The sequence below is a fragment of the Papaver somniferum genome, chromosome 6 (genome assembly GCF_003573695.1).
Source record: "Papaver somniferum cultivar HN1 chromosome 6, ASM357369v1, whole genome shotgun sequence".
Taxonomy (NCBI): Eukaryota; Viridiplantae; Streptophyta; class Magnoliopsida; order Ranunculales; family Papaveraceae; genus Papaver; species Papaver somniferum.
In genome coordinates this window covers 178,785,953-178,858,041 of record NC_039363.1, presented here as the reverse complement: position 1 = coordinate 178,858,041, position 72,089 = coordinate 178,785,953, and the positions used below count along the sequence as shown (strand labels likewise).

The window sequence follows — 72,089 nt, the reverse complement described above, 5'->3', positions numbered from 1 at the left end:
AATTATATATTTTATTTTTCTTGACACAAAATTGACAATTATAAAATGGTAACTTTTAAGTCTTTTAAGAGGATATTAAATGATTAATAGCACATAGAAGGTTTTCAGGCCGGGCACCAGGCCGGGTATCAGGCCGGCATCATAATTAATCGCAAAGCCCGAAACCGCCCAATAAATTAATCCAGGCCAGGCCGGGTGGTCCATGACGGGCCATAACAGGCTTTGGGCTATTTCGGATACAGGCGGGCTCGGGCGGATACAGGCCGAGTATTTTCGGGTATTATTTACACCCCTAATATCAGCTGGGACGAAAACCTCCATTAATAGAGTTCTTGGTGGTACTGAGAGCTGATTATGGGTTTTTTCATGAATGAATTAAACGAACAAAATTAAAAACTCGATGCACAAAACATTGGCTGTACAAAATGATCAAACCAGCTGATTCAGTTCTTGTGCTTCCAGAGTTAAGTGCCGCGTATCCGGTCACTGGACTGAGTAGATGAAATATGAAGGAGTAGAACTCAAATATTGATGATTTCAATATGAACAATAAGGATTTTTCATTAATAAAAAAAATAAAGCAAATCAGATACATTTAGATAAAAAATGTTCGTCCATTACAAAGTTTTCCTCTCGATTTTCCGGACGAATGAAAATGTAAACAAAAAGGACAGAAGTCAAAGGCAAAAGCAAATAGAACGACAACAAATGCTGGAGTAAGAAAAGTTGAGGAAGGCAAAATAAAAGATAACATCTTGAGGGGTGAAATCATAGTGCAAATTGCTTTTTCTTGTTGTTGATGATGATGGTATTCCATCCCCACATGTTTCTGCATTGATCTTTAGCCGCCGATGAGATTCACAAATATATAGAAGGAGGGAACCGTGGTTCTTGGGTTTTAGGGTTTCTTTGTTTGCTTCTCTACGCGGAGAGGGAGGCACAGTCTATTATAAGTTTGTGTCTTTGTTAGACTTACTCTAGTGGAAGACTAAGATTCAAGTTTTTGGGTGAACCCACGTCACCGAAATTCAACGCCGGTCCGCAGTGGTGGTCCAACATTCAACCTCCAGGCGCCATTTGTAACGGCATCAGACGCCAACCCTAATGGCGTCTTCTCGGAATTTACAAAGACGTCATTCCTAATGGCATCTTGACTATGTTAACCGGTAAAACGCCAACTATAATGGCGTCCCAGAACTGTTGTTATAGTACGCGAGCAACAAATCCTCTCCATTCTCTTTTCTTCTTTTCTCTTTTATTTTACCAAACCCGAAGAACACACTTTTGCATGGTTAGATTGATGGAGATTTATGGTGCTTTTGTGGTAGATTTCAGAAGGGTTAGTTCTACTTGATGTGGATAATCTTTTGGTGGTATTTTGGGAGATTTTCATCAACAAACCAAGTCTAGGTATGAAAATTAAGTTTTGCTTGATTTTATTGATGTTGTGTTTTTGATTTTAGTTATATTCGATTGATTTGGATTCTATTGAATGTATAAACTCATCCAGTGGGGTCACCTAAGGGTTGAAAGGCTTGTTGCACGTGCTAAATGTAAGCGGGCCATGCAAAAATGACATAGCTTTAGATTGTAGCATGTACCCTTCTTTGTTTTGTTTTTTTTTGTCAATGGATGTGAGAATCCGAGAAAACTTATAATAAATTGGTGGTGTGTCCAACCCAACCCGTTGGTTATTTTGTTAAGTGGTTAATATGTATTGCTTTTTTTCCCCTTTATCGGTGACAGGGACTTGTGATATTTTTTATCCATTTCTTTTCATTTATGTACTTTATAAAGAGTGTACGTTCGTGGATTACCGTAGGTTGAATATTTGTTTTTCTATAGAAAAAAATTGAATATATATGGATGAATTCTTGAAACATTGAACATGCTTATGATATGGTGGGGAATAACATTAGGTGTCCCCTACGTGACCACTTAGACGTCCCCTACGTGATCCCTCTTTTCACCAATGGCCAATTAATGAGAACTCTATAAATAGAGTTTCATTCATCTAAAATAAAACACTCCAACAAACTATTCATTTTACTCCTGCTAAAATATTATCTTTATTTTATCAATTTGTTTAAAGTTAAAAAAGAATGACTAGAGTTGGAATCAATGAGGATGTTGCACTTATTGGTGCATGTTGTTATGTTGCGACATATCCAATAATTGGAAATGACCAAGAAAGTGTTGCCTTTTGGGCCCGGGTTAGAGTCTAATACAAAACCACATAGCAAGGAGAGACGGTTAGGAATAACAATTCCTTGCAGTAGAGGATTAAGATGTTGAATAGAGAAGTGAAAAGATATGTACGTTATGTTAGGCGTTATTTTATGAACTTACCCAATGGATGGGACAATGAACGTGTGGTGAGTATAATTTAAAATTATTAATTATTATTTTTTTTGTTAATGAAAACCTCGTATTAACACCTTTTATTAATTTAATTCCAGTACCACCTAGGTAGAATAGATTATGAAGATGATCGAGAATATGGAAAAAGTTGGAGACATGATCCGGTATTTCAGATATTGAAATTTCACTTTCCAATGTTGTATGATCCATAGATCTTAGAAAAACCAGCTAATATTCATCCTCCGCAATATGGAGACGAGATATAAAAACATCAACGCCTCCATCACATGTTTTGTGGGTACACCTCTTTGTAAACTCTCACGAGACTCAACTCGTCAAGTAGGATCACCTAATGGTTGAAAGGCTTGTTACACGGGCTAAGTGTAATCGCGGGTCAGGCGATAATGACATAGATTTATAATGTTTCTGTTTTTTTATTTTTTTGGTTTTTCTTTTTAATTTATGAATGTGTGGTAATAACCGATGTACTTTTTTGGTTAAATAAATGTTGATGTAAACATTGAAAAAGATATAGTTATGTTATTTTTCCATGCATTATTAATAATGAATGTTTTTGTGTTTTTCTTTTTGGTTTGTCCAAGGATAGTTGAGTATTGTACCCACGTATCTTGTTATGAATCTTCAAACTTGAAAGATTTTATTTTTCTTTATTTGATTTCCCTACCCACGTGATTCTGACACCCACTTCATGGTGTAATGTTTAATTGAAAAATCAATGATAAGTTTTAAATTATCAACTGGGTTGGTTTTTGTTAAAAAGTAAGGTTTGTCTGATAACAATAACCAACTTTTGAAAAAAATTGGTTGATTTTGAGCAGTGATTGTCTTTTGGATAAGTAAGGGTTATTTTGCCATCAATTAGGGAAATAAAGGTTTTACGTAAATAGTAAAGGGTGTTTATCAATAGTTAGGTCATTTACAAAAAATAGGCTTCATTAAAACCATAATAGACCCTCTATAAATAGTGTGGGTATTCAGCCTAACTCAAACACCCTCAAATACTTTTAGTTTGGTTATCTCCTTGTTTATTTTATCATACCCTAATTTATGTTTTTACTTACCACAATATGCCTAGATTTGAAACCGCCGAGGATGCCGCTTTAATTCGTTCTTATTGTTTGGTTGCTAGTGAACCTTTTAAAGGAAGATCTATGTACGGGAGCGTGTTTTGGGCGCGCATTCAAGCGGAATATAGAGCAACAATGGGCTACGACACTGCAAGAAATATAAAGTCAATACAACAAAGAACCTCAACCTTGAAAAAGGATTAAAGAGATACGTAGGTCATGTGAGAGTTTATTTCCGGGGAATGGATGATGGGGTTATAACGTTGCAACTGCTGTGAGTTTATTAAACAATAATTATTTACAATATTTTTTGAGACGTTATCACTACACTAACACACTATATGAATTTCACCCCAGTACCGTGAAGGCCAAATTGCATATGAAGAGGATGGTGATCACGGAAAAAGATGGAATATGAAGCGGTTTTCGAGATTCTAAAGACGCAATTTGGTGGGGATTTTAATCCTGAGATCTTTCATCGTCCAGCAGAAGATCATCCACAAGATGAAGCCGAAGATTAAGACAGCAGCAGCTGATTTACTGGTTTTGTGAGTAAATCTCTTTGTAAACCCTCACGAGACTAAACTCGTCCAGTAGGGTCGCCTAATGGTTGAAAGGCTTGTTGCACGGGCTAAGTGTAATCACTGGTCATGGGACAATAACATTGATTAATAATATTTCTGTATTTTTTTTTCGTCTTTCGGCATGTATTTGTATCAGTGTGCACATGTCTGAGGCTGGTTTAATTTATAGGGAAGGATATAGCTTTAAATCATCCCCGAACACATATGGACACAATATTTATTATTCCCCTCTCTTGAATTTGAATCGACTTGTCACACTGACTCCCTTATAAAATCACTTGGATTAGGAGCAGCGGTAAAGTGTGGTCCACTTATTCAAAATAATAATTTTATTTCATATGAACAAAAGAGTTCCTATTCGGAAAGACAGGTCGATGACACTCATCTAGTGGGAGACATGTTGCACGTTTTAAAACACTAACATCTAATGAGATTGCACACCCGTGATGAGTGACTCGTAGGGACAACACATCTCTTATAGTTTCCTATAAATAGAGTCCATTGTACCAAAATGGAATACATAATCTTGAACATCTTATTTACTTTTTACATCTATTATTTTATACATATTTTTCAAAATGGATGTTGGATTCACCGTTCAGGAATATATTGCAATTGTTGCTGGATGGGTTAGTGTACTGACAGCTCCGGTTGTAGAAGGGGTTGATAGACCTACCCCCACCTCCCCACCCCCCCAAAACATATGGCATCTGGTCCATAAATATTTTGTAGAAAACTTTTCAAATCCTAACCGTAGATCGAATCAAGCCATAAGGATCAGGGTTGGGAGTATAAAAAGAGAGGTGAAATCGTATGTTAGCCTCCAGGCTAGGCTAATTAGAGACGTTCCACCAACACTCATTACAATGGATATGGATATCGTAAGTAATTATAGTTATAAATACTGGTTATTAACAAACATATTTTTGTGCCATACTCATTCATTTGATTATTTGTTCACTTCATGTAGGAAACAATGACGAAAGCATATTTCCTTGAAAAAATGGACGCCATTTCAGGTTTTATGAATGTTACGTCCTTATGAAGGACGCCTTCGACGAGTAAAATATAAGGAGGTTTTATAGGCATGCACCATAATGTAACTGCACCGTTTTTATTGGTTTTGCGGGTGTACCTCTTGTAAACCCTCCCGAGACACCACTCGGCCGCTAGGGTTGTTGGACGTGCTAAGTGCAACCGCGGTGCGACAGTGACTTAGGCTATTATTGCACTTTTATATCGGATCAACAAAATATCTTGTGTAACAATCTGAAATTAATGAAATAAAATAAATCTTATTTGAATTCACTAAGATTACTACTCACCGTTAGAAGTTTTCTCAGGAAATATATATGTTGATAGTGACAATGATTTTTGTGTTCCAAATAAGACAAACATTCGTATCATATCCTATCCTATTCGAAAACCAAACGTGAGGATGACCGATGCTATCCAGTGTTATGAGTTGTCACTTTATTCTAACAGAGGTCACTGGACTCCCAATCTCAAAAAAATAAATAAAATACATATGGATGGTTTTTGAGGACGTAATGAATGGTTTTATTGTTGAGTGCATGTAGGAATCAATGGTGAAATGATAGTTCTTACATGAAGATGATATCAGTTTTGAGTTTTATGAATGTTACCTCCTTTTGAAGGACGTCGTGGATGACTTCAACCTGTTGGCGCTAGCAAGGCGCTTTGGATAATTTCATAGCATCTCCATTATTGGTTTTGTGGGTATACCTTTTGTAAACCCTCCCGAGATACCACTCGACAGCTAGGGACACCTACCGGTTTAAAGGCTTGTTGGACGTGCTAAGTGCAACCGCGGTGACTGCGACAGTCACTTACGCTATTATTGTACTTTTATATCGGATCGTCATACGTGTAGTAATTTCAAATTAATGAAATAATATAAATTATGTTTCAATGCACTAAAATTGTTACTGGACGTTGTCTCCTAAAAAATATCTTTGGGGTTAAAAAACACAATCATTCAAAAAAAAATATCCTTTTACTTATTCCTCATTTACTTCTTCCGACAAGGTAAACTGTGAATGATAAATCAAGGAAGTGATTTAAAGTGTCTAACATGTCGGGTTTTTTTATTGGGTCTTTCAACTAACTTGCAAAACCAAATAAGCCTTACACATCATTGCTACAAGAAAGGATTGTTACACAAAGTCCTTTATAAAATCACTTGTTCGTCAACCAAAATTATAGTGCAAAATATAAGATATTCTGATCCATCCAGTTACATCTTCTCCTGGAATATCGGTTCATCTCATCATTTCTATCCGGCAAGCACAACACACATATAATGGCTCTGTATATCATGGAAGAGGATGTTGCAATCACAAATGCGTGGGAAAGTGTTGTTACCCTCCCCGAGGTTGACCATCATTTGGTTCCGGCTAATATAGTTTGGAACCGCACATTCGAAAATTACACACGACAATTCACAAATATTCATCAAAGAACATCGGCAACTATAAAGGGTAGGCTCGGAGTAATAAAAAAGGGAGTGGGGGTTTACGTACGTTACAAGAAAGAAATTTATATTTCCAAGAACCGATCTCCTCTATGGAAAGTTGAGAGACTTGTAAGTGGTTTATCTTTTTACTCCGACCCGTTGGTCGTATTCTTTACAAAAACACTACCCTACTTGTGACGTTTTTTTGTAAGAGCGATATGCAACCATGAAATACGCTTGGTATACAGGAAAAAAATTCATGTTTTATTAATACTACTTATTCATGAAGGCTAACTACCCGAAACTAAACACGATACAACCACCACCTAATCCTCCTCAAGATGAAGAGGAAGTTTAAAACAACCGTATCAACGACATTACTAAGTTTTGTGGGTATACCTCTATGTACACGAGATAAAACTCGTATGTTATGACCACATAACGGTTTAAAGGCTTGCCACACATGCTATGTGTTTCCGCACTACCGGAGAAATTTACCTATGTTTAGAATTCAATAATCGTTTAGAATTCTGTAATCAATCCATCCATGTAACTCCAATGTCAATGTCACTTATTGAAATTAAAAATACATGCTTGAGTACGTCACTGGAACCTTCGGTGATCTTTATTCCTAATGGTCTACCTTTAACCAATGCTCACGGCACCAAAGTTTACAAGGAGAGAGTGATGTAGAACGTAAGAGTGTAAACCGGGTGTAGTAAAAAAATGTCAAACAAATATAAACCTGGGACGCCATTTGTCTTGGCATCTAGACAAGACGCCATTTATAACACCGTCATACGCCAACCCTAATGGCGTCTGGTAGAATATGTTTGTGAATATTCGCTGGAGATGCCAACCCTAACGGCGTCTAATGATTTTATAGACGCCAACCCTAATGGCGTCCCAGTGTTGCTTCCATCTCACATCCAAGCAAACTGAATACAACTCGTTGAATTCAATGATTTTGGGACGGATAAACGACACTTCTGGGGGAGAAAATTGAATCTTACTCCTCCATTAGATTAAGCCTTATAAGGACCAGAAATTTGCGATTAGGATTTACTTTCTTTTACTTGACCGTTTAATCTAACAGGATGTAAGGTTCTCTGAAGCTGAAAGAGTTTGCTGACCTAGCTGTGTGTGATGTGTACTTCGTACACGTAGAGAAACTTAAAATGCAGGATTTTTTTTTTGTCTATGTCCCCCAAGGTCGATGTTTTTATTTTTATTTTTATAGGAAAACCTTAGATTAATTAAAAATCAAAACAAATTTGGGTTTGATAGTTTTAAGCATAGTTTCTCAATCTATCCTGATCTAGGAGGTGAAAAATACAAGCTGCAGGATAACCCACATAGTTACAAGTAGTTGTTTCATTAGCAGAAACAACAGCTAATGTGATTGCTGCCTGGTTTGCGGACTTACAAACTGAAGAGTAAATGAAATGTCTTGAAAAAGTTGAAATATTCTGAATATTTGGAATTCTATCTTCTCACAGATCTTTAACTTGCCAATCCATACTACTTGGAAGTCCCGAGATGAGTCTGATTAGGTTGGTGTTGTTAGCTTCAATGTTGATGGTGAGAGCTGGAAATTGTAATACCCAATTCCATGCTTCAATAGCCACTAACACCTCTTCAACATCCCTATTCAGCGCCTTGAATCCCAGAATCTTCACTTCCCTGCAATTACCCAAAATATTTCTTAGAATCATTGTTCTTTTCATAAGGTTATTTGAAAGATCCCATTAGGTAGCTATGTTGATTTTCGTTATTCCTAAATCTGGGCATTTCCAATGTTTCACTTGAGTAGAGGCTGTTGACTACAAGTTGTTCCCATTTCTGCGGTTGGCCTGCCAGTTCTCCTTCCAAAACAGTTCAGCTCTAATATAAGTGTGTTTGGGATTTGGGTTGATTCCATGGAACACATTATCACATCTTGCTAGCCATATGTGCCAAAGTACAGCTGCACAAAAGGTACTCCAAGGGCCCAAGTTGTTGTCCAACCAATTGGATTGGTACTCCAACATTAAATCCATTGCTGCAAAGACAAGTTAGGGATGCCATACACAAAAGGGTTTGCATAAGAGGCAAACCAGACACTCCTAGCAAAAGAGCATTCCATAAATAAATGCTTCAAAGTTTCATTTGGTTAATAGCAAAGGGGGCATGTGTTTGGCATGTCAGAATACTTAGAAAGTTTAGCAGCTATATGAATCATATTATGCATGCATTTAAAGACGAGTAAAGTGACTTTTGGGGAAGTTTCCATACTCCAAATTTTATTCCAGGGGGAATTGGTAATAATTTCAAAGTTTTTAATGCTATGACATAGAAAAGCTATAGTGAATTTGCCATTTGGTTTTAGTTTCCACCCGATTGTATCATTTCTATTAAGACGAATGGGTATTTGACAGATAGTATGGACAGTACTTTGTTCAAAGATGGAGTGAAGGACATTAACATCCCAAGATTGGTTTGCTGCATCAATGACGTGGCTGACCAAGAAAATGTTTTCAGGCAGTTGGGTATTCCTAAATTCTAACGTGCCATGGTACCATTGATCCTCTATTATATGAATCGAGTTTACTTTGCCTATTTCCCATATGCAGTGAGGCTTAATTATCTCAAGCCCCTGTTGAATACAAGACCAAATCCACAGTCCCGTGGTGCTAATGTTAGGGTCAAGGGGATGTCTACATTTACTATAGTGGCTGGATTCAGAGCTTGAACCCAGACCGAGTCCGGGTTGTCTAGTAGATTCCAAGCTAGCCTTCCTAGTTGCGCTAGATTGTTAGCTTCTAAGTCTCTAAAACCTAACCCTCCTAATGAAATCGGAATATTGAGATCCATCAGTCTTTTAATAAACAAGCCCCTTTACCATCCTTCTTTCCCCACCAAAAATTTCTTTGTAGGGAAACGAGTTGGTTGGTAATTTTTTTCGGAATCTTATAACAACCCATTTGATATCATGATAAATGGGTAGATTCGAGAATTGACTTAACTATCACAGTTCTAGCAGCTTGGATAAGGTATCTCCCGTGCCAATTCTGTAATCTACTTCTAAATCTAGCTATCATTGAATCGAAAGTCTTTATTTTGGACGCTCTTATGAACAAAGGCGCACCTAAGTAACTATCAGTAACATTGATTTTCTGCACCTTCAGAATTTTTATTATCATTTTCCCAAATCTGTTAAGAAGCTTATTACTAAAGAAGATTCATGACTTTGGAAATTTATCATTTGACTCGTCGCTAGGCTAAAGGTATTGATGATATCAAGAACATTTTTAGCATCAACAAGAGTTGCTTTCGAAAAAACGATGCAGTCGTCAGCGAAAAGTAAATGAGTGATAGGCATGCTTTTTTGAGCTACTTTGATTCCTTGGATTTTTTTCCCTCAGCGTCTCGATGCCTTAACATCCTATTTAGTCCTTCCATACATAGGAGTAAAATATAAGGAGATAACGGGTCTCCTTGTCTAACGCCCCTAGTAGGCTGATTTCCCCCAAGAAGATCCATTACAGAGAACTGCGATGGAGGGGGTACTGATGCATTAATGAATCAGAGAGCACCAAGACTCACTGAATCCAAGACTTTGCATAAGATCCATTAGGTACTCCCAACTAACCCTATTAAAAGCTCTACTCATATCTAGTTTTATTCCCATTAGTCCTCCCTTACCTTTATATTTTTTTTCATTTTATTGACCACCTCCTGAGACATTACTATATTGTCAGTAGTTTTCCTATTCTTCATAAAAGAAGATTGGAAAGGGGAGATAATTCTGGAAAGGATTGATTTGAGTCTATTTGCAAATATTTTGGAGATTATTTTGTAGGTTGTATTACATAGACTGGTAGATCTAAAGTCAGTTGGAGAAGAGGGATTCGCAATTTTAGGGATGAGGGCTAGAAAGGTAGAATTCATCTCCTTGAAGAGATAACCAGTATGAAAGAAGTGTTTCACCATAGCAACAACATCTTCTTGCACAGTGGACCATTGGTGGACAAAAAATGTAACATTGAACCCATCTGGGATCGGGGATTTTTCAGTTGCTAGAGCCTTAACAACTCCACAGATTTCAGAAGGAGATGGGATTATTGTTAAAGTTTGATTTTCTAAAGCCGAGATTTCGGTCTCAAAAAGATCAGTAACTAATGGGAGTTAAGATTTGGACTTTCCGTAGCAATATTTTTGAAGTGCTGGGTAAGAATTGCATACATTTCCTTATGCGTATTGTGGATGGTACCATTCGAGTCAGAGAGAGTTGAGATTCTTCCTATGTATATTGAGAGTATAAGAGTGAAAGAATTTTGTATTCCTATCTCCAAACTTGAGGTTGTTTTCCTTGCATTTTTTCTTTCATAGTTGTTCTTCTTGGTTATATAGGATTTATAGGTCTTTTATTTTCCTTTGTATGAGATCATCCTTAGTTCCATCGAGATTTAGGCTATGAATCAAATTTGTTGTCTCTAGAGAAATTATTATATTCGTCTGAATTTTTCCAAAAATTTCCTTATTCCATTTCGAAAGATCTTTCTTTACTAACTTAAGCTTAGCAGAGATTTTAAAAGGTGGTGATCCAACCATTGGCCGATTCCAACACCTTTGGATAATTTCAAGTGCTTCAAGGATTTTTAACCAAAGGCTGAAGAATTTAAATGGGATAGGATTGGAAGTTGCGATATGTTTGCAGTTAAGAAAGATACAGGAATGGTCCGAGCCTATCGGGGGAAGATGAGTGACAGTAGCATTGTTGTTTTTGGCTAACCAATCAGAGTTAGTCAGCGCTTTATCTAGCCTAGCCTGAATCCTAAATGGAGAATCCTGTTTGTTAGACCATGTGTAAATTGGTCCAATGATATAGTATTTACAGTGATAAGAAAGTGGTTCGTTTAAGACTTGTAGAGATTCAATTGTAGATTCAAACTCGAATAGAAGACTAGAAAACAAATCAAATGTTGTCACAATATCGAGAGATTACTGAGACTCGGGATTCCACCATTAATCACAATCAATTGGTTCAAATAATGATTCATAACAATTTTAGCTCTTTTATAGACTATTTCTTTGCCAAAAAGTAGATTTTATAAAGTATTAGATGTAAACCATAAGCATGGCGTATCAAGAGTTCTTGGACTAAACATACACTATCAGACAAAATTACAAATAATCAATGAAAATCATAAATCAATTAAAACAAGCGCAAAAGTCATAAAGAATCAATTATAATTACCAAAAAATTGTGAGACATGGCTTTTTCCGTCGTCCCAGTGTTGGGTTTAGCTCCTCATGTCGAAAACAAGCGCAAAAGTCATAAAGAATCAATTACAATTACCAAAAGCGGGGGTCTAACAACACCACCCAATATTTCGTTTAGCAATATGTATGGACTAACTCCGAAATACTTTGCTAGAGAATCAACTAGACAGTCGGACTCAATCTAGATTAAAGTATTTCAAGGAGTTAATATCTCTCTCTTGATTTGATTTTTACTCAAGCCAAATACCAATATCCAAGGATCAATCAATATCAATCAACAACCAAAGGTTGGAATTCCAATTGATGATCTTAACGCACAACATGTATTATTTCAATTATATAAAAAATATAATGCGGAAAATAAATAACACAGATACCAGAAGTTTTGTTAACGAGGAAACCGCAAATGCAGAAAAACCCCGAGACTAGTCCAGATTGAATACACATTGTATTAAGCCGCTACAAACACTAACCTACTACAAGCTAACTTTGGACTGGACTATAGTTGAACCCCAATCAGTCTCCCACCGATTCAAGGTACAGTTGTACTCCTACGCCTCTGATCCCAGTAGGATACTACACACTTGATTCCCTTAGTTGATCTCACCCACAACTAAGAGTTGCTGCAACCCAAAATCGCAGACTTGATAATAAAAAAATCTGTATCACACAGAAAAGTCTATCAAAGGATAAATCTATCTCCCACAGAAAAACCCTAGGTTTTTGTTCCGTCTTAAGATATAAAATCAAGGTGAACAGGAACCAATTGATAATCCGGTCTTATATTCCCGAAGAACAGCCTAGATTAATCAATCACCTCTCAACAATCCTTCTTGACTACACAAGCGGTTTGTCGAGGAATCACAAACAGTGAGACGAAGATGTTTGTGACTTCTTTATCTTTCCTATCGTAGAACTCTCACGATCTCAAGCCAATCAATAGATTGTACTCGTACGATAGAAGATGCAAGATAAGATCACACAACTACGATAAAAGTAGTATCTATCTGGCTTCACAATCCCAATGAAGTCTTTAAGTCGTTAACCTGGTTTTAGAGAAGAAAACCAAAGGTTAAAGGAGAATCGACTCTAGCGAGCGCACTAGTATCACACAGACGTGTGGGGATTAGTTTTTCACAATGCTAGATTTATCCTTTATATAACCTTCAAATCAGGGTTTTGCCTTAGTTACAAAGAAATCCATATTCACCGTTATATGAAAACTTGATTTAGATTCAAGCTAATATTTCTCAACCGTTAGATCGAAAAGTTAACTTGTCACACACACTTGGATAGACGTTTAATGGGTTTGTGAAAACCATTCCCAAACGTGTACGTGTATGTTGGTTCAACATAGTAACCCAAAAGGTTAACCATATGAGAAATTCATATTAACCTATTTCTTATTCACCATAACTAGTTCAATTGACCCAAATGAACTAGTTGAGAGTAGTTCAATTGCTATGAGATCTTATGTAACTATACAAGACACAATTGAAACAAAGATGATTCGATTCGATTGAATCGGCTCATGAACTTTATAGCCACGGTTTCCATAAAGCATTCCTTAGTAATTTAAGTTTCATGTTCATAGCACATCTTTAGATCATAACCACTTAACCTCATAAAAAAGTTCGCGGACTTAAGGCAACCGGCATAGTTTTCCAAACTCAGCAGAAAATCTCGGCAAAGAGACTTCCACCAGTTCGCGGACTAGGTTCACGGACTGAGTTCGCGTACTTGAACTTCACGAACGAATTTGGAATCCCAGCAGAAATTCTCGGTACAAGAACTTCCGACAGTTCGCGGACTGAGTTCGCAAACTGGGTTCGCGGACTTGGTAAAGCCAATTCCTCCGGTTTCTCTCAATCAACAAAGTTCGAAAACTTCGGATTAAGGAATACATGGTTATGTAATCTAAACTCTCATTCCAATCATTGAGACATTTTAAGAGGACGTTATATAGACGTTATTCACAGACCGTTTCACGTCAGAGCAATTCTCAAAGTAATTGAAACTTTTCATGACTTTCGTCACTAGGTTAAGATAAACTTGATCAAAGCGAAACGCTTTACCAACACATGATTTCAAGAAAAAGATAAGTAGTGAATACTCAGCTCGATATGTCAAATGTGTATGATCCAGTCTATATAGCGTACGACTTTTTGTCTCATAAGAAGTAGGAGATATAATAGATAGACTTTTGAGTGATAGATAAGTTCAAGTCTCCACATACCTTTTTGTTGATGAAGTTCCACGGTTCCTTGAATAGATCTTTGACATTGTATGATGAATCGCCATGAAGTCCTTGAGCTCAACTACACTTTTTTATCCTAGTCCGAGACTTACCTATAATAGACTAGAAATCAAGACTCATAGTTTTGATCACTAACATTGACAAACATACTTGATATAGCAACGCATGCGAGGTCGACCGAGATATGCTTTAACACATACTGTGAATGTTATTGTGTCCATTAGAATTCCTTTTAATGGAAAGATTTCCTTAGATGGCAACCAAATTCTAATGGTAACTTCTCAGTAAAATTTTCTTATAGAACTATTCTTAACTGTAGATTTCAGGTTGCGGGGTTTAGTAATATTGTTCCTATTCCTTGGTAACACTTCTGGAAATCTAGACTTCCTAATAATATACTCCATTTCCTTTGGAGGTGTTTGCAGGACTGTCTTCCCTAGGGAGATAAAGTGTACATATATTGTAGTAACATTGATCCCAAATGTCCCTTTTTCAATCATCATACTGAAAGCATGCAATATTTATTTATTGATTGTGTTTTCTCTAGAACTGTTTGTCATTCTATTGATCTTGCTCTTATGCATGCTATCAATAATGTTGCCTTTTATGACTGGCTTTGCTCACTTTTTCAGATAAGTCCTCAACCTGCTAAATGTTATTGTTCTTAAATGATTTTCTTTTATTATGTGGCATATCTGGAAATGTAGGTGAAAGAAAGTTTTTGAAGGTCATCCAAAGAATCTTAATTAAGTAGTCTACTTGATTAATAAATATGCTGATTGGAATAAATTATCTAGTGCTTATAGCATAATTTTTTCTCCAATATTATGCAAACGAGCAGAGGATGGGAGAAGCATGAAAATCCATATATAAAGATAAACTGTGATGTTGTATTTGATGATGTTACTAAGTCAGTGGGTATTGGACTAATCAGCATGACTTTTTAAGGTAATACAGATGGAGCTAGATGTTGCAGGACTAAAGCACTAGATCCAGAACATGCTGAAACAACAACGTTGTTGGAAGCTACATTATGGGCAAGGAAAAAAGGATATCGGAATGTACATCTGGAAGGCCATTGCTTAAATATCATTAATGCCTTATATGTTAGCTTAAATGCAATAAAGTGGACCACAAGAAACTTGATCACTGATCGTGGAAGTCTTTTAATTTCTTTTTGATAGTTGGAAATGCGCACATGTGCTTAGGGATGTTAACCATGTTGCACATAAGCTTACAATACATGGAAGAGATATAAACCCTGAGGAAGAATGGTCATCTTCTCTCCCTACTTGGATACCTCAATATATCCAAAGGGATGAATCTGTATAACTCTCATCTCAATGAAATATCTATTTCTATTAAGAAAAGAAAAGAATGAATAAAAGAAAAACTTATGGGATTCATCGAAGTTTAGATAGTTGAACGGACTTTAGAGTTTTACAGTATGGTAATTAGGGTGTGACTCTCAAATGCGTTCACTTGTATAAGTGCCTCTAAGGTACAAAAGTTAAGAACTTAGAGGACCGTAAAAACGAGGTATATCGTGCTGAATTTTCGACATATAGAGTATCCCGATATCAATTGATTTTGCCAATGAGTTTATCAAAGAACAAGATAAGTGTACCAACATGGGAAACTGGTGCCGAATGACTTCAACGATGCCTAATAGGAAACCCCACACTGCTGAATGATTGTAGTAGTTAAGTGGAGAATATCGGTGGAGGTCAATTATTATACAAAGAGAATACAAGCGGTAGATAACCCTCACATGTACTTCAATTGTTTCTTGTTAACTTTTTGTCCTCGATACAAACAATAAACCCACTATCATATAGTCTTGCATGAAGTGAATTAGTAAATTTCAGTTGTACTTTCATCAAAGCTAAGATCCTAATCAAGCTGACCATTTTTCAATAATTTATATGTTTAGAAAAATTGAATAATATAGAGGAGATAAAAAATGGTACTCAAAAATCAAATTAAGTTGTTTACAGGAGGATTTTAAAATTAACTTAGTAATAAAAAACATTAAGTTTGACTTCATCTGCATAATAAATATATATTTCCTTTACCAAGTTGTTTTCTTATTTTGATGGTTTGGAACAGTGATGTTGAACTACAATCTTAACTCCTTTAAGAAGTTATTTTACCAATTATGGGGTTCGAACCCCTACCTCCGCAATGGGAGGGAGCATGACAACTATCAGACCATTAGATAGTTGGCATTTACCAAAACTATCGATCTGCTAAAAAAATCTAAAGTCCAAACAAATAGTAATTTTATGTTGATCGTGGAATATTATGTGATTTTTTTTTAAGGTTTGAAGTGGAAAGCTAAGGATCATAATTCTATGATTTCATCAAAGATTTAAACACTTTGGGAAAAATAAATCATAGGATTCCTCTTACAGCAAAAGTTATGGGATAATGTGTTTTTTCTATCGGTAAAGAATTTGATACTGGCGTGTTTCGAACTCAGGTTACTGGTCACACAGTTTTTTTACCACTGTACTACAATTATGCGATAATGTGTTATAAAATGGATTAGGGAGAAAGTGAAATGTTTTTAATGTTTACCTTAAAAATACCCTCTTCGTCCCACTAATGGATGACCTATTCATTTTTTAATTTTGTCCCGCTAATAAGTCACATATATCATCAAACAAAGAGATATTTCTAAAGCTACCCTTTTCATCGACTATTGTTAGTATAACAAATATGTATAATTTGATAGTCGTGTTTATATTCGTTATGTAGGTGACCAGTACATAGTGGAAGAGTTAACTTATCCCAATGAGCTAAAGCATGAGCTACAGAGTTACACAACCGAGGTTGAAAAGTAAAAATACAAGCAGTTAACTGAGAACAAAAAAAAGAGATGTCTTTGAAAACAGAATCAATTCTTTGATCACCATCAAACAAGCCAATATAAAATTGGTTGATCAAGTCTTTAGCATCACTCTCAATGATGATGTGAGTAAATTTTTGTTTCACATCTTTCTTTAGGACTGCGCAGATATCTCTAGCTTCAGCTTCAGCTTCAGCCGCAGAGTACACATCAAACACCAATGCGTCACAAAATGAGGCTTTATTCGCAGAGTCTCTCATCACATACCCTGCATTATTGTCCATGGATATATCATCAAAGGCCCGATAAGTGTTACATTAAATCCTACTGAAAGGGGGAGGCATCCATTTATCACAAACAATTATATTGATACTAGAAGGTATCTGAAGCTTAGTTTCCTAGTTAATAAAATAGCTCTGTCTCTATTGATAACAACAACATATTTTTATATCTTATCATTGAACACTAAGATATTCATGCTACTCCAAACAGACCATAGGACGAGACCAAAAAAACATTTTCATTCATCAGGAAGTCTAGTATTGGGATCCACTAACTAGAGAACTTAGAAGCCAATCAATAAAAGACTGATCCTGGAAAGCGGAAGAACTCACACACAGAGAACTCACAAACCAAACATGGATAGCAAAGGGACGAAACACAATGGCATGCATAATACATTCATGAGGGTTAAAACAAGAAGGAGATTTCGTAGTGACCTTAGGCATTCTAACATTAAGGACAGTTCTAGCTGGAAGGGCATTCCTGACAGCTTTCCATAAAAACATTTGTATACGGTGTGGTACTTTAAGTTTCCAAATGCACTTCCAAAGATTGATACAAGGGGAAGGTCTAAACCCTCTTAGTCCCAAGTAAGCAGGTTTTGAGAAAAATATTTCACTCTTTGAAAGCTCTCATGCCCTCCTATCAGGAGTGCACGTACAACTGGCTTAAGGGAATGATGATAATCTTTTTAACAGAAGCATTATCAAAATGGGTATTAAGTCTACTGATATTTCAAGTTCTATTATCACCATTGATAAAATAGGAAAATTTAACAATAGGATCTGGTGGGACAAGAGGGTCAGGAGTAGCAGACCCCAAAGTCGGTATCCAATAAGTCTCTGGTGGCACAATGTTTGTTTTTGTGATCTTTTTCTCCATGGAGGCCGCATTGTAGCTTCTTGAATTTGGATTTAAGTTTCAATTTTTTGCACAATGCTGCTATCTTTTCTTCATTTTCTTTAGCCTTCATGGCATCATCTATCATATGTGGTACTTCAAGACCCTTGAGCTTTTCCAATTATGATTTAATGACCATTCTGATGCCTGAACAACCTACTTGTGGACACTTAAAATGCATCCAAGGGAATCACATCAGGCTGTGTTTATGCATAAAACATAATAGACAAACCTATTTTGCTTCAATGCATAATGTTTATTTTCCTTTGTTTTCAGAATACATGGTTTTTTGTTGAGAATACTTTTTGTAGGTGGTGTTTAAAGTTCACTTGTGTGTTTTTTATTAAAAAAAATATAACAGTTATTACATAGTCGCTTGATAATTTTAAAAATGTAGTCGTTATAAATATTGTCTCCATATAACCGTTAATTTTCAAAATCTCGTCGTTATCCAACGACTCTCTTTGGTTTCTCTATAAATTCCTTATTTCATTGCTTTAATCCCAAGTAGTTTGATGTTATTTTGCCACTATTAAACCAAATTAGTTAAATGTGAATATAAATGTAATAAGTACCGACTAATAACAAATGGAAGTCTAATTTTTAAGTTCTAAATATTTTTGATTTAATTAGTATCACTGCCATATCGAATATTTCTGTGAGTTGAGTCTTTGAAGGGGTGTGTGTGTTTTTGTAGTATTAGAAAACTAGCCGCTTGAAATTCAACAGTTGTCGAAGAAGATTCGTCTCAACTTGAGACGAGTCTTCGCCCACCTTAAGACGAGTCTCTACTCAAATTGAGACGATCGCCTCAATCTCCTAGGATAAGAGTATCCCCGCCATAAATCGATATTATTGTTGTATGATTAAAGATATATCCGATTCAGTAATTTGAATTTGGATAAAACTATCTATTTTTAGATACTTTTATCGAACCCATGTCATCAATCATTTTTCATTTTAAATTTTTTTTAACTTTTTGTTTAAATCTTTTAAATTATAGTTTTTACGACTCGATGATACCTTAACTAAAACAAAACTAGATACAACTACTATTGGAAATGCTTATCAAAAACAAATATTTGTTTATATTTCAGATCTGTAGATGTAAAAAACCAGACAACTACATCCAACAATCCACATGAATTCATAGCTAACATAAGTAAGTAAGAGACTCATAAGAACACAAGATATACGTGGTTCTGCATGATTACCTATGTCCACGGGGGTGAAAGGATGATCTTATTACTTCACACAAGGATACAAGGTAGAATTCTCTCAACAATACTCTCTCTCTTTCCTCTCACTCACTTACAGATTTCCTTCCCTTTCTCTCTTGACAGGGGTCACTATTTATAGGCTAACATGCTCATACAATGAAGTTACAATGTGAGTCACAGTCTATCCTATTCCATGCTCCCGTCGGGTGATGGATGGTGTCTTCTCTGATATCTGTTTCCCTATCTCATGTTATCCCGGCGAGCATACCTTCCGATGAGCCTCTTCTCGATATTGATGGTTTTGGTAATCCTCCACCCGACATCGCCTCTTCTTCCGATCCGAGTTGGTTGCTTTTGGTTCCTGGCCCCCAACTTTGACTAGATTTATATGTACCATCCATCTACCCTATCAATGTATTTAATACCTCGATTCCCGATTGGAATCTCTCCATCATATCCGAGTTTTTACTTTACACGTATTCGCCTCACATGTGCTTGGTAGATATCTCTTTCCTTGTGCCAATGTTATATGAGGTGATTCAATGCTTTGCTTCATGTCTTCTTCGACGGATCGCGGCTTAGGATTGCTCCACCTGTGTTCATCAGTTATTTGCTACTACAAGATGAATAAAATACTTTTATTTTGAGTCCCCATGATATCCCTGCATTATAAAAGTTGTTTTTACGGTTATATTCATCTAGATTTAGTTATCTTCAACAACTGTCATCTTCAACCTATTTTCATCCAAACTTTAAGGGGTTTCCCACTTACCTAAATTAGTTTTCTTCCCGGATCTGGGCAGAGTAGTGAAGGATTTGTATATGTATATCATTAGTACAAAACAAGGTTTGGACAAGTTTGCCTTTGTTAGTGGTGGTCAGGATTTGTCCTGGCAAGGATAAATCAAGGGCTGCGGTGCTCGGTGCCACACCCTAGCACTCACACGTGTGGCATTAATTCCAATGTTATGAATGAAAAACGAATACTCAAGTCAAGATATGGATTTTCAAAAATTATAATGGGGAGGTTTGAACTCATGACCCATTGTATCATAAGAGTGACCTCTAACCAGTGTTCCACCTTGGTTGGAATTAATAGAAAAGATATATCAACGGTGGTGGTTTGTTCAACTTAAATATCATAATTGTTTTATTAATTAGTGTTTCACTAATTGCACATAATAAATAATGTATTCATAAAGTGTTTTATTAATCAGTGTTTCACTAATTGCTCATAATAAATGACTAATCATTTTTTAATTATAAATGTTTTCTTAAATTAATTATAATATTTATTTCTATTAATATGTAATTTTGATATATAATATCATTAGACATTTTTGGCGACAATGAGTAGTAGAAGAGGTGGAGGCTGAAAGATTAGTGGTGGTTAAGGGAGGATCCAAGCACAATTATATTTATTTTTGTTCTTTTATAAAGTCCATTTTTCACATATATCCAACTTGCCAAGAATTTTTTTCTCCCTCTTTCCTCAAAATCCTGGCTCCGCCCTTGGTTTGTGGTGGAAGAAGTAATGACGGCGAGTGCTGGTGAGTAGTGATGGACAATATTAATTTTATGTTGTCGTTACAACATCGATAACATCGTAGTGTGGAAGATGTGGTTGGTTATTTTTAACACTTTTGATAAATGAAGGTACCATATATTTCAGGGATGATATCATACAAGACAATATTTTCATGATCGCAGTTGGATCACCCAAATGGTACTCTTGTTATCTTTGGTACTATATCGTATAAATCATGATTTTTTAATGTTAAAATAAAATTGATTGCAATACAAAAAATAATATATACACGGAAAAAAATAATGAAACTAATCAGTTGACGACATTTTGTTCAATCTAAACCTCATACATGGCATTTGTGATTGAAAACTAGAATTTTGTCCAACAACCTACATGGGGTGGGCGGCAGTGATGGTGGCAGTGATGGAGTCAAAAATTGACATTGAGGAAGCCTACTTTTTTTTAAGAAGAGACATGTAAACTTTCGTGGACTAAACCATAAATGTATATGGACAAGTACTATTTATAAAATAAACTAAAAAATTTATGTAGTTATTAAAAATTTAAGGGGTTAGAGCCAGGTTAGTCAACCCTTGGCTCTGCCACTAGGTGGTGGTGGATAAAAAAATGGATTCATATGGTTTTATGGTGGTGGCGGGTATTGGTGAACAAGAACATATTATGCTAATTTCGTAACGCCACAAAACATGTAACGTTATATTATAAAATATAAAACGTGGATGATCATTCTAATATTAAAATAAACTCGATAAAATACATTTCCATTTTAAAAAAATTGGTGCAATCAATTGCCATGTTATGTAATAACTAACCAAACGACACGAATCAAGATCAGAACATATGAAATTATTTATTATCGATTTGTCTATGTAAGGAGTAGTCAGGATTTGTCCTTGGCAAAGATAAATTTACCGCTGGGGTTTGTTCAAGTTAACCATTTTTAAATATTTTATTAATTAGTGTCTCATTGATTGTTCGTAATGATTAACTAAATTTATATTATAAATGTCCTTTTAATAATCTAACATAAATATATAATTTTATTAATAAATAATTTTACTAAAAACTATATTAATTTTAATGGTGGTAGTGGAAGTAGGGTTAGTATAAATTGTGGCGGGTGTTTGTGAATGGTGGAGGCGGTAACATTACTATTGGTGGAAGAAATGGTGGCGGTGGATGGTTTTTATGGTGGTGGGTGTTGATAATAGTAGTGAATAATAATAGTTTTTGCTTTTTAATGAGTTTTGTTGACCGAGTAAAAAACAAATCTTCACAAAACATGCAACATTGTATTGTGAAAGATGTAATTGGTTTTTTTAGCACGATTGATAAGGACAAAAACCAAATATTTCGAGGATGATACCGTAACGTATAAGACAATATGATCATGACTGTTGGGTCATCGAAACGGTATCCGTATTATATAAAGGCAATTGGTGTACCCGCGTAAGAGAACATTATCGCACTCTCAAATACTATTACATTCTTTTTCCTGAAAGACCATCAATGTTGAGTTGTTTCGCGACAACTACCTACAAAGACAACAAACTTTCACTCAATTCCCGATATAAAACCTTATTGACCGGGAAAATGTATTTTCATTCTAAAATATTTGTTTGAAGATTATGTTTGTTCATCAAAATCATCATAAAAAACTCTAAATCGTAATTTCTAAATTTCGCCTCCGATGTTTATAATATATTTTTTATATATTACATTCTCAAATCATGCGACCTCTTGAATACAAATCAACAATATCAAATTACGGATCAATATGTATACGTTTCATTCACTGGGTTATAAGGTATAGTAGATACAGATGGGTAAATCACGCAAAGCAGAACATGACTGTGAATACTTCAATAATTTGGTCAATAAATAAGGTCAAAAATTTAAGATTAACTTTTTATAGGACTAATTAGATCGGCTTCGATAGGAGCCGACTAAAATATGGATTAATAATAATTTCCACGTAAGACAATTGCAAAACATAGTTGGCTAACTCTGCCTATGTAAAGAGTGGTCAAGATTTGTCCTTCCTAAATTGCTATATTATATGAGAAGAAGGTGATATCTAAGATTGAGGTACAATTCAAATCTATTAGATTCATACCATTTACAACTGGACGCCTTGAAAAAAATTGACGTGTTGTTATTATTATTACAGGTAAGGGATATATTGACTACATTTGCGCAAATAACTCACTTCGCAAATGATTGGTGTTGCATGTACTGTCTAGAATGCAACGAGGAATTTGAGAAAACAAAGCACCAAAAGGTGTCAGGAGTATTTTGGATATAGTAACTTAGACCTGATGTAATACTTACGTTCTTTTGAAAAGACGAGGGTACCCAAATATACCTCAATCTAAAACTTTTCCACCTATAAGTCCCTTCTTTCGAAAGTGATTGTCTATGGACTGAGTCGAGACAATACAACAAATCGGTATCACACTTCGAGTGATCGTCTACGGATACGATATCGAGACAATACAATCAGCGAAGTGTGTTTACTTGATAATAGGTTCGGACTTAACCAAACTCTATAGGATTATCTATCAAGTAAATGGGATGTAACATTTGTGTATTTTACTTCTAATTATAATAACAATTATAATTGCGAAATATAAAAGTAAAATCACACATCAATATTTTGTTAACGAGGAAACGTCTGTATTAGTGGTGGTCCAGATTTGTCTTCAAAAAGATAAATCTATGACTGTGGTTCTCTTGATCACACCTTCATCTCGCACGTGTAAGTGGTGGCCAAGATTTCATCTCCCAATTGTTAAATGTATGGTTGTAATTTCTCCCATAAAACTAACATTTAATGACCCATTAATGAAAATCTAATATAATAAATATATTAAATGATTAATATAATAGATACCTAACTAATTAGTGTTCCACTTCCACACTAATCGATGATATTAAATGATTTATTAATTTCTCATAATAATGTTTGTTCACTAATTGCTCATAATAAATAATCTCTTAATTTATTTAATTCTAAAATTTCTCTTATTTCTATTAATAAATAATTTTGATACAAACAGAAACAATATCAATAAATATTAGTTGCGATAGTAGGTTTTGGAAGCGGTGGCGGAGGTCGAACGAATCACTAATCTAATAATATCGTAGATATTAGTTACGGCGCTGGTTAAGCCCTATAAACGCATAAATAACCACTAATATAAGGAACAAGTACATTAGATCTGGATCTTCCGAAAACTCATATAATGGACATTTTATGTTTTGTTTATGCAATCCCATTAAATGAGGTCAATATTAATATTTTGTTACTTCACTTTCTTATTATTATCATCAAGAATATAGAGAATAGTTTGGATAACTTTGCCTATGTAAGTGGCGGTTCATATTTGTCCTCACAATAGATAAATCTAGGGATATAGTCGTTTGTCATAAGTGATGGTTGTGGTTGAGATTAGAAATGCATCTAACGGACAAAAGTTATCACGTCATTAAGATTCCATAATTTTTCATAATAAATAGTCTATTAATTAGCCATGACAATATTTTGTTAAATGTCAAATTAAAAATGATAATATATAAATTATTCTACTAATTATGATGATAAATAAATTTTTATTAGCTAATACAAATGAAAAAAGCAGACATATTTTTGAAATTATCAACTAAACCATGTCTGCTTTTTAAGTAAATACGCATATTTAATTATAGGAATGCGCATATCCCCACCTCTACACGCGCCTAAAAGCAGATAAATCAATAGCTGTTGAAAATTACTTATTTTCAAGTACGCATAGTTAATTACCCTTGATTTAGTTTCTCAATTATTTGATAATAAAATAATTGTTAAAACATGGACAACAATAGTTAGTTTATACAAGGGTTAAAATTGACATAATATTTTAACTTATTATGAAGGCCGTGCCGCTACAGCGCGACTGAATAACTAAAGAAATTAATAAAACAAAGAAAGGTCGAACAATTAGGTAAGATAAAAGACACTATGGATTCATTCTTGGGAAAGCTAAATCTACGGTTATAAAATGATTAATTAACTTTCAATAATAAACGTTTTATTGGTATTTCATAATAAATGTTTCTTGAATTAATCAAATAAATATATTTTCATCGATACAATACATAATAAATTTATTTTACATTAAGTCAGTAAGCATTAGTGGTGGTTATGATAGTCGGCGGGGGTGGTGGATCGGTGTTGTGGTAATGGTGGTGGGAGTTGGTGAAAATGGTGGAATGATGACGCTAATGGTGGTGGTGGTGGTGGAAGAAGTAGTAGTAGTAGGATGTGAAAGGTGTCCTAAGATAGATAAACTATTTAGTTACTCTTGGTTAATTTTTTTTTTTTTGATATTAGTTTTAAAATTTGTTTTCCTTTTCTCTTTTTATTTTTTAAATTAAAATAAATATTAAAGGTGAGATTTTACAAGGAGAATATATATCAATAGCTGTAGTTTTAAGATTTGTCGGTTCGGGCAGGAAAGAAGATGAATCTTATATAAAATTTTTTGACCATATACAAGGCTACATGCGAACCAATTGTAAATTGATTTAGTTTCTTATATCTCTCTTTATTCCCTTTTTTTTGCCATGATTTTTGTTTCTGCCATTTATCCTCGACTTCATGTGATTATGCATCATTGAGAAATAATACATGATAACAAGTAAAGAGAGAAGATAATAAAACAAATGGATCAAAAATTACAAATTATTAAACTTTGGGAAAATGAATAAACATAAATCTATGTAAATTTGGAATAATTTATATCACCAAAGAGAGAAAAGTAATTCCTGAAGCTAACCGATTTTGTAAGATTAATCTGATTGATTTTGAAGTAATTTTGTGTTTTCAGTTTTATTACAAATTTGGTGAACGACCTTTGATGATTTATTTCTTTTCGAAGTAGGACACTACTTTGTTTTGAAGAAGTGAATGAAGTGGTGTTCTACTACGCATAGGTCCATAGGATTTTGAGGAATTGGTTAAAGACTAACCATTTTTGTCCTAAAGGATCGTATGAATTACAAAACATAAATTTGTAAAGATTAACTATATTTGTACTACTTAATCTAAGAGAACATTTATCATTACTGAGGTAATATTTGTTTTTTTTTATCTAATTAAACTGGAAATTTTGAAGATATACGGGATTAAACAACTAAATCCTCTCAATAAGGCATATTTGTACTACTTAATCATGACAATTTCAAGTTCTATGTGGAATGTGAATATGAGAAATGTTTATGTGGAATATGAATATGAGCAATGTTTGAAAATGTGATTGATTTGGGGTTCCATCCTTTTACCAACCGTTTTACACTGTTGTACCTATGTTGAAGCCCAATTCAAAAAATAAATAAACAAGTTGATGCAATCGGGAGGTGTTAATGAGTTTTGGTGGCATAATTTTTACGATGAACAAAATAGACAATGATCAAGTCCCGTGTCGTTACGTCACATGTAAAGGCCTAGTATCTTAATAAATAAAAGTGGATGGCATACTATTGCAATCCAGATTTCCAATACACCGTTCTGGTGATTTATCATAGCCTTAAAGCCGCATTTTCGTGGTGCTGCGTTATCATCGATCACTTTATCAATGACGATCTTTTTTAACAACTTATTGATCAGTTCTTCTGGAGACAAGATCAACAAACATCGAAAACGATCGGAATAATTTGAGCATATCACTTTCTCTTTATGGAAGAATCTAAGTTCTACGGTGAACATCTTACAATGGTTTCGAACCATTGATGATCAAACAAAATGGGTAAATCCCATTAAAATGACACTTAATTCCTTGTCGGATTATGTATATTTAGTCAATTTTTCATCATTCGTATCTTTAAGTTTGGAATTATGTAAACGTTGTACTCTTCTTGTTAATCCGTTCATTGACGTAATCAGTGTTATTGTTAGCAATTTCATATTAATGAAAATTTGAGATATTATCCTCTTCCATCAAAAAAAAAAGTTACTTTTACATTAATTAACAATATATCGATTTTAATTTAAATTTTTATTCCATGTCAATAAGATATGTACAGTTATTTTTGATTACAAATGAACAAAGAGTTTACAAGAAGTTAACCGAAAGTCTAGCCATTAGCTGGGCACCGACCCCTTTTTGAATGACTAATCTTATTTTATGGAAAATGACATTTCCAATTTTGATGTTGGTATCGTGGCTAGCAATATAGTACTTCATTCTCTTCAAAAAGTCTATAATATCGTCCCCGAGTTTACCCAATGTTGAAAAAGCCAAGGCTCGGAAACCATATCTACAAGACCTACATGTATTAACAGTATCGACTAAAGGTCGTTTACAAAATGAAGAATTATTACTCAGTTGGATAAAAAGTATTCGACTAGGGCGCGAGTAAAAAAAATTCCATCCAAAAGACTCGTATGAAATGCGGCTTACCCGGAGCGCATTCTCTATCCCATTAGACTTCTGAGAATCAACCGGTCAACCCAGTTAATTATTCATTAACCGGTCAACCGAGTTCCCTTAACTTTGACCACAAGCAGGAGAAAACAAAGAGACAGCTTTTCCAATTAAAAAATCCAGACTCATTTTCTGATTCGTTCGTTGTACCTCTTTATCACCCCCTTCGTCTCTAGTTTGTTTCTTCTTTACTGCACTTCTTCAAGCAGTAATCTTGTTGCTACAGTGAAACATACTTCCATTGGTCTCCTCCTCTTACTTCAATTCCACTCAGAGCTTGGTTTCAAGTAAGTCATTTCATATATTTTTGATGGTTTTCTCATGGAGTAGTAGTAAAATAAGTATATCAAGAAAGAAATGTTAACTTCTGCTTTGCCTTATATAGGGTATAATTTGCTAATTTCAATTTAGGGTTATGAGTTCATCAGAAATTAATAATTGGGTTGGGTTTTAATTTTCTTACATTTTCTCTCACAATACCCTCATGAATCTTGTCTACATGCACTGCACTACCTTTTACTGGGTAAATCACAGTTTCAATAGTTAGACTCGTGAACTTCTATGGACTGTATAATGTCATTGATGACAATGCCTTGATGATTTATACCAAACAAATTGACATGCATGTTCATTTTGATTCCCATTTCATGATATGATATCTGGGTTGAGGTCTTGCACTTATTAATTCTGATTATGAATGAATTTAGTGGTAATAAACCTCATATATTAATGCAGGACTGGGAAAGTAAATTTGGCAGGGCATTCCAATTTAGGCGAATGGCTCCGCGCGCAGTGGTTACAGACGTACACTATACTGTTGTTGATATAAAAAGACAGCGAGTTAGGTGCAATTACTGTGGGAAGGAGATAGCTGGTCGTCCTCGTCTTAAGGAACACTTGGGAGGAATAGGTATAGATGTATTACATTGTCTCAAAGTTCCAGAGGATGTGAAGGTACAAATGAAAAAGGACGTAATGGAAAGAAGGAACACCAAATTTCTTAAATCTCTCGAATCGCGTGGTCTACCGAAGACGAAGTACGGGTCCAACGACGACTCCCATAAGCAAAAAGGCAACCATGTTTCCAGTCAACCCAGTTTGTCAAGGAAGAGAAACCAGTGCACTATAATTGAGTCTGGATTAAAAAAGAAAGATGAGATGGCACGGAGTTTGATTAACCCCGAACAATCAAATGCACTCAGCACAAGGAAGATTGAAAAAGAAGCTGAAGATAACTCATCCAAGCAAATCCAAAGGTGTATTGGCAGATTCTTTTTCGAAAAGGGTATAGACTTTAGTGCTGCAAACTCCCCTACATTCCAGAAAATGATACGTGCTTTTGTTGGACGTGGATCCGCGGTGTATAAGGTGCCTAACTGTAATGACCTCAAGGGGTGGATTCTGCAAGAAGAACTGAGAGCAGTGCAAGAGTATGTGCGAGAAGTTGTGCATTCATGGGGAAGCACTGGATGTAGTATATTGCTGGATGGGTGGATGGATGGGAAAGGGAGAAATTTCATTCATTTTGTGGTTGATAGCCCACGGGGTCCCATATTTATGAAGTCTGCTGACGTGTCAGATATTATAGGAGATGTGGTAGCCATGATCACATTGTTAAGTGGAGTTATTGAGGAGGTCGGGGTACAGAATGTTGTTCAAATAATCTCATATACTACTCTTGGTTCACTGAACGCAGTGGGCAAAAGGTTGACGGAAAAATACAGGACTATATCTTGGACTGTTTGTGCCGCTCAATGCATAGGCCTCATCTTGGAGAATATAGGAATGCTGGATCCTTGGAGAGGTGTACTTGATATGGCAAAGGATATTACAAAGTTCATTTACACTCATGAGACAGTTTTGAAGCTTATGAAGAAACATACTTCTGGGGTGGAGCTAGTCAGTTGTAGGAGGATTAGGTCACTGACGCCGTTTCTAATACTGGAGAGGATTGAGTCTCAAAAGAATAATTTGAAGATCATGTTTAGTTCGTTAGAATGGAAGAGCTCAGCCCTAGCTTCAACAGCTGATGGAACGCATGTGACTGATTTAGTCACTGGAGTGTCGTCTTTCTGGACTGAAGCCCAGATGCTTTTGAAGGGAAGTCTTCCACTCATACGTGCTCTGCATCTAATTAGTGGAGGAGATAGTAAACCCCAGTTGGGATACATATATGCAAGAATGGACCAAGTAAAGGAGGCCATAAAAGAGAATTATAAAGACCAGAAAATCAAATATCAGCCTTTCTGGACAGTATTTGATGGGATCTGGAATAACCAACTCCGTAGCCCTATCCATTCTGCTGCCTTCTTTTTAAATCCGAGTCTCTTTTACTCTAAAGATTTCAATGAAGATGATGAGATGAAGGACGGGCTTACAGACTGCATCGAGCGAATGGTAGAGGATAAACGTGCTCGATATTTAATATTATTACAGTTGGATGAGTATATAGTGTCTCGTGGTTCTTTTGGCAGCGGAGATGCTATTGATCAAAGAACGATGCTTTCTCCAGGTTTGAAAATTCTCAACTCTTGTTTCCTTATTGTGGGTTCAGTTTTATTTTTCTTTTTGTTAATCTTAGGATAATAAGACATCTTCTAACCGACAGTTCACTGGTCACTACTTGCCAATCTTTATATATTTAATTGGATCAGATATTTAAAATGTGATTGCTTCTCTGCATGTAGAGAAGTGGTGGTACTTGTATGGAGGTGAATGCCCTGAACTGCAAAATTTTGCTATAAGAATTTTAAGTCAGACGTGTACTGGTGCCTTAAGATATGGTCTGAGAAGGAGTCTATCTGAGCAACTACATATGAATGGAAGGAACTGTACAGAGCAAAAACAGTTGACAGACCTCACATTTGTACATCATAATCTTCGGTTGCAAAATCCTGTATCTATTTCAAGCACAGATTACAGAGGTATATTTCTTGAAGAGATGGATCCAATGGATGAACGGGTTGGAGGAGACGAGAAAGAGTCAACAGGTGCACATGATGGTGCTTAGATTAAGGTATTCCGTATCTAAATCTTTAGTAGACAAAATCTTGTGGTAATATATGTACATAATTAGTCTGAATATTTAACAGGAATGGAATTTCAAAAAATGTATCTAAGGAGTCACTTCAGGGGATGCCACTCCTTGGCCTACCTTGTTCTATTTTCAGCTTGTGCTTCAATGGGCATCAAGATGTTTCGTGGTATTCGAAAGGTTTTGCAGGAGTTGATGCTATCTGCCTTGCTTTGGACATCGTGGAAGGAGAGAGAAATGATCTAATTTACTTGAGGAAGTCTGCTACATCGGAAGTGTTATCTCGAAGGGTTAAGTCGTTAGCGCTCCAGTGGCTTAAGGTTTATCATCCTGAGGTAATTGTGTGATTTTCTGTACAGTTGGAATTCCCTTTACGGACTGGGATCCTCGTTAAATGCTTGTTTACTTTTCGATGTCCGGCTTCCTAACTACCTGCGCCTAGCTACTATGTACAGTGTATCCATTAGTACTTCATATGACAAACAAGACTACGAGTCTAAAAGGGAAAAACATGGGGCTCCGGCTCACTCTCTCTTGCCATCCGAGTACTTCTGATTTCATCCGTTCCCTCGTCGTATTTGCGGATGACTCCGCTGCATTAGGGAATTTCCTTGCATTAGGTATTACCCGGCATAACCCATTATAGAATGCATTTGCAAGGGCTGGTGATATTTCACACTGAATTTTTTTTTGTGAATAAACTGATGTTGGATTTATTTTTTAATTTATTTTTTGAAAAACATTATGGAAATGAAACTCAAAGAACAGAAAGAAAGCAAAAAATGTCTAGAATGTTACACAGAAAAATACTATAAAAATCTTGTTTGTTTTTTTTCTTTCTGAGAATTATTAGACGTATAAACTATTCTGAAAAGGAGATTTCTAACTGAATTTTGGCTAACTTTTGCAATTGAAGGGGGTATAATTAACATTTTAGTGTACATATGTAAAGAGCCATAAAAAGATTTTGAGGATTATATAACCAATCAATTGTTTATTTTCCCGTGATTACGTCAAGACAATGACATTGAGGTTTCCACTGACTAACAATTAACAGTTTTTGATTTCTCAAACTCATTTCTAGGTTCAATTTCAGATACATTTTTCAAAACTTAGCCTCTTCAACTTATACCTTATCGAACAGTGAGTAGTCATTGTCACCAGAAACCAGTGAAAATCGTAATATAATGCCATAGGTTCAAACTCGTTTTTTAAACATTGATCACAGCTCACCCAACTGCAGTGGTATGGTATTTGTTGCTTATAAGAAAACCTGGTTTGATTGGGGTATACCCAATTTTAAGTGGACTTTTTTTTAAAGATTTTAGGGGGAGTCCTAATAGGTAAGTTACAAAAATACCCTTACCCTTTATAATCCTATTACCCTAAATCAGTTTTATTATTTTCATTTCATCTTCTTCTCCTCCTCCACAACCATACCAGCTCTCTTCTTCTTCTCCATCAAAACTCGAAACTCGTCGATTAATTCATCGAAATCGTCGATTCGAAAACTCTGATTAATCTTCCACAATGGATCCGCCAAGACGTAAAGCTACTCGTATGAAAGACGCTAATCGAAAACCCAATGAGTATAACCCTGGAATTGCAAGTTTGGTTCAAAAGAAAGTGAAGAAAAAAACGGTTCAAAGAAGAAGAATTTGTAGCCGCTGAAACACGAGAAATGGCGCGATTAAGAAAGTAAGGGCATACTTAAACTCACTCTAGTAGTTCAATATCATGTTTGCATGTCAAATTAAGTCAGAAAAATCGAAATTGTGAATTGGCAGTTGCGATGTCGGCAAGATATTATGTTATCGACCTTGCCGACTGTTCATATTTAGGGTTTGGCCAGCAGGCTCTTATGTTGAAGATCTTGCCGGCTGTTGAATACCTGTAACTGGTACTTGCAGGGTCGGCAAGTTATTCAACCTAGGAGCGTGCCGGCGTCAGTTTTTTTTCGTCGGTGTGTTATAGTTTTTTACCCTGCCGGCTGTTTTGAAAATAGTTTGCGTCTCCTGATGCCTTGAATTTTAAAGTCGGAATGGTATTTGGATAAAACCAAGCCGGCTGTTTATTGGTCGTCAGTGTGTTAGTAATGGACCTTGCCGACTGGTTTTGCTATACGTCAGCTTATTTGCTATACGTCCTGGGCAAATGTATCTTCCCCGACAGTTCCGGATGCTTGATCGACGCCAGTTATATGCAACTATTGAATCCTTTAGATAAGATGCATGAGTATTCTTGGGTTACTGCGGTGGTCTCCTTCTTGAACAATGAGTTGATAAAGGGTTCTAGGGCACTCACTGCGCAAGTTAACGGAAACATATGTCTCTTCCAGGTAATTTTATTGTTTAAATCATTATACTTGCAAAATTCTCGTAAGATAAGATTCTTACTAAACTTTTTTTTTGCATAGGTTTGGATATATGAGCACTTCTCTTCTTTGGTGAAAGCAAACTCCTACATCAAAGTGGATGCGAATGTTGCGGTTGATAAGCCAATAACGCAAAGGTACAATTTTAAGGGTACTCAGGATAAGGAAATGCCGCAAAATCTTATCAAACTCCGAATCGCCATCGACAAATTTACTGCGGAGGAGGTGATATTTGATCCGTATCGAGATGCTAGAAATCAGGGTTTAATCCAAAGGAGAGATGAAGTTGCATTATACTATGGACCCTTATTGTTGACCACCACTGGATATTCAATGTACGATCCACATCGGGTAATGCGACTATTTGGTTACATCCAAGAAGAACCTCATATCGATGAAGATAAGTCGTTCTTTACTGTGTCAAGGGATGACTGCACCACGTCCCAAAAAATTATTAACGTCTCTTACGCTCTATCGCCAGCTCAAGAACATCGGGACGGTAGACGTGGCCGTAACATCGATGTGACTCTTTTGGACGAGGTGACCACCGGTCATGAAGCTAGTGAGAAATACATGACATGGTACTTGGGTTGGGCTCGTCCTACTGTGATTAGGTAAATGACTGATGAAGATTTGGCTCGTATGAGGAAGTTGGCATCGAAAGACCCAGCAACAAGTCTTAAGTTCTTTGTAAGTATTTTAGAGTTGCTCTTACTGTTTTAAGTTTACATTATCAAATCATTCTATTAATTGTTTGTTGTTTATTTGAAAATAGAAGGAGCATTTGAAGAGCCTTATGAGGGTGATGTGTTGCGCGAGAGAAAGATGAGAGCCTTTGTCGATTGAGGAGAAAAACAAGCACATTGACTTTGCTAGCAATGTTGACAATGGGGATGCTACTGAAATTTTCAAGCAAGCTGATGCTGAAGTAAAGAGGGAAGAAAAAGCCCGGAGGGAAGCACAAGCCAAGATGAATGCTGACAAAAAGAGGACCCGTAGTGGTCATGGTGGTGAAGGTAGTAGTAGCGGTGGTGTTCCTAAACGGGGTCGGGGTCGGGGTTGTGGTCGTGGTGGTGAATGAATGCAGTCTCTATTTTATTTTTTTATGTTGTGTTGGACAAATGTTAAGGTTAACGGGTGGACAAATGTTTTTTTAAAGGTTTATGGGACATGTTTTAGTATTTTGGACAACAAGTGCTGGATTTCTAGTTGTTGAATGAATGGTTTGTTTAGCTATGTAAAATTTCAATACTTATGCCGGCATGCTTTTTTTAAGTTACATTGCCGACCACACCAGGGCCGGCAAGGTTTTGAACTGTCAGACTGCCGGCCCTGACACCATAAATTATTTGCACACCAGGGCCGGCAAGGTTAAAAAATATGTTCCTTGCCGACCACATCAAAGCCGGAACGCTAGGGACCAAATACCGTTCTGAGGGTTAAACAGAAAATTGCATGTTCTCCTGATGCCTAAAAGTCATAAGGTCGGCATGGTAAGAAAATTTCTACCCTGCGGGCCGTAGCCGGCATACAAATATCAAAATATATTGCCGGCGGATACACAGAAAATTACATGTTCTACTGATGCCTAAAAGTCATAAGGTCGACATGATAATAAAATTTCTACCTTTCCGTCCTTATCATAGTCGGCATGAAAATGTCAAAATACATTGTCGGTGGATACACAGAAAAAAATGTTCTCCTGATGCCTAAAAGTCATAAGGTCGGCATGGTAGCAAAATTTCCACCCTGCCGGCCAGACCTAGTCGGCATACCGGGGAAAACAAACCTCGCCGGTGAATTCAAAATTCAAATTTTTTGCAAGTACAATTTCATTGATTGACTTGTACTTAGGCACTATAACGGCCAAATTTAACCATCATCCTATAAATACACTACTTATCTCTACAAAACAACACACAACTATTTGCATATACTCTCCAAAGCTCATATCATCATACATTCCACCTAACTCACCCAATAACTCTCTACATACAACAATTGCTTCATTTGATACAAACGAAGATTTTGCAATCACCAAAGCGTGGTACGCGAAAACTCGAGTTAGACATGAGTCCTCCGTAAGGGTGGATGACGTAACCTTTTGGGCTAGGGTGCACAACAAATTTAGGCAAGAGTTTGGGAATCCGAATGGAAGAATTCTGCAACAAGTGCATGATAGGCACTTAGTCATTGAAAATGCTATACTCGCTTTTTTAGCTCTCCAACCCCGGATTTTCAACGCTACCAACTTCAACTTGTCCATTGAACAATTTGTAAGTGTTTTTGTGGTTTATTTTACGTGATCCATGTTGTTTGATCTTCCTACTAAACACCGCTAACAAATTAAGTTTGTGTTTTGTTTTTGTAGCATGAAGCCGTGAAAGCGTGCTACTTGGAGGAAAAGGGGGAAGCATTCACATTCGATGCAAGCTATGAATTCATGGTCTCCAAAATCCCGGAGTATGCCCCGGACTTCATGCAGCCCGGATATGAATGAGATTCCTCCAACAAATATTGATGGTTTTAGTGTAGGTTTTGTGGGTAGATCTCTATGTAAACCCTCACGAGATTATAACTCGTCCACTAGGGTCGCCTAGAAGTTCAAAGGCTTGATGCACATGCTAAGTGCATTCGTTTTTCCGTCGACAAGGAGTTGTATTTTATGTTTTTAATCAATGTAGTAACCAAAATTTCATGAATAAAGTGTATTACATCTTCTCGTATTCTGTTTTCTGTTTGGTATAAGTACGCAGCAAAGTTATAAATCCTTAGCATGCCGACTACAGGTTAGCCTCCAGTGTTATAAATTATGTGCATGCCGTCTATATGATGGCCGGCATTGTAGGAAATATTTACATGCCGACCGTAAGATTGATGGCCCAAGATAGTTGGCGTAATCTTCATTCAAAGACCATTCCGGCCAAAAAATGGTCGGCGTGTTATTCATCCCCGGACCATGCCGGCTAGATCTTAGTCGACATTTTATTCAAACGTCGACCAAGCCGGCGGATATTCGTCGACACCTTATTCAAACCTAGACCTTGCCGACCTTGCATATTTTCAAAACTAAATTTTTTGATCGAAATCGAACTCATAAGACAGATAAAAGTTTTAATCTACTGAATTTTCATTTTCAAAATTTTAATCTAAACTCAATTAATTAACCTAATCAGAATTTTTAGTGTTAATTAAACAAGGGCATATTAACCATTTAGAAAATACAAGATTAAGGGGTGGCTTCTTTTACTTCAAAATGTCTTGGGTTTTGTCTCATTAGGTATACCCCAATTAATTTGGGTATATCCCAATTAAGCCAGGTAAGAAAAGGTGAACAAGATGATACTTTCTTTAAATTTGGGCTAACATCAGACCAGTCCTATATTTATGTATGAAAATTCTAAACATACCGTCCTTTTGGACGATCTAAAAACCGTGCAGACACAGAAATAGAGACCACAAAACCTACACCCCCTATAATTCCTTGGAGGGAGGGTCCACTCACACCCATTTCTGTGTGTATGCGGTTTTTAGATCGTCCTTTTGGCCGATCTTTTTAGAAGCATTCATTTATTTATTTATTCTTACACTACTCCTCTCTTATGAGGTAGATATCGGAATGCTAAAGGAACCGAGATTTCATCCCGAGACAAATCCCGCCGCACACAAATGCACTGGCCCCACTTTACCCCATTCTCCCTCTCCACAGATTTTGCAGGAGAAACCGTCAGTAGGTGAGGTATTGAAAGCGTGAAGCGGAGCGTGAAGCGTTTTTCATTTTTAGGAAGCGATGCGTATGTCGAAGCGTGAAGCGTCGCTTCATGGTTGATGTTTGAAGCAGATGTTTTCTTATAAATAAAGTAGTCGTAACTAGTAATTATAAATTTATTAGGAAGATGATATCCATATAAATTTTATATAAGTCTAATTATTATCAATAACAAAGCGTGTGCACACCAGTTCAACCTTCTTCAGGCGAATGGGAGGTGGGGTTTTTGATTTCCCATTAAAACATTCATATTTATCTTTTAAAAGCTTTAAAAAATAGGCGGGAAAGGAGTTTATGACTAAGTCAAAAAACGCACTTCACCTGACCGCTTCGAAGCGAAATGCTGAAATCTAAAGCGAAGCGTACGCTTCATGAAAGATGCGCTTCACATGACCGCTTCAGAGAGAAATACTGAAATTTGAAGCGAAGCGTACGCTCCGAAACGTGAAGCGTACGCTTTTGAAAACCATGGGTGTAGCATCTTCCGGTAGATATAGAGTTAGATCATGATGAGACAGTGTCATCTTACCAAGATGAATGATTTCACATCTACTGTGAGACAACCACCAGGTCCACAACCCCATGGGAGGCATCCTCTATTCCCAATCCCAAAATTAGTAAGGGGTGCAGTTTTTGAGTATGTGGGTGCCATCAGTCGAGTGAGACAAGGGTTCTTTGTTTGTCAACGGAAACGACAAGTCAACCGTCCTTGTTGTTCTTTGTATGTCAAAATGTACTACTTTTGCATCCTTAATAATGTGATGAAATAAATTTTTTTTTTCCGGAGGAAAATGTTATATTAAAGAGAAAAAAAAAACTTTACAAAAAGTAAAGTGAGTTACACATACATAAGAGTCTCCCAATTATTCTAAATGAAATTAGGAGAGACAAACTTAAAAGTATCAGAATCACAAGACCATACAACTACGAGTTGTTTAACAAGATCAATGATCTCAGTCGCCTCCTTCTTTCTATCTCCAAAAACTCTCTCATTCATTCCAACAAATAGCATAGTGGATAATCCTCCATACTGATTCACCTCTACCTCTCAAAACATTAGTAGTCCAAACTTCAAACAAATCAAATAATGATTTTGGCATTGGCCACAAAATCCGAAAAGCTTTAATGAAGTAGTTTCATACCTCAAAAGAATAAGGACAATGCAAGAACATATGATCTGTCGTTTTATCTATCAGCATTACAGAGAACACACAAATCACTTTCTATCTCCATTCCTTTATGCCTTAAAAGTATCCTTTGTCCATGTTCGTGACTCTTCCACCATGCCACCACTTCATCCCATAAATAAAAAAAAACTTATTTACCGTAGTTATAGCTAGCTAGAAATTCTAGCCTAGAATCTAAAGAGTAAAGACTAACATCGGCTCAAATTATATCTACGTCATTCATTTTTTTTGCTCCATTTACTTCATTCATTTACCATAGCATAAACCTAAAATACTTTAACGTCATTCATCTCACCAGCCACGTTCAAAGCCAAACACAGAGAAATGCTAATTTCAAAGTTTGCTGCATGGTCGAGGATAAGCAGGCTCCAATTTCAACTCATACTTATCCACCACCACGTACTGCACCTAAAGTTTGTCGCATCAATTATGTTAGTACTGTAGGGGAGAAATATCGCTCAGGACAAATTTACAACTTCGCTTTAACCAAAACAACCTTAAGCACAAAAAACACCAATTATCAGGAAATAAGGCGAAGAGCAGCTGCATATAAAGATAACGCGATGATCATCTCTACAAAAGAAGTGCGAAGGATTAAGTAGCAGCGCGATAAATAGAGACACCTCTCAAAGGCTGGTGAATAAGACAAACAAAAACAGAATCAGTCAACTGAGATCTTGCATGTGAACCATAGTTGTCTTCTACTGTTATGTTCGCCTATATAAAGGCTCAAAAATGATAGAGAGAGAGAGATCAGTTGAGATAATTCAGCTAAGAAAATTATCAGGAGAGAAAAGAAGCAAGCCATTAGAACTTAGCTTTTATCTTGTATTTCTCTAGTGTTGTACACAAACTCATCTTGAATTCACTGTAAGAGCACTATACATCTAATACAAATTGTTTGAGAAGATCATATTAGCGTCAAAGTGGTGAATAATATCATTAATATTTGATTTGATTCACATGACTTAAACTTTGTGTTATTATAATTACAAAGGGTGTAGTTGTGGGATTTTCCGCAACTATATTTTGGCTCTAGAGACAGGGAGGATTCATCCTCACCTGCTAGCTAGTAGCTAGAAATCATAATTTTCCAAAGTTTACTTGTTGTTCTCATTTCTTTCGTTTTTCGGTCCACCATGAAATTTCGATAAACATACCACTAAGTCTCTATCAAAGAACCCTTTACCTTTCAAAGTTTCGAAGAACACTCTGTCAAGATTCTTTCTTAAGGTGCCTCCTCAGTAACTGAGTACCAACCAAATCCCGTTCACGAACACCCCTCACTAGCAGAATGGTGCGAGTTGCCTCAAGGGCAGGGCATGTTATCGCTACGCGAAAGAGCAACAAAGTTGCAAGAAGAAAAGGAGTAAGAGATAAAACCGAGATTTCAACTGCATAAAAAGACGGGGTTTAGAACGACAGAATCGCAACCACACCCTACTCTTCATCATAGAAACAGGACAGCAGAACAACGATGTTGTCGCCCAAGACCCAACTCAGTAGAATAACAACGAGGAGAGCATCATCTACGAAGAAGGTGTTGTACACACAACTGATACTGAAACAATGGAGGATGAGAATCAGGGGATGCAAGGTGGAGACGAAAATCCAGGCAATGAGGACAATTTGACCATTCAGCAGTTAAGAGAACGTCTCACACAAGACAGGCGAATTGAAAGAGATCTGAGGCAAGGACTCGAACGAAGTAGAGCAAGAGATGTAGAATTAGCGGAAGAAAGAGCAAACTTGGCACGGCAGAACGCCTTGTTAACGGAGGAAAATAACCGGATGAATGGTGGTATACAGGCGCGAATTCATACTGGGGAAACAGAAACTCAGACAAGTAGGAGCTCATCGAGTCGAAGAAGAGAACATCATACAAGAAATAGAGAGGTGCAAAAAAATCGCTGAGAATATGAACGAGAAGTGCGCGAAAGAGAACAAGAAAGGGAAGATGCACGCGACAGAGAAAGAAGGATGCAAGAACGAAGATAAAGGAGTGTTATAGCATAGCTCGGTTGAACCCACCAAGCGTTGGTATGTCAAGTTTGGTTGTCATATTTTGGTGAATCAAAACTCATTTAAGAGTCGCTTGATTATGTACTAGAGACAACTTCGTATAGGTTAGACTAGAAAGTATAGGATTATGAGACATTCAAGTATTACTCGAAGACCTGAAGAATGTGAAGAAGTAACGAGCTACAACGACGAAATCATCCTTCCTCTTGAGGTTAGTAATATTGACTTGAACTATTTAAAGGAAGTACATTCATGAACTTGTTTTATGAATTGAAAGGGAAATCGCTAGGCTTATTGGTATTGTTATTCATTGCATATCTTTGGATTACCAATATGTGTGAGTTAGTAGAACCGATCATAACTTGTTATGTATCTTGGTATAACTAATCACAGTGTCTGACTTATGATTTAGTATGACTGGTTTTTATTAATTAGTGTAGTCGATCCTAAGTAATCACCTGAGATGGTATAATCGATATTTGTAATTGGTGTGACCGATCCTAGTAATTGGTGTGACCGATGACAAAAGAATTGTGTAATCGATCATTGTAATTGGTGTAACCGGTCCTAGTAATTGGTATAACCGATCCTAGTGACTTATGTAACCGATCACAAGCAATACTATGAGTACATGGTAATCGGTCCTAGTAATTGACGTAACCGATCTTGGTAACTGATGTAACCGGTCTTGGTGACTTGTGTGCCCGATCACAAGTATTCCATATTAAGGTATAAAAGATCCTAGAGATTGGTAGAACCGACTGAATCCATGATTGTGATTTGATATTTGATCAATCACATAGTTGTCTTGGAATACAGGTGAACTAATTCTAAACTTGTATGGAAGTGTGGTATAATCGATTCCAAGATTGTAAATATGAAAGATGATTTAAAAAGAAAAGATGTCAACATACTTTGAACACGAACAGTAACTCTTATCTTTTATTGTTCAAAGTTATTCCTTAATTACTCAAGGAGATCCCGGTCTGAAATATATTAAGAATCTTTTAATTAAGGTTGTTAGTTTTATATGCTTTAATTACCAGCAATTAAATGCATATCTCTAGAGAATAAAAATTAGTAATGTGCATTTACTAATTGGATATTTTCTATTGAGAGATTTCGGAAAATATTAGACAAAGTATTTCCAGGAATTATAAAATCTGATTGGGCATGTATTGGATATCTTGAGAATACTTTCGGTTTTGGAAATGCCTTGGTGTCCAATCATACTTGGTCTATAAATACCTAAGTTTCAATTTCTAGCAAACTATCCTAAGATCCAGGCAAACTTCATCTTTTTGTTATTTCTGGTGGAGCCGTCTATCCGGAGAGGAAAGTACCCTAATTAGGCGAAATCTCTTACAACCGCTCGTTTAAAGACTTTTGTGGGATCAAGAATCTCTACGAGTACCGTTGGTGGGAAACTAGAAAATTGCAGTTTATTAGTTTTCGATTGATTTGATTGACTAACAGTTGTTGAACTTTGATTGCACCTAGTTTGTTTATTCTTGAGAATCTTCTCTTTTGATATAAGATTTACTCAAACTAGATCGAAGTGTCGAAGGGATCTTTAGAACTATTTGTAGATCTAAAGACATCTTGTGATAATCCATTATTAACATACTCCGTTCTGTGCGTGATTGATCACAAGATATTCAAGTGGTGTTGTGCAGGTTTAATTGAAGATTAAAGAAGATTTAAAGACGAAGAAGATTTCTTAGTGGTTTCTCATATCTTTATGTAGCGCAAACCTTGATCGGCTGGGATCCAACTAGAATTTGATTTATTCGATTGATTAGTTGTGTGAAATTGGTAACACCTAATAGTTCTCTTGAGTTCTATTTTGATTGTTACAAATCCGAATCTTATTACTTAGATAATAGAGATTGGATTGATCTAACCAGGAAAAGGAGATTATTAGTTTAAACTGAAGAGCCTTTGCATATGACTTGAGATATCTTTATCTGGAAAGAATCAATAGAGTTGTTACCAAACAAATTTATTGTTCCTTTACTGTTTGGAATACGATCCAAAGGAATTGTTCCAGTGTGTGCACTTATTGAATGTCGGAAGCGCAGGGATACTGAAGAAACTAAGTGAACTAGGTTTAGTTGCTTGGTCTCAACTATAAGAAGTTTTTGCATTTGTTTTTTATTTTTGTATTTTACTAATTAAAAATAATATAATAATTAGATCGACGTAACAGGCAAACACGCAACAAGCTGCGCCGCAAGCCCTTTTTGAATTAGAAATCATATCCTTTTAAAAACAAACTCTCTCGAACCGGGAGTCATGACATTATTGTGCATAACTTATGAAGTTTGGTTTAGATTTTGTACAATGGCTTAATTATGAGAGTATTCAATTATGGACTTGGTCCCGGGTTTTTCTGCATTTGCGGGTCGTTAACAAAATATTGCTGTGTCTTTTACTTTTTTATTTCCGCAGTTATAATCGTTTATTATAATTAGAAGTAAAATACACAAACGTTAACTCCGCTTTACTTGATAGTGATCCTATAGAGATTGGTTAAGTCTGAACCTATTATCAAGTAATCACACTTTGATTGTTGTATTGTCTCGATCTCGTATCCATAGACGATCACACAAAGTGTGAATACCGATTTGTCGTATTGTCTCGACTTTTTTCATCAATATTTTCATAAGATAGAAGTGGATCAGGGAAAAACCAATACTGCGGAATATTCAAAGATTCATTCTATTTTTCATTAATATTTTCATAAAGACATATAATAGACTTAATCTTGCAATCAAAAGTTCATCCTATCTTCATCAATATTTGCATAATGACATAATAGGCTTAACTTTTGACATATATGGGACAATCATAGTTCATGGATGCAAACATACATATCCCATAAACATTTTTGCAATATATGAAACCATAAAGATTAATACTGCAACATCATCTTCCAAATAAACTTTAGAATTTAAACAAATAAATCTAAAAACATTGCAAGATGAAAATCGTTGACAATAGCTATGTATAATCACAATAATTGCTATTCTAAACCTTAGTTATCCTTCTTAAAAGACAAGAATAAATTCTCATAAGAAGTTTCCTAGACATTAAGGCCTCTAAAAAAATTCTTTATCGCCCCCGAACTCCTTGTCGTCAACAGCCATAGGAACATAAGGTTCATGAAGAAAGGAGTCAATTCCAACAAACCTTCTAGACTGATGCCGAACCAGCGCTTTCTGAATTTTGAGAGTCCTCAAGACAATAGCCTTTATTTTCTGAATCTCCTTTCTTGTTTCCTTCAACTCTTCAAGAACCCTGAAAAATTTATGTAGATTAGAAGGAACAACTCTTGGTTTCCTCACATTCTTATTTTTTTTTTCAAAGTTGAAGGTACATGAGCTTTATCTTTTTCCTTCATGATTGATGGATTAACAATCATATTAACATCTTTTCCATCAGAAGACATAATGCTTGAATTCTCCATATCAGAATGAGATTATGAGAGGAATTCACAAATCAGACTCAACAAGCAATCTTGTGATAAAAAGAGTTTTCAGAGAAAGAAAAACGAATATATGGTTACGGAACCTTTATACACTAAAAGGATTCACGTACGCACAACTCACAACCCTAAAGAAGGCATAGTTGTCAATTTTAACCCTCTTTTATTGATCAAACAGAGAAAAGCCCTTTCAATATCAATCAGATATGAAAAGATGGAAGAATTCCAAATTGGTGAAAACAAAACCAAAAACAAAACTGTACCACCCAGTGTTTTTAGCATGGCGCATGCTAAAAGATACACCATGGCCTGAGATGAAGCTTCATCCAAAGCTTCCTTTGCATAGTGAGATGCATTTGGCCCGGGGCCATATTTGGTGCCAAGGAAGGAACATCGCGTAGGCATATTGGAAAAAGTCCGATATTGCATCATCTTGATGCATTAGGCCAGTTGGGTAGGTGGCCTTGAGCTTGCAGCGTAATCATTATGCATTATGAAGGCTATTGTCTTAAAGCCAATACTGCACAATCATTGTGCATCAGGCCAGAGAGGGATGGTCCAGAGAATATTGCATAATCATTGTGCAATACGGCAGAACGAGTGGTGCGTACTCATTGTGCATCAGGACAGAGAGGGTTGTCCTAACGAATGTTGCGCAATCATTATGCGCAATCATTGCGATGAACAGTGAAGCAGGCATGTCATTTTGGTCCCCTTTCCATACTTGTATAAATTCCATTAAGACATATATAGGGAGGGGTACTTGGTTGAAGATGCATATGAGGACTATGTACCAAATAAGCTTCATAGCTTAGCCAAAGGAGTATAAATGATGCATAAATCTCATTTATAGTTGTGTAGCCTTGCGAATAGGGAATTTGATGCTTAGGCATCACTATGCCATGCCGCGGAACCGATAATGCATAATCATTGTGCATCTTGACGGAACGGCCTATACGGACCAGGCCATTACCACTATTGCTTAACCACGGCTTTGCAAACGAGTTGGAATAAGTTGCTTGTCCCTTCGTGGATGAACTGCGGTCTTTGCTTGATCCCTTTAGAGTAGGGAAGGGTACGTAGGCATCCACAATGAGTTGCAGCATTGCCGGTCCAGCACATTGGCCCCTCATATCATCTAAGCTCGGTAGCTCGATGCAAGAGATGATTGCGGCCAAACTTGATGAGGCTTAGTTGCATGCCAGTAGTGGATGCTCATACTTCCTATCAATTTCAAAAGAGTTGGTACGCGAGGTAAGGTAGGGAATGGTAAGGGCTTGGTCCGGCCTATGCCAAAGTCCAAGGCTTATGCCCGGACAAGACTCGATGGTATGACAGTTGGTCAGCTAGATAGGAAATTCAGTGATGAATTCCGTGCGTTGAGGCAAAGCCAGAGATGCATGCAATGTGCATTGGCATTGGCCCTATGGCCTTACATCCTTTTGCGGACAAGGGTAAGTTTGGAACGATGTGAAAGCTAATTTAGATGCATCATGCCCCATGAGCACGCTTGCAAGGGAAAATGGACGTGCATTTGCCTAGCTTTGAGGCCCGGATCGTAGCATCATTATGGCACATCGGGGAAGTTACGGCCTGCGGGGTGACGCGCCAAAGGCGTAATTTTCCGGTCTGTCACAGTTGGTATCAGAGCAAGTTCCGATAAAACTCTAGGGACTTGTGCAGAGTGGACTCGTCAAACGAGCACTGTTTCATTCTAAAGGAAATAAAGTTGGAGAGTAGGCCAACTTTTGCGCGGAAAGTTTTCGAATCGAGTTGAGCTTGTTTGAGTGTTGTGAGTTTTCCTGGCCTAAGTGGCACCCCACTTACGAGTGGATATCCGGAAGACCATCTGGGACGGTGGGTAAACAATGAGACTGATCATCCCCACACATTGTCAGGCCCGGCTAGCATCCCACTTATGGGTGGCAACCTGGATGACCGTCAGGGACGGTGGGCAACTGGAAACTGTTCCACACAGTACTGCGCTAAAATCTTGTCATTTCGATGACATCTTCAACCTTGTGATCTTTAGGGATTCTTGGGTGGTGGTATGGGACGCCATCTAGGATACCTGGTGTTGATGGTGTATTTTAGTTCAGGGCTAAAATTATAAAACCAGTATTTAATGCGCTGACATCCTGCAAAGAGTAAAGCCGTTTAACAAGTGAGGAGTACCTCTTCACTTTATTTATTCGAAGCAATTCAATAAATACACAAAATTCACCCAAGATGGTGCATGTAGCAACAATCCCAAATATTCTGTGAATTTTAAGCATTATTAATAAATGCATGATTTGCCTAGTATTTCCTGTGTCATTCCTAGCAGAACTCGCATCATTGGCATGGCATGACGACTGAGTGTTTACTCTCAGCAGAGTAACTTGAATCTCTAAATGTCAGTTTTGAGATGTGCAAGAAATACCCGTACAGGCTGCATCACTCTCTGACAAAGAGAATTTCGAATCGACGCGAAACAACTCGATCGAATGACTTTATTTCCTTAAGGAAAATCTGGACTGTCCATATCAGTCTCAGAAACGAACGCAGCCACGCAAGTTGGCCGCATGATTTAACCAGCCCAGACGAACCCTAGCAGGAGCAGGCGATCACCGTGATGACCACCAGTGGGCCCGCTTATGCCCTAGCCGGTCGAACACACGCTGTACTCCCAAACACCCGCCGAACACCAACCATAAAATAGGGTGGCCGTGTTGTTTTCGGAAAGGCTCGAATGAGCGAATACTGATCAGGTCATTCTTAAAATCATCACGACCGTCCAACTTCGCCAGCCTAGTTGGACGGCTTGGATCGTCCCGTGATTGATCAGTGAAGTGCTAATGCACACATTGGCGGATTCACTCCTCACTTACCCGATCGGCTTGCTCACGGCAATGCCATGGAGAAATGAACGTTTGCTCGAAACATGGATGGCGTGATGCTTTAAAAGATCGCGGAAATTCCACTAGTGTCTTAAAACGATCACAACCATCCGACTTAGCCAACATATTTAGATGGCATATATCGCGCCTAGGACCATCAGGAAGGTGCACATATGTTCACTGTCATCCCAACTTGGCCCCACACGGTCGATCCTCCCAAAGGGGGAGCGTGGTTTTCCAAACTGTTTGGCCAAAGTCACACGTGCATGACTGTTTAATAACCCTAATTAGGGTTTGCGGCGATGCATATCTGTCGTAGTTCGATCGCGTCCATCCATCTTCGCCATCCTAAACGGAGGGTGTAAATATAGACTCAAGAGGTCCCAAGGATGTCGACGTGATCACCGTGGGCCCACCTGTGCGTATGACCGGCCGGCCTAGGCGAACCATGGCCGAGCGCCTCGAAACGCACGCCCGAAGGTGTCATGTCACGCAGATTCCAAATCCTTTGCGGCAATGGATTTATGTGGCAAATTTATCACGACCACTCATCTTTGTCGGTCAATTTGAGTGGCCTAGATCAAGCCTTCATGAGACTGAGAGGTTCTTTATGGGTGAAAACTATTTCTGCTGGTTTTGGTAATTTGGGGTGTGTGGATGAGAAATGAATCTAAACCCTAAACAAATGCACTGCACGGGAGTGCTTTTGATTCGAGAGATCAATCTGTGCAATTCTGGCCTAAACCAAGAAATGGCAGTTCCAGACTTGCTTCCGTCACAAAGTGAAGGAGATGGGGTTGATCTTAGGGAGGGAAGCGAAGAAAATGTTGAGATTGTAGAGGTGTTGGTTGTTTAAGACTTGTATCAAAAAGAGGAACTGGCTTGCAATGATGTAAGCAATCAGTTCTGGTGTTTTCTGGATACGAATGACAACACTTGGTTTTCTGTGCTTGTCTGTATGTGTTTTTTGGAAATAGGTGATGAACCTATTTATACAAGTCATAAAGCACAAACCTCGTCTCTCGTAGGAAGTGGAGTGATGAAGTAGTGGGGTCGTGTGCGAGTGATTGCACGATCACGTCTTGGCCCACTTCTCCCATCATCGCTAACCGTCCATGTCTTCCTGATACGTTCTTGTAAGGGCGCGTTGCACGCTGCACGCTGTAAACCTCCAAACCAATACCCCAGTAAGTATCCCCCAGTTTGTGACATGCTTGATGTCTCGAATGAGTGGATCGTAGGACCCACACGGAGTATCATACCATGCTAGGTTAAATAACTGAGTTATTTAGGAAATCGATATTCATGAAATATCGTGTATACTCTATGCATGTAATACATAGAATATAAATAATGTGTATGAAGCATCATTGTTTTAAGGCTTAACGGAGTAAGTCGCGGATTAAGCGTCTTAAAACAGATGCATGCTTAGCTATCTTCGAATGATAGTTTGGAAGCTGCACATGCAATCCCTCCCTTGGACGATCACATGATGTGATAGAGTGACGGATGATAATCACCACGACACCTTATTGGCCATTTAACTCCTAACTTGGGATGCCTAACCAAGCTGGTAGAGTTGGACGGACGAGATGATATATGACACTCATCTGTGACCGTTGATGAAGTTTTAGGGTTTTGAAGAGGTGTGCAAGAATCAAATTTCAAGAGTAATCCTATGCCGCAAAGGATTCTTAAAGAGGCGTGACATGCCACCTTCAAGGCACACGAATCGAGGCATCCGACCATGGCTTGTCTTGGTCGGTCAGACATAGAGAAAGACAGGCCCACAGTGATCACGTTGATACTCTCTGGACTTCCTTAGTCTATTCCTGCACCCTTCATCCAAGCTGGCGAAGATGGACGTTCATGATTGATTAACGACACATGTAACATGCCGCAAACCCTAATTAGGGTTTTAAAACAGTCACACATGCATGGTTTTGGCTAATCGATTTTGCAGGTTAGGCTTCTCCTTCGGAGAGGTCGATCATGTGGGGCCTACATTGGGCCGACAGTGAACGTGTGTGCGCTTCTCCAATGGTCTTAGGCGCAATCTAAGCCATCCAAACATGCTGGCGAAGTTGGATGGTTGTGATTGTTTTAATACACTAGTAGAACTTCCGCGACCTTTTAAAAGAATCAAGCCATCCATGTTTGGAGCAAACGTTCGTTGCTCCATGGCTTTGTCGTGAGAAAATCGATCGAGCTGGGATATAGTGGGCCCGCTAATGTGCGTGTTAGCGCCTCCTCCATCTTTCATGGTGCGATCTAAGCCATCCAATCAGGCTAGTGAAGTTGGACGATCATGATCACTTTAAGACTGCCTAAAGCAGTCTTGCTCATTCGAGCTTATTCCAAAGCAGCGTGGACACCCTATTTTGGGTTGGCGTTTCGGCACGCTGATAAGAGGAGTGTGATGTTCGACCAGCTAGGGCGAAAACAAGCCCGCTGGTGGTCATCACGGTGATAGCCTTATCCTACTAGTGTTTGTATATGCTTGTTAAATCATGCGGTCAACCTGCGTGGACGTGATTATTTCTGAGACTGATACGATCAGTCCATATTTCCCCTAGGAAATTAAATATGCTCAATCGGGCTAATATAACACACCGAGAGATATAGCCTATACGGGTATTTAGTGCATGCCTCATCATCGACACTTGGAGATTCATGTTACTCTGCTGAGAGCAACACTCAGTCATCATGCCGCACCAACAATGAGAGTTCTGCGGGAACAACACATGAAATACTAGGAAAATCATGCATTTTAAATACTGCTAAAAATTCACAGGGTATTTGGTATTGTTGCCACATGCTCCAACATGGATGAATTTTGTATATTTAATTCACATAAATATTTTGGATTGTTGCCACATGCTCCATTCTAGGTGAATTAATAAAGCGAAGAGGTACTCATCACTTATCAAACAACTTTATCCTCTTTAGGATGTCATCGCATAAATTTGTCTTTACAATTTTAGCCTTTGAACTAAAATCCACCATCAACATTAAGTTCCCTGCCTAGCACATAATGGTTGCATTATTGTGGGGTAGGCATTATATGGTGACAAATAAAGATAAAACTTATGAGACAAAGTTAGATGTTACCAGGAGAGATGGGCAGTCCTGTCTTTGGAGCATGTCACGTTCAAGAGGCATCCAAGTGAACGTTGAAGAAGCTTCTGAAGCGAACGTGGAGGCGTCTCTTGGAGAGAGCGTTGAAGCAGCTTCTGAAGCGAACTGGAGGCGGCTCCTGGAGAGAAGTAGGATTCTTAAGCGAACATGGAGGTGGCTCCTGGAGAGAGTGTTGAAGCAGCTTCTGAAGCGAACGTGGGTCCCGGAGAGAGCATTGAAGCAGGCTTCTGAAGCGAACGTGGAGGAGGCTCCTGGAGAGAGAGTTGAAGCAGCTTCTGAAGCGAACGTGGGTCCCGGAGAGAGCATTGAAGCAGGCTTATGAAGCGAACGTGGAGGCGGCTCCTGGAGAGAGCGTTGAAGCGGATTCTGAAGCAAACGTAGGTCCCGGAGAGAGCATTGAAGCAGGCTTCTGAAGCGAACATGGAGGCGGCTCCTGGAGAGAGAGTAGAAGCAGCTTCTGAAGCGAACGTGGGTCCCGGAGAGAGCATTGAAGCAGGATTCTGAAGCGAACGTGGAGGCGTATCCTAGAGAGAGCGTTGAAGCGGCTTCTGAAGCGAACTTGGGTCTTGGAGAGAGCATTGAAGCAGGATTCTGATGCGAACGCGGGGGCGGCTCCTGGAGAGAGCGTTGAAGTGGCTCCTTCTTCAGTTTGGTTTTCCCTTTACATGCTTCTACATTGACCATCTCTTGTGTTGAAGAAGTTCTTGACTGATGGCGAAGGAATCTCGTGCTGAGCCTCAGTCCCCAATCATGACTTATATGGTTCTATCTTGCATGGTCGGTGATTTTACCATATTAAAGATATCGTTGTCTCGCCTCCGTGACTCTATTAATTCTCCATGGGAAAATAAAATATGCAGAAGTTCGGATTACCTCTGTCGGTAGTGGTTGTTTCTATAGTGAAGTTCAGGCACTGGTATCAACAGACGAACAACAGTTCTTAGCAGCAGCTTTGGTCAGAAGAGACTGGCAGGGAGAGGCGTGATAGCTACGGGCACGAACTTCGCAGTCTTCATATAGTGGTAGATCTTGTCTCGTTATTAGAGGGAGAAGCTAATGATGGAACCGATAGCTTCCTTGATGTTGCCTCATAGAATGAAAAAGAGGGAGACGGTCCCTTTCCCATGAGTATCACTGATCCTTCGACTTGATAGATGTTGTCACGCTGAATTCATGAGGCCGTCTTTACGTCTGCGTTATCACTGTCCTTTGACAATACGTCTTCTATCTTGAGTACATCCTCGTCTTTGGACATCTTGGAATGATAGCGTGCTTGCATCTCTCTAAATTCACCATCTTTGAGATGGGAAATGCTAAGCAGTCCCCAATCATACTCCTTTGCCATTATCATCTTCGGATCGTGTATTTGAGGAGTAATGAAGTTCCTTTACGCGAACGACTTAACTAATGATGAAGCTCTTGACATGGAGAATCTGTATGTACGTATTAAGACCCAGGTGCAATCTCCTTTGGTAACGTAACTACTTCAGGAGACGAAATTATGAAAGTGTCTCTTATTGATGTTGTTGCCGTCAAGCCAGATATGGAATATCTTGGACGTTGTTTCATTATTGTGGCAGTCGTACATGTGGTACTAGAGTTGGATTTGGCGATTTTGGACGCGTAGGATGTTGCATCTCGGTGTTTTTCCTCTTGCTGCTTCAGCGAAACTGCTTACAGAAGGCCGAAGGTTGTCTTGCCTGTTGGTGAGATGCATGCTTCCACGAACATCATAAGGCTCTTCATTACTGACATGCTTGTTCTTTCTAGCAATGCAGGTCGCAACTGAGTGTTTAGCAGCTTCACGGATGACTGAAAGCGCAAGTTCTTCTACAAAGCACGATTGACATGTACTGTCCTATTGATGCACAATTACACCACTTGTTGTTAAGTCACATTCGGATCGTGACCCTCCAGTGCCTGAATCCGGAACCTCTTGACATAATCATTTGGATGTTCGTTGTTTCACTGAAGCATTCCTCTTAAGTCTGATAGAGTGATTCGCCCAAGCTGCGGATTCTTACTCGACATGATGATGCGTACATCGTTATCTTATTGAGGCTTCTCCCTTGAGGTGTCGTCTCCAGTAGATCTGAAGATGTCCCAGGCTCGCTCTTGTCCGGGCGGACATAATAGGCGAACCCTTTGTGATGATTCGGAGAATACAATATTTGTTGAATCTTTCGAAACGCTTGTAGTGCGGTCCAGACGAAACTTGATCCTTTATTCAGCAAGGGGGTGAATGAAGCAACGAGTTGGGCTACCAGGTATAAGAGATCACCTTGCCAATGAAGTTTTGGAGCTCCTTCACGGTTCGCGGCAGCGGCATTGTGAGGATAGTTTGAGTCTTAGATTTGACTGCTATATCATCCACGTAGTCTTCAACTTGCTTATGCATCATGTCATGGAAAATTTCCGTCATAGCGCGTTGATACGTTGCACCGGCATTCTTCAAACCAAATGGCATTACAGTATAATAAAAATTTCCAAAAAGAGATCGAAAAGCTGTCTTACTTGCGTCATGCTCATACATCCTTATCTGATTGTATCCACTATATTCATCCATAAAGAAGAACATGCTATGTCCGCTGGTAGCATCTACTAACATGTCGATGTTAGGTAGAGGAAAATCGTCTTTGGGGCAGCATCTGTTCAAGTCTCTGAAATTCACACAACACCTGTCGATTTTTCTTTTTCACCAGAACCACATTATCCAACCAGTTCGGATGATGAATGGGTTTAATGAAGCCAGCAGCTAGAAACTTCTGAATCTCCGTCTTGATTGACTCTTCTACCTCGTTCCCGAATTGCCTCAAAGATTGCTTGATCGGATTGGATCCAGGCATGACATGCAGATGATGGGTGACCAAGTTTTCGTCTAAACCGGGCATTTCTTCATACATCCAAGCGAATATGTCTTGGTATTCTTTGAGCAGTTCCACGAGCTTCGTGTACACAACGTTGAGCTGATGGAGATAGGACTAGGAGATTCTTCATTCCCGCTGTTAACGATTTCGAAATCATCAATCGTAGGGTTGGTGACGTCCTGCAGCTGTCGTGGAGCATCCAACACCTCTTCCTGTGGTTCGTCGTTGTTGTAGAATTCCATTGGGCGGAGAGACTGCTAACACTCTCCCCTGCTAATTGCTAACAGCGGCGTCGGTACACAATTTTCCCTTTATAATCACGGCTAAACACAAAGTTCGCTCCCTCTTAGTGTGAACGTGAGTCGCGGATTCACCGGATGAAGAAGAACGTCTTGTCAGCAAAGACGCATTGTGGGGCTTAGCCCTCAATGATGCAAGTCGGTCCTCCTCCTGGATTGACTCCCACGTGGGGAGTGGGATGCAATGAACTTTGTCTGATTCTTCCCGAGGAGCTGCCCTTAGTTCAAATAATTCCACTCCACATATCGGTGCGTAAGGAGACAACGATGCAGGAATACGAACGACTTCTTTATTCAGCATAGTCTTTAGGCACTGGTGATACGTCGAAGGGATAATCCTATTGTCATGGAGCCACAATATCCCTAGTATCATATGGTAGTCCGGGTCCTTCTCTATGAATTCAAATTTCACCTTTGACTGAACGGGTCCTACAGATAAATTCAGATTGACATACCCATATGTGTTGGTTTGGTTTCCTTCAAAGTACGTCATATTGGTAGGCCGTCGTACGATCTTGCTTTGGGGAACCTTAGTCGTCCTGAGCGTCTTGAGATTAATCACATTCGAAGATGCTCATATGTCGATGAGGGCCCGTTTGAACTCTGAATCCTTGATGCGCGCAGTAACATGTAGGGCCCGGTTGTGACCCTCTTCCGCCATCATGTCTTCCTCTGTGAATGTAACATTGTTCACAGACATCTCTGATGTTTTCGAGGCTTCTGGACGCAAAGGAGTTAGATGCACGTTTAGGGCTATCTGGTTGATTACAGCAACGTGTTCGCCCTCTGATTCTTCGAGAGATGTAAAAGTTCGCATAAACTTTCTACTAGAGAAGCTGCTTCCTGATCCACCGGCCTCTGGTTCATAGTGAAACTATTGACTTGAGGAGGATCGTTGCGAGGATCAGTCCCCAGTGTAAAAATCTCCGTGACAGGATAACCGCTCGTATCTGATGTCATCTTGACGAGAATATCGAGTATGCCGTTTATTGTTGCTTTGATCAGGTCCATGTTCTTCGTGTGCATCTCCTGCACGTCTTGAGGGTACGGAGGTTGATGCTGGTGTATATCCATCAGATTTCCTTTGCCACGGCTTCATAGAAGTCGCTCCAGGTCTTCATGTGTGATGAAGTTGGATGGCTGATCCCTTTCTCTTGGACGTTCCTAGCCCCTTTCTCTCGGACGCTCAGGAGAAACACGAGCTTCTTCGTTCATGTAGGCCCGCTCCGCTGAAGTACCTGCTCCGGGTGCGTTGAATGCGTTCCTTGTTGGCTCCAGGGACTGTCGTGGCTCTCTTGGAAATCGATCAATTAATGTCTTAAGAAAAGTGAGTACCTCTTTCTGAGTTGTAGCCATGTCCGTTTGTAACCTAGCGAGAACTTCTTGTCTCTCCATAAAATCCACCAGGGTAATAGGGGGTTGCCCTCCTCTAGCTCCTCCACCCCTCGTCATGATGGAGGAGTGGCAGCTTCTCTGGTGACGGCTGGAGGCGTTAGACTCGAAGAGATGCCGGGGTTCACAGCTGTTTTGGCTCTGGTTATAGGAGGTGTCACGCCCAAAGGAATATCTCCTCCTGCTCCGCTGGTGCTGGTGGTAGAGGATGTAACTCCACGAGATACATTGATCGTATCGACAGGATGCACGGTAACACCACTAATCGGGATATCAACGCCGAGAGTGTTGTCGGTACTGGTTCCGTCGGGATTGGTTGCTGATCCAGACCTAAGATCCACCGTTTCTGAAATTGATAAAATCGAATTGGATTTTGAAGAAATTGACTTCACAACCGAGAGATTAATCTCCCACTGTGGTTGCCAATTGTTTATGGGTGAAAACTATTTCTGCTGGTTTCGGTAATTTGGGGTGTGTGGATGAGAAATGAATCCAAACCCTAAAAAAATGCACTACACGGGAGTGCTTTTGATTCGAGAGATCAATCTGTGCAATTCTGTCCTAAACCAAGAAATGGCCATTCCAGACTTGCTTCGGTCACAAAGTGAAGGAGATGGGGTTGATATTAGGGAGGGAAGCGAAGAAGGTGTTGAGATTGTAGAGGTGTTGGTTGTTTATGACTTGTATCAGAAAGAGGAACTAGCTTGCAATGATGTAAGCTATCAGTTCTGGTGTTTTCTGGATACGAATGACAACACTTAGTTTTTTGTGCTTGTCTGTTGTGTTGTTTGGAAATAGGTGATGGACCTATTTATACAAGTCATAAAGCACAAACCTCGTATCTCGTAGGAAGTGGAGGAAGTGGAGTGATGAAGTAGTGGGGTCGTGTGTGACTGATTGCACGATCACGTCTTGGCCCACTTCTCCCATCATCGCTAACCGTCCATGTCTTCCTGACACGTTCTTGTAAGGGAACGCTGCACGCTGTAAACCGCCAGACCAATACCCCCGTAAGTATTCCCGAGTTTGTGACATGCTTGATGTCTCGAATGAGTGGATCGTGGGACCCACATGGAGTAGCATACGATGCTAGGTTAAATAACTGAAATATTGTGTATACTCTATGCATGTAATACATAGAATATAATCAATGTGTATGAAGCATCATTGTTTTAAGGCTTAACGGAGTAAGTCGCGGATTAAGCGTCTTAAAACAGATGCATGCTTAGCTATCTTTGAATGATAGTTTGGAAGATGCACAGGCAAGCCCTCCCTTGGCCGATACATGATGTAGAAGAGTGACAGATGGTAATCACCACGACACCTTATTGGCCATTTAACTCCTAACCTGGGCTGCCTACCCAAGATGGTAGAGTTCGACGAACGAGATGATATATGACACTCATCTGCGACCGTTCCTGAAGTTTTAGGGTTTTGAAGAGGTGCGCAAGCATCACTCTTCAGCTTGGTCGAAACCAAGCATGGGAGGCGTTTTTGGCAGGACCAACCGGGCATGCGTGTAGACGGCTTGCCGGTGTACATTTCCGTACCTCACTGTCTCATGAAGGTGCGATCTAGGCCACTAAATTTGACCGGTAAAGAGGAGTGGCCGAGATCAAATTTCGACAGGAATCCTATGCCGCATAGGATTCTTAAAGGGGCGCGGCATTCCACTTCTAAGGCACACGAATCGAGGCATCCGGGAATGTCTTGTCTTGGTCGATCGGACATAGAGATAGATGGGCCCAAAATGATCACGTTGATACTCTCTGGACTTCCTTAGTCTATTCCTGCACCCTTCATCCAAGTTGGCGAAGATGGTTGCTCGTGATTGATTAACGACACATGTAACATGCCGCAAACCCTAATTAGGGTTTTAAAACAGTCACGCACGCATGGTTTTGTCTAATTGGTTTTGCAGGTTAGGCTTCTCCTTCGGAGAGGTCGATAATGTGGGGCCTACATTGGGCCGATAGTGAACGTGTGTGCTCTTATCCAATGGTCTTAGGCGCAATCTAAGCCATCCAAACATGCTGGCGAATTTGGATGGTTGTGATTGTTTTAAGACACTAGTGGAACTTCCGCGACCTTTTAAAAGCATCACGTCAGTCATGTTTGGAGCAAACGTTCATTGCTCCATGGCTTTGTCGTGAGAAAACCGATCGAGCAGGGATAGAGTGGGCCCGCTAATATGCGTGCTAGCACCTCCTCCATCTTTCATGGTGCGATCTAAGCCGTCCAATCAGGCTAGTAAAGTTGGACGATCATGATCACTTTGAGACTTCCTTAAGCAGTCTTGCTCATTCGAGCTTCTTCCAAAGCAGCGTGGCCACCCTATTTTGGGTTGGCGTTTTGGCACGCTAAGAAGAGGAGTGTGATGTTCGACCGGCTAGGGCGCAAACAAGCCCGCTGGTGGTCATCACGGTGATAGCCTGCTCCTGCTAGGTTTTGTCTAGGATAGTTAAATCATGCGGTCAACCTGCATGGCCGTAATTATTTCTGAGACTGATACGGTCAGTCCATATTTCCCTTAGGAAATTAAATATGCTCAATCGGGATAATATAACACACCGATAGATATAGCCTATACAGGTATTTCGTGCATGCCTCATCATCGACACTTGGATATTCGTGTTACTCTGCTGAGAGCAACACTCAGTCATCATGCCGCACCAACAATGATAGTTCTGCGAGAACATCGCAGGAAATACTAGGAAAATCATGCATTATAAAAAATGCTAAAAATTCACAGGGTATTTGGGATTGTTGCCACATGCTCCAACCTGGATGAATTTTGTATATTTAATTCACAGAAATATTTGGGATTGTTGCCACATGCTCCATTCTAGGTGAATTAATAAAGCGATGAGGTACTCATCACTTATCAAACAGCTTTATCCTCTTCAGGATGTCTGCGCATAAATTTGGCTTTACAATTTTAGCCTTTGAACCAAAATCCACCATCAACAGAGGTATAGACGTGCACAACAATGGACCGCCTCGATGCGTGACCGATCAGTCCCACCAAAATTAACGCCCATGCTTGAATTCGATCAAGCCAAAAAGGGATGTTTGCGCACCTCTTAAAAACCCTAAAATTCCATCAACGGTCGTATATATATGTCGTAAACCATCTCGTCCGTCCAACTTTGCCAGCTTGGTCGGACAGCCTAGGTTAAAATCTAGACGATCAATGAAGCACCTCGGTGATCACCGTCCACCACTCTTTTACAGGGAGTGATAAACCAGGGGATGGCTCGCCCATGCGGCCTCCAAACTATCACTCGAAGATGGTTGGACGTGATGCTATTTTAAGACGTTGAATCCGCGACTTATTCGGTTAAGCTTTAAAACAGCGATGCTTCATACGTATTGATTGTTTTCGATGCATTACATTCATCGAGTATTTCATAAATATCAACTCCTTAAATAACTTAGTTATTTTACCTAATAGCACCACATGTTATTTCCTGCGGTGGGTCCCACGAATCGACCCACTCATTCGAGACATCGAACATGTCACAAACTGGGGGATACTTACTGGGGTATTGGTCTGGCGGTTTACAACGTGCAGCGTGCCATTACAAGAACGTGTCAGGAAAAGGTGGACGGTTAATAGTGATGAGGGAAGTGCGCAAAGGTGTGATCGTGTGACAATCACCACTCCTAGACGACCCCGCTACTCCATCACTTCACCTCCTCCACTTCCTACGAGATGAGGTTTGCGCTCAATGACTTGTATAAATAGGTCTTTCACCTATTTTTAAACAACACAGACGGAGAGAAACCAAGTATTGTCATAGTATTCAGAAAACACCCAGAACTGATAGCTTTCATTGTGCAAGCCAGTTCATCATTCTGATACAAGTCATAAACAGCCAACACCTTCACAATCTCAACACCTTCTTTGCTTCCCTCCCTAAGATCAACCCCATCTCCTTCACTTTGTGACCGAAGCAAGTCTGGAACGGCCATTTCTTGGTTTAGGCCAGAATTTTATAGATTGATTTCTCGAATCAAAAGCACTCCCGTGCAATGTATTTTTTTAGGGTTTAGATTCGTTTCTCATCCACATACTCAAATTTACCAAAACCAGTAGAAATAGTTTTCACCCATAAACAATTGGCGACCACAGTGAGAGATTAATCTCTCGGTTGTGAAGTTAATTTCTCCAGTACCCAATCCCATTTGGATGATTTCAAAATGGTTGGTCTTAGGACTTCCCCAATAATTTCAGATCTCGGTCGAAGTTCCTCCAATGAAGATACCACTTTTCCCAACGGTATATCTGGTGGTGTAACCAGAAGAATCCCAACATTGATCGAGGTAGCACGTGTGCAGGAGATTCACACGAAGAACTTGGACCTGATCAAAGAAACAATAAACAACATACTCGATCTCCTCATCAAGATGACATCAGATATGAGCGGTTCTCCTGTCACAAAGATTTCTACACTGGGGACTGATCCTCGCAACGATCCTCCTCAAGTCAATAGTTTCACTATGAACTAGAGGCCGGTGGACCAGGAAACAGCTTCTTTAGTGGAAAGTTTATGCGAACTTTTACACCTCTCAAAGAATCAGCGGGCGGAGACGTTTGCTGCGATCAACCAGATAGCCCTAGACGTGCATTTAACTCTTTTGCGTCCCGAAGCCTCGAAAACACCATAGATGTCTGTGAATAATGTCACATTTACAGAAGAAGACATGATAGCGGAAGAAGGTCACAACCGGGCCCTACACGTTATTGCACGCATCAAGGATTCAGATTTCAAAATGGATCTCATCGACACGGGAGCATCTTCGAACATGATTACTCTCAAGACACTCAGGACGGCCAAGGTTCTCCCAAGCAAGATCGTGCGACAGCCTACCACGATGACAGACTTTGAAGGAAATCAAACCAACACGTGTGGGTATGTCAATCTGAATTTATTTGTAGGGCCCGTCCAATCAAAGGTGAAATTCAAAGTCATAGAAAAGGAGCCGGACTACCATATGATACTGGGGAGACCATGTCTTCATGACAATAGGATCGTTCCCTCGACGTATCACCAATGTCTGAAGACTATGCTGAATAAAGAAGTCGTTCGTATTCCTGCATCATTGTCTCCTTACGCACCAATATGTGGAGCGAAATTGTTTGAACCAAGAGAAGTTATGCCGGAAGAATTAGACAAAGTTCATTGCACCCCACTCCCCACGTGGACGTCAATCCAGGAAGATGACCAACTTGCATCATTGAAGGCTAAGTCCCATGATGCATCTTTGCTGACAAGACGTACCAATTCATCTTCATCATGTGAATCCACGACCCATGCTCACACTATGAGGGAGCGAACTTTTGTGGCGAGCCGTGATCATAAAGGGAACACCGTGTACCGACGCCGATGTTAGCAATTAGCAGGGGAGACTGTTACCCAGTCTCTCCGCCCAATGAAATGCTACAACAACGACGAGCCACAAGAACAAATGCTAGATGCTCCATGACAGCTGCAGGATGACACCAACTCCACAACTGATGAGCTCGAAATCGTTAACATCGGGAATGAGGAATCTCCTATGCCTATCTCCATCAGCTCAACCTTGTGTACGGATGAACACACGAAGCTCGCGGAACTTCTCAAAGAGTACCAGGATATATTCGCTTGGACGTGTGAAGAAATGCCCGGTTTAGATGAAAAATTGGTCACCCATCATCTACATGTCATGCCTGGAACCAAGCCGGTTAAACAGTCTCCGAGGCGGTTCAAACACGAGATCAGGTGTTGCGTGGATTTCAGAGACTTGAACAGATGCTGCCCCAAAGATGATTTTCCTATACCTAACATCGACATGTTAGTGGATGCCACCAGCGGACACGGCGTGTTCTCCTTCATGGATGGATATAGCGGCTACAATCAGATAAGGATGTATGAGCATGACGCAAGTAAGACAGCTTTTCGAACTCCTCTCGAAAATTTTTATTATACTGTAATGTCATTTGGTTAATGCCGGTGCAACGTATCAACGCGTTATGACGGAAATCTTCCACGACATGATGCATAAGCAAGTTGAAGACTACGTGGATGATATAATAGTCAAATCAAAAGATCGGACAGCCCACACAGGAGTCTTACGACAAGTGTTCGAAAGGTGACTGCTGAGGGAATCAAAGTGGACCCATCCAAGACCCAAGATATCCTCACGATGCTGCCTCCGCGAACTGTGAAGGAATTCCAAAGCTTCATGGGAAAGTTAAACTACAGTTTTATACCTATTTTAGCCCAGCTTGTTGCTTCATTCACCCCCTTGCTGAAGAAATGAGCAAGTTTCGTCTGGACCACACTACAACAGGAAGCGTTTCGGAAGATTCAACGAGTATTGTCGTCTCCAAATAATCATAAAGGGTTCGCCTATTATGTCAACCCGGACGAGAGAGAGCCCGGGACGTCTTCAGATCTACTGGAGCCGACACCTCAAGGGAGCAGCCTCAAGAAGACAACGATGTCCGCATCATCATGTCCAGAAAGAATTCGCACCTTGGGCGAATCACTTTGTCAGACTTAAGAGGAATGCTTCAGCGAAACAACGAACATCCAAATGATTATGTCAAGAGGTCCTGAATGGAGGCACTGGAGGGTCACGATCCAAATGTAACTGAACAACAAGTGGTGTAATTTTGCATCAATAGGGTGGTACCTGTCTATCGTACTTTGTCGAAGAACCTGCGCTTTCAGACATCCTATGAACTCCATGAAGCTGCTAAACGCTCAGTTGCGACAGCACCTTCCCTGCTAGAAAGAACAAGCCTGCCAGTAATGAAGAGCCTCACGATGTTCGTGGAAGCGTACATCTCACCAGCAGGCAATATAACCTTCATCCTTCTGTAAACAGTTTCGTTGAAGCAGCAAGAGGAAAACCACCGAGAGACAACATCCTGCGCATCCAAAATCGACAACTCCAACTTCAGTATCACATGCACGACTGCCACAATGATGAAACAAACCTCCAAGATATTCCATATCTGTATCGACGGCAGAAACATCAATGAGAGACGCTTTCAAAGGCACGATCCAAAGATGATAATGTCAAAGGAGTGTGACTGGGGACTGCTTAGCACTTCCCATCTCAAAGATGGTCAATTAAGAGAGATGCAAGAACGCTATCATTATGATTCCAAGATGTCCAAAGACGAGGATATACTCAAGAGAGAAGACGTATTGTCAAAGACCAGTGATGTTCCTGGACGTCTATGAAACAAAGTGTAGACGTAAAGACGGCCTCATGAACCCAGTGTGACAACGTCTATCAAGTCGAAGGCTCAGTAGATACTCGTGGGAAGGGGACTGTCTCCCAGTTTTTTCATTCATTAGGCAACATCAAGCAAGCTATCGGTTCCATCATTAGATTTTCCCTCTAATAACGAGACAAACTCTACCACTATATGAAGACTTCCAATCCCGAGCTTCACCATCGCAATAACCACTACTGACAGAGGTAATCTGAACTTCTGCATATTTTATTTTCTCATGGAGAAGTAATAGAGTCACGGAGGAGAGATGGCGATATCTTTATTATGGTAAACCCACTGACCATACAAGATAGAACCATATAAATCACGCTTGGGGACTGAGGCTCAGTATGAAATTCTTGCGCCATCAGTCAACACAAGAGAGATGGTCAATCAAGAAGCATGTAATTCGCAAGGGGAAGTCAAACTGAAGAAGAAACCTCTTCAACACTCTCTCCAGAAGAAGGCGCTTAAACTCTCTCCAGAAGAAGGCGCTTAAACTCTCTCCAGAAGAAGGTGCTTCAACTCTCTCCATAAGAAGGCATTCCAACTCTCTCCAGAAGAAGGAGTTTCAGCTCTCTCGGCATAAGAAGTTGCTTCAACGCTCTCTCCGGGACCCGCTTCGACGTTCGCTCCAGAAGATGCTTCAATACTCTCTCCAGGAGCCGCCACGACGTTCGCTCCGGAAGATATATCAATATTCTCTTTGAGTCGAGGATTACGACCTCGTCATGAATAGCTTGAGAATCCAACCAACCATATGCCTAATCTACCTGGGGACAACCGACATCATGCTAGGGGAACGCTCACTAGGACGCCTCTTGAACGTGACATGCTCCAAGGACAGGACGACCCATCTCTCCTGGTAACATCTAACTTTGTCTCATGATTTTTATCTTTATTTGTCACCATCTAATGCCTACCCCACAATAGTGCAACCATTGCATGCTAGGCAGAGGACTTAATGTTGATGGTGGATTTTAGTTCAGGGATAAAATTGTAAAATCAGTATTTAATGCGATGACATCCTGCAAAGGGTAAAGCCGTTTAACAAGTGAGGAGTACCTCTTCACTTTATTTATTCGAAGCAATTCAATAAATACACAAAATTCACCCAGAATGGTGCATGTAGCAACAATCCCAAATATTATGTGAATTTGTAGCATTATTAATTAATGCATAATTTGCCTAGTATGTCCTGTGCCATTCCTAGCAGAACTCTCATCATTGGCATGACTGAGTGTTTACTCTCAGCAGAGTAACATGATTCTCCAAATGTCAGTGTTGAGATGTGCACGAAATACCCGTACAGGCTGCATCACTCTCTGACAAAGAGAATTTCGAATCGACGCGAAACAACTCGATCAAATGAATTTAATTTCCTTAAGGAAAATCTGGACTGTCCATATCAGTCTCATAAACGATCGCGGCCATGCAAGTTGGCCGCATGATTTAACCAGCCTAGACGAACCGTAGCAGGAGCAGGCGATCACCGTGATGACCACCGGTGGGACCGCTTATACCCTAGCCGGTCGAACACACGCTATACTCCCAAACACCCTCCGAACGCCATCCCTAAAATAAGGTGGCCGTGTTTTTTTGGGAAAAGCTCGAACAAGCGAAGACTGATCAGGTCAGTCTTAAAATCATCACGACCGTCCAACCTCGCCAGCCTAGTTGGACGGCTTGGGTCGTCACGCGATTGATCAGTGAAGCGCTAATTCACACATTGGCGGATCCGCTCCTCACCTACCCGATCGACTTTCTCACGGCAATGCCATGGAGCAATGAACGTTTACTCGAAACATGGCTGGCGTGATGCTTTAAAAGATCGCGGAAATTCCACTAGTGTCTTAAAACGATCACAACCATCCGACTTAGCCAACATATTTAGATGGCATCGCGCCTAGGACCATAAGGAAGGTGCACATATGTACATCGTCAGCCCAACGTGGGCCCCACATGGTCGGTCCTCCCAAAGGGGAAGCGTGGTTTGCCAAACCGTTTGGCCAAAGTCACGCGTGCGTGACTGTTTAAAAACCTAATTAGCGTTGCGGCGATGCATATCTGTCGTAGTTCGATCGCGTCCATCCATCTTCGCCAGCCTAAACAGAGGTTGTAGATATAGACTCAAGAGGTCCCAAGGATGTCGACATGATCACCGTGGGCCCACCTCTGCGTCTGACCGACCGTCCTAGGCGAACCATGGTCGAGCGCCTCGAAACGCACGCCCGAAGGTGGCATGTCACGCGACTTCTAAATCCTTTGCGGCAATGGATTTCTGTCACAAATCGATCACGGCCACTCATCTTTGTCGGTCAATTTGAGTGGCCTAGATCAATCCTTCATGGGACTGAGAGGTATAGACGTGCACAACAACGGACCGCCTCCATGCGTGACCGATCGCTCCCACCAAAATTAACGTCCATGCCTGAATTCGATCAAGCCAAAGAGGGATGCTTGCACACCTCTTAAAAACCCTAAAATCCCATCAACGGTCGTATATATATGTCGTAAACCATATCGTCCTTCCAACTTTGCCAGCTTGGTCGGACATCCTATGTTAAAATCTAGACGACCAATGAAGCACCTCGGTGATCACCGTCTGCCACTCTTCCACAGGGAGCGATCGATCAGGGGATGGCTCGCCCATGTGATGGTTATTTTCAATGATGTTGTACTAAAAGGTTCGTTGAGACTTGTGAAGGAAGATTTTTTTAGACTTAATTTTTATAAATAAAAATAACAAACTCAATTAAAAAGTGTTGTAAAAATTATGGAAAGACCGGGGCTAGGATTCCACCATTGGTCGATATTAGTGATTTAATAAAACACTAATTATGCAACTAAACATTCAAATTGATTATAATAGTATTGCCTAGACATGTAGATTTTCAAAAGAATAGATGTTAATCCAAGCATAGAATATCAAAACCCTAAAGCAAGCATATTCTATCAAGAGAAAATACACCTAACTAATTAAAATCATATAATCAAGTTTTAATTCAAAGCAAAAATCATAATAGAGTTGTTACAATTAATTAAAAATAGAAATGTATCACTTTTACCGACACAACGGCTTCCTCCATAGCCCCAAGGATTGGGGTCTAGCTCCGCGTATTGGAAACACACTCAGAATAATTTTTCATTGTTCAAAAGTGTTTACAAGTGATGAAATGGGAGAAAATAATGATTAAACCGGGTTTGCTCTAAACGATCCCCAAACTCTCCATCCCCTCACTGATACCCAAGACACTCTTATTTATACTGTGAAGCCAATCTTAGGTCGACAATCATCTCAATTACTCCAAAAGATCTTTGCAGTTAATGAAAGTATTTCACGGGAATATTTCCTTTCCATTTTCACACGTCTTCTGAGTTGTATGGCATATCCAAATCTTCTCATTTAACTGAGCCAAATAATGAAGAGAATATCTTCAATTAATTCCGTGAATAATTCCTTCCCTGTTTTCGAAAATATCTAAAAGTATACGATTTCCTTCCATCCAAGACGCGTAAAAAATCTTACTGTTAATGTAAGAAGATAATCATGTCTTAAAGACACAAATATCCCCATAATATCATGACCAAAATCTCACACAGTTGAGATTTCTTTTCCCGCCAAATATCTTTCCCGTGAAGAAGAAGATGGGTGCCCCCTATCCGGTCCTGGGGTGCGAATAGCAGATGCCATGAGGGGTGTCTCTGATTAACTGCTTGGGTGCAAATATCCTTTGGGTACCCCTTATCATTTGGGTGCCCCTTATCCAAATGTGAGAGTCCGAATGACACGTTCCTTCCGGTGCTTTAGACGACTTTTCGAGCCGATTTTTCCAAGAATGTTTATTTCCAAAAATACCTAAAAACACATAAAATACCATAATAAGTACAAAAATCGAGTACCAACAATACATGAAATTAAGGACAACGTAGACACAAAAATGTGTCTATCAAATACCCCCAAACTTATTATTTGCTAGTCCTCGAGCAAAACTAATCTAGAAAATAAAATGACTACACTTAGCACGTGCAGCAAGACGTTAAACCGCTAGGTGGCCCTCGCGGCGGAGTATTGTCTCCGGAGGGTTTACCAGAGGTGTACCCAAAAAACCTTTACTCCAGACCCTAGCTTTTGGAAGGCACTAAAGAATCTCCTTGGTTGACATACTTATTGACTACAGGAGGAAGTACCCTGATGCGAAATTCCAATTGATGTACACGAGTTTGAACTCAAGCATACTAAAATTCATATAAAGTGACAGAGCTCTACTCAGATAGTTTCTGGACATCATAAACCGGAGTCAACAAATCACATGGATAGATTAAGAAGATGGATATAGAGAAAAACATAGATGATGTTAACTAAGGTGAACCTATCCTAATGGACTGCGATACTGGTCTGGACTATATCAACACACCGACATATACAAGGGAACCAGTGGTCGATAATCCTAACTCTAGGTCAACTCAGCTGGCATATACAAGGGTATCAGTGGTCGAAATTATTGTATTTATTCCGGTTGGTCTGGTGGTCCGGTCTCAATTTTTTTTTTATCTCAGTCACTCTATTTCACCCTAGCAATGGTAAAAAGAAAAAAAAAGAACTGATCAGGATTCTTTCGATGTTTCCATCACGAGGATATGGTGAAACTACCATGTTTTCTTTTTTTCTAACACCTGAGCTCTGTGCTTTTATGAATAGACTCTTCTAGATGTTTCCATCTAATCAGATTGGTTCCTCAACTCCTACAACCAAAATGCTTCCATCCACTTAGATTGGTTAGTGCCATCCTTATTAAACATAAATTTCTAGGCTCTGCAGTTTATTTATTGCAGCTAACAAAAAGTTTCTTCCCCACCCCCAAACTTAAATCTAACATTGTCCTCAATGTTCTAAAAATGAAATTAAAAGCATGAACAAGGAGAAATTGTTACCACTTGAGGAAAAGAAACAAGGAAGGATATTACCGTGTCGCATGAGCGCGGGTGCCTCCCAGTAAATGCTAAATTTAAAGTCTTCAGCTAGACATCAAATACCTCAAAAAGCATTGCCACCTCCCAAAGTCGTATACCAATAGTCGAAACAATTGTGGGTCCACAAGACCAAATAGAGCTAACACAAATATGAGACAACATCACTGGTTCAGAAAAATGGAAAGAAGGAGCACATCCTCGTCTAAGGTTTCTGTCAAGACAACTGGGTTTATCTGGGTAGCATAATTGAGCTTCTTATGTGTATCTTGATAAATAGATTCATCCGAAAAACGGGTCTCTAATACCTGAGTTACCTCCTAGACAGTATCAGGTGGATCAGGTTGAGGAGTCTGAATAGACTCAAGTGATATCTCAGATGCACAAAGATTGAGTCCCAAGTTAGGGACTCTAATTAGGGATACGTGACAATCATAAGAACCATCACTACCCCCAAACTTAGGGTTTTCACTACTCACAGAAAAACCTCTAACTATTGCTTGAATTTCCGGATCTTCAGAGTCCTTAAAATACTCAAGAGATTCTTCCAAAGATTGATCACACATCTGGTCTAAGAGAATGGTTTCCTAAAATTCATCTAAAGAATCTCCCTATAGAGTATCATGCCAATTATGCTGAACAAAATCCTGAACTAAAGTGCTAATCATATTCACTTCTTCTAATTCATCATTCTCAGAAGGTTTTCTAGTAACATTAAAGATATTTAGTTCAGTGGTCATATTACCAAAGGATATGTTCATAAGTCCGGTTATACAGTTTATGACAGCGTTAGCTGTGGCTAAAAATGGGCGACCTAAAATCACCGGTATTTGAACACTTGGGTCCTGAACTGGCTGGGTGTCTAAAACAACAAAATCCACTGGATAAATAAACTTATCAACCTCAATCAGAACATCCTCTATGACAGCACGAGGGACTTTGACAGACCTATCAGCTAATTGTAGTGTTATTTTGGTCGGTTTCAACTTACCAAGACCTAGCTGGGTGTAAACATGATACGGGAGTAAGTTAACACTAGCTACTAAGTCAAGTAATGCCTTATCGACAGTGTGGTTACCAATTACACAATATATGGTAGGGCATCCAGGGTCCTTATACTTAGGGGATGTTTGGTTTAGAAGAATTGAACTTACTTGACCAGCTAAAAAGACTTTCTTATGAACATTAAGCTTACGCTTTCTTGTACAAAGATCTTTAAGGAACTTGGCATAAGCATGCATCTGCCTAATTGCTTCTAATAAAGGAATGTTGATGTTCACCTGCTTAAATATTTCCATTATCTCGTTGAAAGTTGACTCCTTCTTTGTTGGGGTTAAAAACTGAGGATATGGGGCTCTAGGCACAAAGATAGTCCTATCAGGAATTTCTTGGGACTCCTTAGAATTTTTTTCAGTTTCCTCAGTTATGGTTTCCTCTTGGGAAGTAGAGAGTGGAACTACAGTATGTTCACTAGGCATGGATACCTTATTATCTACTGTTTTACCGCTCTTAAGGGTTTTTATCGAGTTCACATGGTTTGATGATTCCTCACCAACTAAAGATATTTGATGGACCCCCCTAGGATTGGCTTGAGTTTGACTAGGAAACTTACCTTCTTCTCTCTCACTTAAATACTTAGCTATTTGGCCGAATTGAAGTTCTAATTTAGCAAGAGTCTGGGAATTATCCTTATGCTTCTGCATGGTTTCTTGTTGAAATCTAAGGTGGTTAGCTGATAACTAATCATGGTTCTTTACTAACATAGTAAGAGCTTCTTCTAAGGTAGAGATCTTTTTCTCAGAAGTGTTCTGAAACTGGGTTTGACCTGAAGGGTTCTGAGTATAGCCAAAACCTGGGGGAGGCTGAGTATTACTAGGCTGACCTTGATTCTGGCCCTTGGACCGAGAAAAATTAGGATGGTTTCTCCAACCAGGGTTGTAGGTCTCCGAGTATGGGTCAAACTTCTGACGGTTCTCGAACCTAGCATTGTTATAGATAACATGGGCTTGCTCTTCACTAACATGACCTTCCCAAAACGATTTATTGGGTTCTACTCCACAACTAGAGACTTGAGAGGCTCTAATCCTATCATCATTTTCAACAAGAGACCTATGTTTAGGCTGATTCAATTCCAAAGCTTCTAACCTTCTAGACAAAGAAGCAAACTTAGCATCTGACCCGAAGCTTGTATCTACCACATTGGTGCTACTTCTATTGACCAAGAGTCTTTTAGGGGGTTCAACACAAGACTCCCACTGTTGGGATTTTTCAACAATAGCTCCTAAGAAGGTAAAAGCATCATCAACATTTTTATTAGTGAACTCACCAGCGCACATAGACTCGACCATGACTTTTGTAGAATAGTCTAAACCATTATAAATAATCTCTACAAGTTTCATCTTATCAAATCCATGGTGAGGACACTGGGATAGGAGATAATTGAATCTCTCTAAAAACGTATAGAGAGACTCTCCCTCTTGTTCCACACTAGCACTAATTTTCTTCCTAACAGCTGCAGTTTTATGCTTAGGGTATAATTTCATATAAAAAGCAGCAATAAGTTCCTGACATGTTTCAATGGATTCAGATGGTAGGTTGTTCAGCCAGGTCTTGGCTTTATCTCTTAAGAAAAAGGGGAACATCTTAAGTTTCAAAACTTCATCGGTAAGGTCTTTTATTCTAACTGTCCCACAAATTTCCTCAAAGTCCCTAATATGAAAATAAAGGTTCTCATCATCTTTTCCTAAGAATATAGGGATCATCTGAAGAATACTAGGTTTTATCTCGAAATTAGCTTTATTGGCTGGAAATTTAATGCAAGAAGCTCGGTTGGTCCTAGTTGGGAACATGTAATCTTTCAAAGTTGTCATCGCTGACACAGCTGAAGTACTAGGGGTACTTTCTTCACAGAGAGACAGATTCTCAAAACTGAAGTTTCCAAAAACAGGGCTCTCAAAAGAAGAGTCTTCGAGCTCCCCTCCTTCACAAGAAGAACTACTAGGTTTATCACTAATCAAACGACCTAGAGTGTTTATTTTTCCAAGCCCGCTCTCTAATAACCTCGGGCATACACTAGAAAAACAAAAGAAAAAGAGAAGTCCTAAAAGGAAGGGAAATTCTATGCAAACACAAACAAGGCTGACTTCACCACAACAAACCTACTGATTTCTAGCAAACAAAAAGCATGATGGCTCCACTTAGATTGTTTCTAGACCAGCTTCTAATCCTTCGAAAGGGAATTCGTTACAATTTAAGAAAACCCCTCTGGAATCAATCCGAGTAAAAGTAATTTGAATAGAGGCGAGGAAAGCTGCGTGGAGCTTTGATACCCAAGGCCTCACCGCATTACAAGGCGGCGCAGTCACGCATTCAACTCACAGAAACCATCATGAACTTCGAAGTATGCTTAAAAGAGTAACCAATATTTTTCGAACGACTTTCCTATTAAGCTCGTTACCCTATAGGTCTCGTTCTAGTCAGTATTTTAAGCTTAGGTTCGCGTTTGGTATCGTTTTACTAAGGCGGGCAAGAAGAGAACGGTGATGAAATCCGAACCCTTATCTTGTATGGCCAGTCCTTGCCCTTTACTAGGAAATTAAAGCAGCCGTATTCAGTTCCTCGACATATATTCACACACAGGAAGACAGTAACTCGCTGACAGGGGATTCGCGAGTATTTCGACAAACTTACCTCCCGTTCCAAACGGGGGATGAACCGCTGAAGTCGATTCGGGCCACGACTCCTATGTTATGTACGAACCCGAGGGGCCGAGGCGATATCGTAATCGCCGTCCTTCTCTGCAAACAGTTTAATATTTAATACTACCCTTCCATAGGGTTTAAAAAAAAGAATGTCCAAAGTCCAAGTCCAAAGTCCAAAAAAATAAAATGCAAAAGAAAAAGAAAAGTCTAAAAAAAAATATCTAAAAAAAAATGTCTCTCTTTTTTCTTCTCTCTTTTTTTTATTAAATAAAAAAAATCTTCTCCTTTCGCTCCTTTCGCTTTGCCTTTTACTCCAAGTTTTTAAGTATTCACCAAAAGCTTTGGCAAAATATTCTTTCGCTCCAATTCCAAATTCTGTAAGGAAAAGACAAAAACCCAAAAACGTAAAGAAGAACAAATAAAATAAAACGAATAAAAACCTAAAAAAGAAAAAAAATCTAAAAACTCTAGCCTAAAGACAAGTCCGCGTCGGCGGCGCCAAAAGTTGATGGTTATTTTCAATGATGTTGTAGTAAAAGGTTCGTTGAGACTTGTGAAGGAAGATTTTTTTAGACTTAATTTTTATAAATAAAAATAACAAACTCAACTAAAAAGTGTTGTAAAAATTATGGAGAGACCGGGGCTAGGATTCCACCATTGGTCGATATTAGTGATTTAATAAAACAATAATTATGCAACTCAACATTCAAATTAATTCTAATAGTATTGCCTAGACATGTAGATTTTCAAAAGAATAGATGTTAATCCAAGAATAGAATATCAAAACCCTAAAGCAAGCATATTCTATCAAGAGAAAATACACCTAACTAATTAAAATCATATAATCAAGTTTTAATTGAAAGCAAAAATCATAATAGAGTTTTTATAATTAATTAAACAAAACTAGTCATAAAAACCCAAGGTGACCAAACTTGTGGTAAGAAAATTCCACTCAAATGTTGGGATCCATTAAAACTCCATCGTAAACAAAATTGATACAAAAACCCCAAATTTTTAAAAATTGATACAAATACCCCAAATTTAAATGTTGGTTTAATCATAAAATTTGATGAAACCAAAATAAAATTTGGGGTTCTTGTATCAATTTTGTTTTGATGGGGTTTTTGTGTTACTTTTGTTTTGATGGATTTTTTGTGGAAGGATGGTGACATCTCTGGGGTTATAACTCGCGGACCGTTAATTAAAAATAGAAATGTATCACTTTTACCGAAACAACGGCTTCCTCCATAGCCCCAAGGATTGGGGTCTAGCTCCGCATATTGGAAACACACTCAGAATAATGTTTCATTGCTCAAAAGTGTTTACAAGTGATGAAATAGGAGAAAATAATGATTAAACTGGGTTTGCTCTAAACGATCCCCAAACTCTCCATGCCCTCACTGATACCCAAGACACTCTTATTTATACTGTGAAGTCAATCTTAGGTCGACAATCATGTCAATTACTCCAAGAGATTTCTGCAATTAATGAAAGTATTTCACGGGAATATTTCCTTTCCATTTTCACACGTCTTCTGAGTTGTATGGCATATCCAAATCTTCTCATTTAACTGAGCCAAATAATGAAGAGAATATCTTCAATTAATTCCGTGAATAATTCCTTCCCTGTTTTCGAAAATATCCAAAAGTATACGATTTCCTTCCACTCAAGACGTGTACAAAATCTTACTATCATGGTAAGAAGATAATCATGTCTTAAAGACACAAATATCCCCATAATATCATGACCAAAATCTCACATAGTTGAGATTTCTTTTCCCGCCAAATATCTTTCCCGTGAAGAAGAAGATGGTTGCCCCTTATCCGGTCCTGGGGTGCAAATAGCAGATGCCATGAGGGGTGTCTCTGATTAGCTGCTTGGGTGCAAATATCCTTTGGGTACCCCTTATCATTTGGGTGCCCCTTATCCAAAAGTGAGAGTCTGAATAACACGTTCCTTCCGGTGCTTTAGACGACTTTTCGAGCCGATTTTTCCAAGAATGCTTATTTCCAAAAATACCTAAAAACACATAAAATACCATAATAAGTACAAAAATCGAGTACCAACAATACATGAAATTAAGGACAACGTAGACACAAAAATGTGTCTATCACCGTGCGGTCTCCAAACGATCACTCGAAGATGGTTGGACGTGATGCTATTTTAAGACGCTTAATCCGCGACTTATTCGGTTAAGCTTTAAAACAGCGATGCTTCATACGTATTGATTGTTTTCGATGCATTACATGCGTCGAGTATTTCATGAATATCAACTCCTTAAATAACCTAGTTATTTAACCTAATAGCACCACATGCTATTTCCTGCGGCGGGTCTCAAGACTCGACCCACTCATTCGAGACATCGAACATTTCACAAACTGGGGGATACTTACTGGGGT

General features: G+C 38.9%; 2 protein-coding genes and 1 long non-coding RNA gene across 4 annotated transcripts in view; all 3 read left to right on the top strand.

Annotated features, from left to right (window-relative positions):
• Positions 1 to 2,527, top strand: part of LOC113286487 — a 6,097-nt gene extending 3,570 nt beyond the window's left edge. Inside the window, exon 4 of the long non-coding RNA XR_003329323.1 lies at positions 2,460 to 2,527. This is a non-coding gene — a long non-coding RNA (uncharacterized LOC113286487). The remainder of the gene's footprint in view (positions 1 to 2,459) is intronic.
• Positions 2,528 to 27,441: 24,914 nt separating this feature from the next.
• Positions 27,442 to 31,101, top strand: LOC113290271. Of its 2 annotated transcripts, none has more exons than XM_026539873.1 (4): positions 27,442 to 27,584; positions 28,033 to 29,809; positions 29,985 to 30,287; positions 30,390 to 31,101. In XM_026539873.1, exons 2-4 carry the CDS (start codon positions 28,075 to 28,077, stop codon positions 30,575 to 30,577), a joined length of 2,226 nt encoding a protein of 741 aa, XP_026395658.1. In that variant the 5' UTR covers positions 27,442 to 27,584; positions 28,033 to 28,074; the 3' UTR covers positions 30,578 to 31,101. The 2 variants fall into 2 exon arrangements, with proteins under 2 accessions (XP_026395658.1, XP_026395659.1); XM_026539874.1 differs by having other exon boundaries at positions 29,985 to 30,313; positions 30,390 to 30,518.
• Positions 31,102 to 32,523: 1,422 nt separating this feature from the next.
• On the top strand, positions 32,524 to 33,599 carry LOC113286486. Its single transcript, XM_026535097.1, has 3 exons — positions 32,524 to 32,669; positions 32,748 to 33,395; positions 33,481 to 33,599. The coding sequence occupies exons 1-2, from the start codon at positions 32,532 to 32,534 to the stop codon at positions 33,321 to 33,323; spliced, it is 714 nt and encodes a 237-aa protein (XP_026390882.1). The 5' UTR covers positions 32,524 to 32,531; the 3' UTR covers positions 33,324 to 33,395; positions 33,481 to 33,599.
• Positions 33,600 to 72,089: the final 38,490 nt, after the last annotated feature.

What these genes read in the sequence shown, in the direction of transcription:
- LOC113290271 (XM_026539873.1), top strand. Translation starts at nt 28,075, where the DNA reads ATGGCTCCGCGCGCAGTGGTTACAGACGTACACTATACTGTTGTTGAT. An exon ending in AAGAACGATGCTTTCTCCAG is followed by an intron (nt 29,810 to 29,984) that starts GTTTGAAAATTC and finishes CTCTGCATGTAG; the next exon opens with AGAAGTGGTGGTACTTGTAT. An exon ending in AGACGAGAAAGAGTCAACAG is followed by an intron (nt 30,288 to 30,389) that starts GTGCACATGATG and finishes AATATTTAACAG; the next exon opens with GAATGGAATTTCAAAAAATG.
- LOC113286486 (XM_026535097.1), top strand. Translation starts at nt 32,532, where the DNA reads ATGCAACTATTGAATCCTTTAGATAAGATGCATGAGTATTCTTGGGTT. An exon ending in GAAACATATGTCTCTTCCAG is followed by an intron (nt 32,670 to 32,747) that starts GTAATTTTATTG and finishes TTTTTTGCATAG; the next exon opens with GTTTGGATATATGAGCACTT.